Genomic DNA, 72089 nt, shown 5'->3' with positions numbered 1-72089 from the left:
GTGCCCTATTACTTAAGATATTGTGGTTTTGAAAATTTCTAATTTCACTGGTTAAAATTATGTCAACATGCCAAGTTTTATTTAGGTTTTCAGCATGAAAAAGTAATTATTATTCTCGTGATTTTAACACTTATTAGGAAATATCAGGCAGACTTACATTTTTGAAATAAACATTCTATTCCTAGAGAAATTGTAGATCTACATGCTCATGATATTTTCTATATATATTGCAAACGTATTTCTAAAAAGTGTATTGCAGTATTGCGTGTTATTTAATATTTATATTTTGTGTCGATAGACAACTTCTCGGCATAATCTTGACTTAAATGAATAAGCAAATGAAATCGAAAGGACCCTGACTGTCATCGGTTGTAGTAAAAAAAAAGGTCTTTAAATGACTAGATTAGACTTCATTCATTTGTTCCATTTCCGCTCAACAAAATACAATCAAAGTAATAATCGATAGGCCAAGTATCATAAACAGTTCAATTGTAGTACATGAAGAGTATGAGAAAAAGTTAAACAGGAACTCAGGTGAACTACAATGATTTTTTGCTATTATAATCATTGGTTCTAGTGTAAATAATTATGTTTTTTTTTTGGAAAATATAAAATGGATTATACCAAAATGAACGTACTTCCTTGTGCCTTGAAGGTTCATTTTTTCGGCCACCTTGGGTAGGGTGTCCACTCTGGTCATCATGAGATAGATTCATCTAAAGATATAAATAAATAAATAAATAAATATATATATATATTATATATATATATAAAAAGAGAGAGAGAGAGAGAGAGGGGGGGGGGGGAGAGAGTGAGATAGACATATGACATTGTCTTGAAACGACGACTTTTATGCAGGTGCATGGATATGGTAAATGTTTCGTCATCCTATAATATCGAGCATGTTACTGCTTTTTTTCTTTTTATTTAGACGACTTTCAACTTTTAATTCGATAATGTATACGCGAAAATTATAGTGCATGAACTAAGGTGACGCCGGTTTGGTGTTACGACATTTGCTTACCTTTACTTCGCTTCGTTGCCTTATGCCAATGTCGAATATTTTCGTAGAACCGCCTAACTGTTTGCTGCCGAATGTGACGTAAAATTGGCTTCTAGCCATGTTGATACGGGCACCAATTTTGTCAACCAACATGTCTTCACTCCAATTCAAGACTACATCCATTAGCATACTATTCCCATCAGTCTTTTTGATTATTATTTGAACCTGTGGAGAATCGAACACATAAAAAAATTAAATTTAAAAATATTATTCAAATCTTTGATATAAAGGGAAAACGTTTGTTTGCCCAGTGACGTAAGGCTCATTCCCCTACATATCAGCATAAACAACAATAATAAAAAAATCCTGATTCCATATATCACAAATCATTGTGAAAGTTGGTGCTTAACAGTATGAGAAATATCAATTATTTTCTACAAGAAATACATTTTGTTATGATACACAACCTTTTCCGGCCGACAAGATCTTGATCGTAATGAACATACAGATGAAAAAAAGACCACTAGTGTTAGTGCCTCTAAATGCCGGTTGACCTTAGTCAAAACAGTTCAAATATCATTTATTTTCATGTGATTATTCATTTTTTGCAAATTATGGAATGAATTATAGCAACATTTACGTACTTTATCATGCCTTGACGGCTCGTTTTGAATGACACCTGAGGGAGGGGGTCCACTCTGTTGGTAACGGGGTCGAGACATCTAAAGAGAGATAGAGAGAGAGGGGAGAGAAAAAGAAGGGAATATAATACATTATCCTAGAATTACGACTTTCTTGCAGTCACATGGATATGGTTTTCTTCATCCAATAATTCAAATCGACCATGTGACAGTTTGTACTTATGTAGACGATATTGCAACTTTTAATTCGATAACGTAAATACGGAAATTATAGTACATGAATTAAGGTGACGCTGGTTTGGTGATACGACATTTGCTCCGGTGACAATCACTTCGGGCTTTATTTCGTCTACGATAGAGAGTTAGGGTGGCAAAATAAAAAAAAGGGTTTATCATAGCTTTAGGGTTGGGTTTATGATAGGGTAAATCCAAGGTTGAAGTTGGTCATTCCATTAGTGTTTGGAAATTAAAGCGGAGCAATTGTCTCCAGAGCAAATGTCATGTAACCGGGTGGTTTACATTCATTTCAAATATGCCGAGTGCAGCCATAACCCCAGCCCCCATTTTTTTTTTTAATATCCCGATGGCAAAGATGGGTTTGATATCTAGTTACTCGATGTAAATTCATGCCCAGTATTTCCCATCAAATATGAAGTTATTATACGAAATTTCCACATAATCCACTTACTTTTACCGGGCTTGTATCTTGTATCTTGATATGATCTCAGCAACTCCAGTATCACTCCCTTTTACTCCGGTATCAACCTCACAATGACACCATGCTCATGCATTGAAGAAATGCTCGATGATCGTGTCAATAAAAAAATGCAACACAAATTCACTCGAACCCTTTTCGATTGTTCGACGTGCAATGAACCACGAAATATTTATGGTGTACACTTCCGATGAATAGTTTGAAAAGTTATGAAATGAATATTTGTGAAGATATACTTCAATGTAATCTAATAAAATGGAAGTCGACACCAATGATAATTTCATGCAATTTCATTTACTCAACGATGGTATTTGATCTGGACTTGATTAACATATCGTAGAACTGGAATAACAGTGGGGTATATCACTGCAGAATTGCTTTTAGAGAATCCTTGAATTATGTAATAGTTACGATGGTCACAAACATTATCATGAATTATTATTTATCATACCAACATTCTCGTCAACCTCGCCACCAGAAACATTCTACAAAAATCCACCAACACCTTCATCATCGTCAATATCGTCATCGTCACCATCGTCAACATCACCACCATCACTGCCACAAGCACCACGACCATCTTCATCATCATCATCATCATCATCATCATCATCATCACCACCACCACCACCATCATCATCATCATCATCATCATCATCACCACCACCACCACCACCACCATCATCATCATCATCATCATCATCATCACCACCACCACCACCATCATCATCATCATCATCATCATCATCATCATCAATAATTACAACAGCAACAACTTAATAATAACACCAGCAGCAGAAAATTCGCCATATTTCTTAAACGCCAGACATGATCATATCACGAATAACAACTCTAACATGCCAGAACGCCAATATTTACTTGTTCTCGATTTGGTTCGTATCATATCCTTTTACCTTAGCGCTTACTTGAACGGCATCATCCTCATCGATTAATCAGACTCGTCACCCACAACATTTGTACAAAACTTCGAATGGGAGCTCGAGATCATGATCGTTATATTAACGGTATACAACCATGCTGACATTGACCTGTTTTTGGTGGTGACGACTCCCATTCTTCTGCATTTACAACATTAACTGCATTATTATCTTTAAGAAAATGTTATTAATCAAGTGTCGTCTACATTGTTTTGAATTAACTCATTCCGAGGCGATTACTCGATAATCGGTTCACTTTGCTGCAACATATTCTTTTTACAAATGTCATAATGTCATAAATACTAACATCAACATAATTACTATGTCCATCTCGTCATCTCTGACTTTTTAAACCATTCAATTTGGTCTATGTTATATATAACAAGAAAAGTTTATCATACTTCACACGCCGGGTCAATAATAGTGAATTTAATTTATACTACACAATTAGTATTCAATAGCCACCGTTTGTAATGCATTTGAAAAAGTGATGTTTTTTAGCATCAATGGATTGTCATAGATGAGCTTTTAAAATATTTTTGAGGGGTAGAAATATTATCCGACAATTTATGTGAAATATTAATGAAGTAGTACTATGGGGTTCCAAGTTCTAAATATAACTCTTCCACGCAGACAATATCTAACATCAATTCCATTCTCAATGCTCTATGTTCAACACACCTACGCTTCAAATGTCATACGTTAAAAATATCTACAATGGCGGGAACCTGATGGTGATTGTAGAAATGCATAGGCAAGCTGTTGTGTGGGAATCATGAAATTGCTGTTGTATATGCAGTCGTGTTTCTACGCATAGACAATATCGTTTGTTCTAGATGTTTCGAGATGAAGTAGGTTTCCTAGGTGGAAACAAACATTGGTAGAATTGCTAATTTAGGCCTTATTGCTAAATAAATTAGTTTCCTTACTCATAGTACATTGTGACCTTCTTTTGGTTATCAATAATCCAGCTTTTGTTGTGATTATTCTTTTTTATATGTAACTTTCACCACGGTCATATTAATTTCGATAAACCTCTTTATTTTAAGGACTATGGCAAATAATAATGTTTATAAGGCATCTTATTGGCACATATTGCGTTCTCTTTCAAAAATAATTTTGAGCAGGTTTTTCAAAAGAATCGTCCAAACTTTTTCTTTTCAGAATAATATCAATATCTTTTCAATCAATCGTTCCTCTTAATTTTCGTAAGTGGTGACATATTGATAATCATTATAGTATTTTTTTTTATAAAGATTTAAAATATAAAAAAGCTTTGAAAAGGGATAGGCGTAGCACTGTTGAATATTCGTTGCGGACAAATTTTGAAGAATAAGATCTATATATATATATATATTCTCATTATATTATTTTCCGTTGACGGCAAAACGATTATTATTTTATCTTTGTTGTCGTCATAACAACTTTCAGTACAATGGTTTTTAGTTTCATTGTAAACGTAATATTTACTATAGTCATCATCATCCTTGGCACGGCACCCATCATCACTACTATTGCAAGCCCAAAAATGTCATCATCATCCTCATTATCACCATCATCATCACCATCATCATCAATATCATCATCATCATCATCATCATCATCATCATTATCGTCATCATCATATCATCAACGCCGTCATCATCAATATCATCATTACCATGATCATCATGATCATCATGATCATGATCATCATCATCATCATCATCATCATCATCATCACGATCATCATCACCATCATCGTCATCATCGTCATCATTATCATTATCAACATCATCATCATCATCATTTTCATCACCATCATCATCATCATCATCATCATCATCATCACCATCATCACCACCACCATCATCATCATCATCATCGGTATGTCCCTTGCGACTGTAACTTTCTCTTTACTGCTTGATTACGAAATATAAACAGATATAGAAAAGACACACACTATGTCCGGGGAACTAAACCATTTAATCTGAAAAATTCATTACAACACACATGGGAACAAATAGATAAACTTATTACAAAGATCGAAGAAATGGCGAACAGCAAGCCCTTTGGTATATAAATTTAAATGAGTGTATAAACATTAGAACATGCGTGCAATTCAATCAAAAGTAATGTATCATTTATATTCGAATGTTGGGGGCTGTGTATAAATGTTTATAAAAAGATAAATACTAATGGATAGTTATCTTTTAAAGTATTAATGATTTTAAGAATTCAAGCGACTCCAGGCAATCAAACTTATGAATACATTTCCATTTATTTTCACACATTAAACACCTTAAATACCACTTATATGTGTCATCATGTATATACATTTGCATGCAAATTAAATGGCATTTAATTGAAAAATATTTAATCTCTATCTGAATCATTTTCATTATATTGGGTTGTCACAGTAAGTTTGATTACTAGACATTCTATCAATTTATCACAGTAAAGCAATGCATTTGTACCAAACAATGGATTCATAACAAAACTCTAAAAATCAAATACTAGTTGAACATTATCACTAATGAACAATTTAATATTAACATATGGCTGAACTTTTGCAGTGAACTATACATGGGCGGAAATACCAGAGGGGACAAGGGACACAATATAAAATATCCCCACTATTTGTGCTCTTTTATGATGGAAAAAAATGCATCATTCAAAATCGTAATCAAACATGTATCCTTGAATTTCGAAATATATATCATATCGATATATTTTGGTTAAGAACTTGGGTAGGAAAAGGGGTATCGGTTCGACTAGTCTCTCGTGCATGTGTGTGTGTAAATATATATATATTTACAAATAAAAATGGTAAACTCAATTGTGTCCCCCACCTTTGAGAAGAGCTTTCCGCCCCTGAAACTATATAGCGCCATTATATAGAATGGTGAGATCCAGTATATGATGTAAAAATAAATCGTTCTATAAAATATACAGCAGTTTTTAGAGCTGGGTGTTTGAGCAATAGTGTGGAATGGGTGATGACAGAATTAAGAAGCTTTATTCATGTAATTAAATCATTTCCATTATAATCTTTCGATGACTAAAATTCGATTACTAAAATTTCAGTAAATTAGATGAAATTTCCTGTGTCTAATCACCTCATTACTTGGTATCAAACTTAATGTCACTCCTCTATCTGTTATACATTTTGTTTGTTCAATCTGTAATAAATGCAAATGAAATTGAATTCAATTGGAAAATATAACAATGACTAAGATATACATATTATACAAATACATAAGCAAAATACATCAAAGAACCGACAAGAACAATTATTAAAACGTGGGGAATCGTCTCAGTATGTTTACCTATGTACTTAGTAGTATGAATTTACAGAGCTAAACAAAATTATCTTGAATGAGTGAAGTAAACGCTAGAAAAAAATAATATCATCTGCAGCTATCGTTTTTCTGGAGTGGGGCAGTGTAAATCTTACTTGCGGAAATATGAGTGCGAATGATAGCATTGAGAAAATATGCACTCCCGACTCCCGAGTACATTATTATATCACTAAAATATAACTTTAAGCCCACCTCGCAGTCGCCCATTGACATATACTTTACTACCATTCCGTATTCCAACATAAAATATCATTTTGGCACCATGCAACTTCTTGCTCTGAAAAGTCACGTAAAATTGACTTTTAAGTAGACCGATAAGGGCTGCAATCTGCTCAATCAGGAAGTCTTGGGTCCAATTCAAGACTACACTTAAGGATAGTTTTTTCCCATTTAAGTCCACCGTTATGTTTACCTGTTAAGAATATTGAAAAAAAAAGAAAAAAAGATGCGTTTACTGGGCAGAGATGAAATACATGATCATAGTTTCTTCGTCTAAACACGTGGAAGAATTAACAAGAAACCTTTATTTTTTAATATGATTAGATACTGAAATGATCGATAAATATTGTAAATGTTGGAGTCATGTTGGACATTGCAAAATGTAAACATTTAAGGTTTTTTTTTTAAATAACTTGTTACTTGTATTCCATGTGATATTCGGTTGGTCTTAGCGAGTATACAACTGAGATAAATAGACGACTAGAGCTAATGTCTCTGACTGCCAATCGATTTCAGTGAACATTGTAAAAGTCATTAGTTTTCTTGTTAATGATCATGAGTTTGTGTTAAGTGTAGAATATGGAATGGATTGACGTACTTCATCGTGTTCTGAAGGTTCATTTTTTCTGCCACCTGGGGAATAGCTTCTTCTCTGGTTTTGATGATATTGACTCATCTAAAGAGAGATAGATAGATACATGTAGATAAATAGATAGATAGATAGATATATATATAGATAGATAGATAGATATATAGATAGATAGATAGATAGATAGATAGATAGATAGATAGATAGATAGATAGATAGATAGATAGATAGATAAATAGATAGATAGAGAGAGAGAGAGAGAGAGAGAGAGCGGGAGAGAGACAGTATGAAAGACATATAATAATAATGATAATAATAATAATAATAATAGCCAATTTTTATAAAGCGCTTTTCCCAGAATGGCCCAAAGCGCGTTACAGCATATAGGGTGGCAAAAAAGGGTTTTATCATAGGTTTAGGGTTAGGTTTAGGATAGGGTAAATCCAGGGTTGAAGTTGGTCATTCCATTCGTGTGTGAAAATTACAGCGGAGCAATTGTCTCCAGAGCAAATGTCATGGAACTGGATGGCTTACATACTTTTCAAATATGCCGCGTGCAGCCATAATCCCAGCCCCCATTTTTTTTAAATCTCCCGATGGCAAAGATGGGTGTGATATTTAGTCACTCGATGGAGATTCTCACCCAGTATTTCCCATCAAATATAAAGTTATTATACAAAATTAATCCACTTACCTTATATCTAGTTGTTGGTTGATGTAACGAGATATGTTCTCTCAGCGACTCCAATATCACTCCTTTTCACTCTGGTATCAACCTCAAAATGACATAATGCTCATGCATTGAATATATGCTCGATGATCGGGGAATACCAATATTGCTGTGCCAATCACATAATTGCAACAAAAACTCACACACCTCTTTTTCAAATGTTCGACGTTCAATGAATCACGAACTATTTATGATGTACACTCGCAATGTATAGTTTGAAAAATTATGAAATGAATATTTGTGAAGATATACCTCAATGTAATCTAATGAAATGGAGCTCGACGCCAATGATAATTTCATGGAAATAATCCATTTACTCAAATATGGTATTTGAACTGGACTTGATCAAATATCAAGGAGCTATAATAATAGTGGTGTCTATTACTGTAGAATTGCATTCAGAGCATCTTTGAATCATATAATAGTTGACATGGTCACAAACATTATCATGATTGGTAATTCGTCACCCTCGCCATCAGAAACATTCTAACAAACCGCCAACACCGTCATCATCGTCAATATCGTCATCATCACCATCGTCACCATCACCACCATCACTGCCACAAGCACCACGACCATCGTCTTCTTCTTCATCATCATCATCATCATCATCATCATCATCATCATCATCATCAATAATTACAACAACAGCAACAACAAAATAACACCAGCAGACATGATCATATCACGAATAACAACTCTAACATGCCGGAACGTCAATATTTACACGTTATAAATTTGGTTCGCATCATATCCTTTTACCTTGGTGTTTACTTGAACGGCGTCCTCCTCATCGTTCAATTAGACTCGTCACCCACAACATTTGTACAAAACTTCGAATGGGAGCTCGAGATCATGATCGTTATATTAACGGTATACAACCATGCTGACGATGACATTTTCTCGGTGGCGACGACGGTTTTTTCGTCTGCATTTACAACGTTAACTATTATGATGTTTAGAAAAATTATTATCAAGTTTCACCTACATTGTTTCTAATTAATTCATTCCGAGGCTCTCAAAACAAATCAGTTGCAGACTACTTGATAATCGGCTCACTTAGCTGCAACATATTTTATTTTACAAATGTCATAATGTCATGAATGCTAGCATCAACATAATTACTATGTCCATCTTGCCATCTCTGACTTTGTAAACCATTCAATTTGGTCAATGTTATATATAACAGGGAAGGTTTGTAATACCTAGCCGGTGCAATAATAGTGAATTTAATTTATACTACGCAATAAGTATTTAATAGCCACCGTTTGTAATGCATTTGAAAAAGTGATATTTTTTTAGCATTAATGGATTGTCATAGATGAGCTTTTAAAATATTTTTGAGGGGTGGAAATATTATCCGACATTTTGTGTAAAATGTTAATGAAGTAGTACTATGGGGTTCCAAGTTCTAAATATAACTTTCCATGCAGACAATATCTAACATCAATTCAATTCTAAATGCTTTAGGAACGGATTCGTTCAACGCACCTACGCTTCAAAGGTCATGTGTTAAAGATATTTGCAATGGCGGGAACTTTGTGATTGTACGTAAAAATAGGCAAGCCGTGGCGCGGGAATCATGAGATTTCAGTTGTATACACAATAGTATTTATACGCCATATGATTATTATCTTTATCATTGTTTTCGTCATAACAAGTGTTGGAGCATTTGTAACTGGTTTCGTGTTAAACACAATATTTACTTTAGTCAACACCATCATCGGCACAGCACCCATCATCACCACTTCCGAAAGCCCAAAACTGTCATCATCATTTTGGTTGTAATCGTTATAATCTTTCTCGTAATCATCACGGCTTCATCAACACCATTTTCATCGCCGTCATCATCAATTCCTTTATCATCATCATCATCATCATCATCATCATCATCCTCATCGTCGTCGTCGTCGTGGTCATCATTATTATCATCATCACCGTCGTCATCATCATCAGTCTTCATCATCACATTTTTTTACCATCGTCATCATCACTATCATCATGTTTTTTTAACCATCGTCATCATCATCATCATCATCATCATCATCATCATCAAAGTTATGATGATGGTGACGATGGGATTTTCCTTTTTACCTCTATCACCCCCCCCTCTCCGACTCGTCTTTCTTCATCATTTGAAGAGAATGAAACAGCAAACACACTACCAACCCTCACACATATACATACGCACACCCGCAGATATCCAAACACACACACACACACACACACACCCTCACACACATAATAACCCCTTAACACACACATTGAAATGGAAGCCTAAATAGATTTACGAAAAGTCGTGCACATTGGCACCCTGGCACACACACACGCTCATCCCCCCCCCCCGCCCACACATACACACACAGTGTTTTTCACAAACTTTCAGTGTCTTCCTTTTTCAAAGTTGTTCTTCTTTCATCATAATACGTCCCTCTCCCCATCACCTAAAGCTTCCTCCCCTGGTCTTCCGTATGCCACTTGCCTCAGCCACATCCAATAACTAAATCGCTCATATATATATATATATATATATATATATATATATATGAAAAAAATATAAAGAAGACAAACACTTTCTTGCGGGGAACTAAACCGTTTAATTTGAATATTTCATTTCAATATTTATGGAAACAATATGGATTAACATCTTAGAAAGATGGACAAAATGACAAACATCAAGTTTGTTTTTGCATAAAATTAAAAAATGTAAGAGATGCAAGATAATAAATCTGAAAGCATTACTTATGGTCGTTTAAGATGTATTCGGAAAAGAATAACAACAGCTATTCTACATATTACACTTTAAAACAGAGCTAGAATCCTTCGGTATATAAAGTAAAATGAGTATATAATAAATAGAGCATAATTATGTGCAATTTAGTCAAAAGCAATTCATTATTCATATTTGAATGTTGGGGGTTGTAAATAAATATTTATAATTTACACACTTTTATCTTTCAAGGTATTAATAAATTTAAACTTTTAAGCATCCTCAGCAATTCAAACTTACTTTCTTATAGTTACACAATTTAACACTATAAATAGCACTTCTATGTATCATCATAAGTATACAGTTGTGATACATATACATAAAATGACATTCAATTGGCAAATATTACATTCGTCTCCTATTGCTTTTCATTACAATTTGATTGTCGCAATAATCTCGACCACTATACTATATCACAGCAAAGCTTAACCAATGCATTTGCAGCAAACAATTGATTCCTAACAAAGTCCTGCAAATCAAGGTTAGTTGTCAACCATATTATCTCGATCATGTTTAATTTACTTACATCATGAAATCAAAGGGGCCAAATTATCTATCTGAAAAACACGAATACAAGCATATTTGGACTGTATATCAACTGAGACAAAGACCAACCTTGCACAAACACCGCTATTATTCTTCGGTAATTAAAAAATTTTTTAAAACCAAAAATGGTACATATTTCTTATTTGTATACATACACGCATGAGTAATAATTTTATCGGTATCTGGATTTTATTCTTTTTCTTCTTTTTGAGCTAATTCTCATATCGTCACCACAACTTACATTTATGAAAACAAACTGAAATGAAAATATAACTATTATTGAATCAAAATGTTGGGAATGCACTAGAGGCTGTTTATGAATAACCTTGAATATGATACGGATTGGAATGGAAATGTCATAATTACTGCATTTGTTTTACGACGAAGGGATATATGCAAAGATACAAGCTTCAAGAACCACGCAACATATTTACGCCTTTGCCACAGAATGGCATAGTTCCTCGGAATAAGCTTGTAATCAAAGGATGTACTGAAAATGTAGTTGACAGATGGAATGGTACATAACTTAAAAAAAAACTGAGTAGATTATTTTCTATTATTTACATCATTCGCTTACAAAGCTTCTATAATATACAGATTGGTGACGATATTCTATACTCAGCGTCCACTAAACGCTTCTAACATATTTTCAGCCTAAAGCTTCAGCCTCATTGATTATAGGTGATGCAATAATTGATATCATATTGTTAATCAAATGAATCCTGATCATCATCCACGCTCTTTATTTCGTGTTTATATGTCTTGCATTTGTATTAGAATGTGAGTAAATGCTTTACATTCATAGAGCAAATTACATTCGAACGGTTAATTTTATGTTAAAATCTGATACGATTCTCAAATTTTGTTACCCTTTGCGTATAAGACGCCATCGGTGTAGAGTTCTTTACCCTGAATTTAGGAGCAGGCGAACAGGCCGCCCGTCTAGTTTTCCCCCTTTCTTTTACTGTCTTGTTGAAATGTCACGTGTATGTCCCAGTTACACAAAATTAATCTTTCCCAGATTGATCAAGCAGTACTATGGTATTTTCAATGATATACCATCCATTGGATTTGTTGGTGTGACTTGACATTTATGGGCGTGACGGTCTTTCCTTCGTTGAGTTGGGGTCTGGTTTGAGTGATACATTATACATGAATCCGGGACAGTTTGAAGTACTTGGATACCCAGCTTTTCAAGATCCTGTCCATATTGATTACTGGTTTTAATCAAAGTTTTCCCGAAAAATGCAAGGCCACAGGAACACTGATCAATATCAGTACTATCACTATCACGGCGAGGGCCACGATTATCTCACGTTTTTGACTGGAACACTATATACATACGAAATAAAACAAAAAAGGATACCAATAAACATTACATAGGTTATGAGATTCGAATCAGTGATAGGTCAATACGCCATCACGTGATCATAGCTTCAAGGATCGCATTTATATATTCTAGGTTTATACGTCAGTTCAGTGAATAAATCTGCGTTGTATTGTCAATTTCTGCGTTATATACCGTGTTTACATGTGATCGGCTTTTGCATCGGCTCGCGGTTCTGAACCAAAAGCCGATCACATGTAAACACGGTAATATTCACTGAGATGACGTCACTCGCTGCTTGCAAGTTGCGTAATCAGGTAGTTTATTTGATGCGCGCGCTAGAGTTAACGCTTCGACTGCATGAAAGTGGCTCAAATACCCTAATATGGGTGACATTCTAATGAATTCATTGTCATTGTCATTGCATGAAGAACGCGCTTGCGGTATTTTTGAGGAAAAAAATAATCAGTATGACGGAGATGGATCAGAGCTGCAGCAAAAAATTTGGGTGAATCATAAAGCCAGATGATGGATGCAATCTCTGATGGCGAATTCACATAGACTATATAATATAACATATATTGCCTGGTCTATCTTTTTAATAAATAACATTTCAACTCCTCTCCGAAACTATATTTTCCCCTTTGCGCTGCGCGCTTAGGGAAATATATAATCCCTTGGGGATTCAAACTCTTGCTAGGCGATATCTGTAAAATAGCCCACACAAATCAATACTCCCTTAAACCATACTAAAGCAGAGCTGGTAGGATTTCTTAAACCTTATTATGAGTACAACAAACTCGTTCCTCGAAACTATTTAGCTTTTGTAAAAATATAAAATTAAAGAATGAAATAAAAAAAAAAGTTCAAGAAACATTGAGCATACAATAAAAGAAATGCTATGGAAAACATCTATTATTTCAGGCAAATTAGATGTGCGATCCTTTCATGGTCAAAATGAGTCTAAAATATATTCTTCTGCACAAACTAACACAAGTAAACATGATCGTCAATGGCATATTTTATGAAACCGTTATTTTGTGGCCTCCAATAAGAATACCCCCCCCCCAAAAAAAAAAAAAAAAAAAAGTAGTGGGAAAGTTGTTCATTTGTGGCCATGCCATCTATACCAATATGACGAAAAGTTGACATAAGATAATTTCAGTTAAAGATGCTTAAAATTTTTATTTTTAGGCACGTATGACAGAAATTTAGGCACATAGCTTGTTCCAAGTTCTTTATTCCGTGTGACTATTTGACTATTTGACACAAAACCTCATTATTTATATGATAATGAGACCCTCCCTCAAAAAGGAAAAGAAATAGGAATATTTATGTAGACTTATGTGAAGTATCTCAGACAAGAACCGGTATGTTTTACTCACGCAGTCCTTGTGGCGAGATGTCTCGTTGTATCTTCCACCAGGGGTCATCATGATTAAGACTTTGTTTTAAATATCTTTGACTAAAACAGTTCCACAGTTCACAATGTTTTCTTGGATACGATGGACGCTTCGAGTAATTCTCGATACTGTGCACTTGGAGGTAGAATAGTTTCGTGATCCGTGGAGTTGTATGATTGGTGAATAGAGAATGGGTACTCACGTCACTATATTGGAGTTCCCCGCCAACAATGGACGGGTGGCGAAATCGGAAAATGGTATCGGGTTAGCGCTGTTGTTTTGTATTGATCAACTTTTAATGTGTCTCAAGTTCTCAGGAAATAAATCTGTCGTCTTCGCTATCCTCAAGTTTGGCAAAAGAAAAAAAATATAGTACCCTTAACCACTAGAGCCTGCTTAACTCTATGTTTGTAATCAATTAATTTTTATACAGTATTCTGACGTAGTTGCTCTCATACTCTTCTTTGTCTCAAAGTCGATTTTATTTTATTCATCATTATGTCAGTTATAGACATAGCCATCACTCTTTATCAGATTCACGGTTATCATCTCGTCCACACCACCACCACAAATACGACAGAAGTTTAATCATCATCCATGGCATGTATTCCTTGTCAATCAACACCCCATCTTAACTACTATCGTCACCATATCATGCTCTCATTGTTACCATCTTAATCAAACTCATCATAATCACTACCGTCATCGTCATCATATTTACTTTCATCACCTTCTTCCCTATATAGTCGTCACCAATTCTATGATGACCATTATCTTCACCACCGATTAACATGTTAGTCAAAATCGTCACCATCATCATCATCATCATTTTCATCATTATCATCATCATCATCATCATCATCATCATCATCATCATCATCATCATCATCACCACCACCATATTCGTCATCATAACAACAACATCATCATCATCATCATCACCAAAATGACCATCGTCAACATCATTGTCTTTATTCATTTTCAAAAGTGTCATTGGTGTATCGCCATTATTATCAATTCATCCCTATTAATAACATGGATTATTTATTTAAAGGCTTATTTACTTTAAAGTTTGTATTTCGAAACTTGAGGTTTTATCTCATCTCTCATTTATCCTCTTATTCCAACCATAGAGCTAATGTAATGTTCCAACCTTCAAAGAAATCATGAACACAGTCGTCTTTATAACCAAATTCGTAGACAAGCTCATGCCGATTGTCCTAGAATAATTATGCAATCAATTAAGGTTCGAATCAGTTTGGATATGTACACAATCAAGTCAAATTACTTGCATTATTACTTTTTTTTCTTTTCTTCAATGAATCAATTGAAATGATGATTACTGATGGATCCATGTTACATTTGTTACGCCAAATTAACTATTGCCAGTTACAGCTGTTTACTTTTGATTCATATGTTTATCTTTATGTTCTTATGCTAACCTGGATGGAGGTAATAGGGTGTTGGAAGGAAGACATGTGGGTCATGGTAATTTAGTTAACCTTTTCTAAACTCAGGCAGCCCCTTCATCTCTATTCTAGGTCCTTTGTATTATGTCACGTATATCCAATTGTTTATGCAATTTGTATTGTACTGTAATTATGAAATGCCGAATAAATAATAATAAAAACAATAGCGATAATAAATAAATTCCTCACACTTTTTTAATTCATAAATCTTTCTGAGATTATTCTTTTAAATAACCCCTCTTCTTATTGTGTTCTTTCCATTCTAATCGATATAATGAAATAACATTCATGTAACCCTTTCGTCCAACACAGAGACAAGTACACCCTAACGTACACACATAGACACCCACACATACCCATGCACACAGGCTTGAACCCATGCCACATACACGTACATCATGGTTGCAAAGGCTACGGACTCAATATCATTTTTAATGGCTTTGCACTCGGTTCAGTTTTTCTTCGCATTTATATAGGTTATGGAAAAAGCGAAACATTATATTCATTAAAAGAAACAAATCTACAAGGGGACTGTAATAATTTAATTCAACCTCCTGGTCTGATATTCACGGAACAAACACATCAAACGGAATCTTACAAAAACATACATTAATAATACTATTATGCTTCACAGCTTACAGGTATATAAACTGTTCATGGGTATGAAATATGAGGGGTGAAATATGTTGGGGGTAGGGGAGGGCATTCATTTTGGCTATTGTACATAATTTAAAATTATAAGGCGGAAAATTCAATAAATACCAACTACTAAATGCTGGACTGTATGTAATTAAGAATGTTAGTTTGAAATAGAAACGATCAATTTCACTACTTTAAATACAGTGTTCACATTTAAAAAGATATCTTTACTTTTTGGCATTGAGATGTTTGCTCTTCATAAATAAATGTATATCAAATTCGTCAGGGTTTACACTATTTACTACCACTTTCCTTTACAAGCAATGTCCTATAACATTAGCAGTTTAGTTCATAGCTGATATTCAAAGGGATATTTATCGAATTTCACTGATAACTGATGATTTTTTGGAGGAAAGTCAGCATTGATTTAATTCTTCACTTTCAAAGATTAAATGATCATTTACAAGTTATTATAGAGTCGTTCCGGTAGTCAACGTCAAAGAGATTTTAAAACATTTATTTCAGCCATGGATTTCAGCCATCTGATATGCAGGTTCAATCTGATACATAATATTTTACCAGAAAAAAAATATTACAAGAACAATACACTTATTGTATTAGAAAAATTGATCGATATACCATAATTGCAATTGCATGCTACTTGAACGGCAAATATGAGTTGTGGGGACCTCAACATCCTTAGTCTTCCAAGTTTTCTTAACCGTTCTCCTAGCCAGAATAAGACTTGTATCCTAAGCCCTTGATTTGTCTTTCGCAACTCTAATCTAAATTTAAAAACAGTCATATCGAAAAAAGTGATCTTAGTTTGTTGTTTCGAGTAGTAGATTATTTCTTAATGGTTTTGGAAGTCGTCGCTGACATGGATGTAGCTGTTCTGATATAGTGCTGGATTTACCTTATAACATAAATAGATGTCTATATAACGTATTTGGGTAAGTGTTTTTGGTCACATGTTCATCATTTCTTTGGCTAGTGACGCTGTAATGATGGAGATCTGATATTCCAATTATTCCCAATATATTAGATGCTGCCAGTTGAATACAAGATGAGCAGAATGATTCCGACTACGAAACCCCCCGCTATGAAGACGCAGCAACATGTCCCCAGTAGCTGGAAAATAGGGTAGAATTGTGATACAAAGAAATCATGACATGATATTGTTTATTAAGATATGATAAATATTTGATATAAAAAAATGTTTATTCGCGCTTAACAAAGTACAAGACATTTTTTCGTCAACCGTTTGCTCCGTCCTCCGTATGCGACGTTATAACCCTTATTTATATATATGAATACTTATAAATATTTATTAATGCTTACCTTCTTGAGAGAACGGTATTTGTGTTGTATAGTCCTACAAAGCAGTTTATTTCAGTGATTAACAACTGAGGTCAGATAGTATGATGTAAAATATCTTCTAAAAACAGATGTGAGATTGAAAACAGCCACTTTTTCTAACGGCAGGAATAATGAACAGCTAATAACATAAATTGATATATAAAATAATGCTATACGTTTCGTTATTGTAGGCAGTGTTCTTAAAGAGAAAATAAACTTACGCCGTCTTTATGGCGACGAGGTTCGTTGCATCGGCCACCAGGAGCCATGTTGAATATTCTTTGACAAAAAACCTCACATACACAGAAAAAAAAACTTTCAATGCCGCCTTTCGGTTTGCAGTCTGCCAGTTGACACAGAATATCGTAAAAAATGTCAACTCGATAGATAAAATATTCCAACGTCGCATCGTGGGGTTCAGTGATTGGTGCGTCAAATATGGGTAATCACGTCACAATATCGGACTTCCCTCGCATAGACAGGACGGAGCAGACGGGTGAAGAAATATAATAAAACCTGTTTTGCACTTGGTTAAGAGCGAATAAAAAATTTAAATTCAAATACGCCTACTTCCACTTCCAATGGCTGGTATTTCTTAAATAAAATATTCACTTGGCAGCCCAAACGGTGGAAAATTATAGAAAGGTATATGACTGCGATTCAAGACAATTTTGTGTGAATGATAGATGTTATGATCCAAAGTTATACATTTGGCAATGATATTTTAAATCGACCCCAAAATACATTACAGATTAGTCGACAATTCCAAGCATGAAACTAGTATGCATTCATATCATATTCCTATGAGAAGTAAGTAAAGTTTGCATTCTAATAAGCATAAGGTATTCTTCTCTAGTGCGTATTTGGTGTTGATCATCTTAAAATGACAATGAAGATGAGACACCATATGAAATAAAAGACAGACACTAAGTTTGATTGATGAGAAAAGGGTACGGGCTGTATTAACTATTATGATGTTGACGAAAAACATATCTTATGATTTCGTAGAACAAAAGAAAATTCCCACCTTTAGCTACATGTCGAAATGTCCTCAACATAAATGACCCAAAAAGTGAAAGCAAATCACTTCTGCAATTCTTAAAAAAATACAATTGTCCTTAGACTTAAGGCATTCTAAAAGTGGTTTCATTATTATAATTTTTTACGGTGGGGTAAAGGCCTGCAATTCGTACACTAGATATACTAATGAGCCTACATATGCTTACTTTTATTTCAATCGGTATGTCAGGTGGTTTCAGAAACGGTGCCATCGTCTTTTTCCCTGAAATATTTTCCGTAAAAATCTGGAACATGAATCTAGTATCATCACCAAAATGATTGTCAGCTGAGGCATAATACCTAGGGAAACACACGAAAGAAGATGGAACTTTATTGCGTTTTGGTACAACCTTCCTACACAATAATGATTTGTTAAAAAACACCATCTTTCCTATCAAAACCTGCACACACATACGCACCCTCACACACAAAACTCTCTAGCTGATACACACCCACGCGTCCTCGCAACACACACAAACACACACCCGCACACACCCACAGACACATGCATAATATAAGGTAAAAATGCAAATGATAAAATTCTCTGCAATCAGACAGGCTATACTTGACAGGCTAGGCTAGAGGCTAGCAGTTAGTTACTTCGCCAATATTCATCCTTGCATAAGCAGACGACGCCTATATTTACGTTTTCTATTGTATCTTACCGCATCCGAGAAACCTTTGCTCTTTATTTATCAATTGAAATACTAAAGTAATCAAAACAGTCAAAAATCAAAAGTAAAATACCTCGATTTATTCGATGACGATGTCGCCTCATCTCGTTTGCCTTAGCTCCTGATACAGGCCTCCGCATTTCGAAGAAAAGATGGCGGTCTAGACGTCTTTATAAAATGAAGATCTTTTATCTTTATGAAAACCAATTTTTTTTTTCTGTTCAGCTTTTCAAATTATAGGCTGCGAAAAAGAAACACAGTCCAAACAGTTGGTCGTTGGTATTTACGTAAATTTGATGATCACTCCTCCGAGTTTCTATAAAGTTTGTTGGGTTTCTAAAGTTGCCTATGTATTTTATAAATGTTTCATATTTATGAAAATTCGAAGTGTTGCTTTGTCTAGGATTGATTGGAGATCTTCATGAACGTGTCGTGTGAGGATTGGATGAATACTTTCAGAGTTACATCACCCAGAGAGCTTAAAAAAAACCCACTCTCCTTGCTGTTGTGAAAGACCATACATATTGCGCATTTCCCACAGACATCGACGAATTTCAGTTTATTGAGTTTGTGAAAGTCCCATCTGGTTTTTTACTTAGCAGCTACGATGAATTACCCTCTAATGACTACTTAAAGTTAACCAGATAACGATGAAAAACTCTTTTTCATCTCGCACTGTTTGATTGTTTATATAAAAAAATATTTCAATTTAGAATTCCTTGTCAGTAGAGAGTGAAGAGAATATTGTTAGACCTTAGTATATTACTAAGCTCCTTTTTTAACTTACATACAGATATATGTACTCACCTATTTAATTTCTTTTTCTAAATTGAAAATTCTGTTTCTAAACAATCTTTTGCTCTTTTTTCGAAACTCAGCCTTTAAAACATTTATTGTATGCCATGATTTGTTTGAGATCACTATCCTGCGACATTTTGAGAAAAAACTATTTCATTATAAGGAACTACTTTTACATTTTTATGGCAAGGCCATTTTGTTTTATTGCAGGATGGGAAAGATCTTATTGCCGCCACAAAGATTTTAAAAATGCGATGATATTGACCTTATCTAGCAGAAATGCAACTTACTCTTCTTCTTGTTCGTTGGTTTGAAAGACAGATTCAAACATAAATCGATATCATATTCGTCAACATTCAAGTCAACGACAACTTTAAATGCCAACCCCTCCCCAATACTCATGTTCTAAAGCAGGGTGACGAGCCCCCCCCCCCCATGTTAATGTTGTTTTGTAGGTAATCATTCAGTCACTGCTAAATATTGGTCTACGAGTTAACATTTTTGACGGCACCTGCTCATTTTTCTCTCGCGGATTTGATTACCTCGTCAGGCAATTGTCCGGACAGATACTGTATTTCTAAAACGATTTGAAAAAGACCATCGGCAGAAAATCTCATTCTCATTTACCACAAAGTCTGCCCGGTCACATACAGGACCATAGTCACAGCTCACTGTCTAGACAGACAGATTTGCAATTTGAACTTACGAACCAACAGGAATATTTTTAGAAGTACAGTATGTCTGAATGGTTGTTGCGATGATTGCGCAATGACATTGTAATTTCCTGTCAAACACCGACCGATTTTAGGTCAAAACCTCTTGACTTTGGCGTTTTAGCGGCGTTTGGCATTTGGCAATCGTGCAATCGCCACCGTGACCAATTGATTTTCAAACAATATTCTTTTTTTTAAGAAAGGTCTGATGGATACTTCACGAATTAGGCCATTGTCTGCTTAAGATCTGCGATTTCGGTAAAGTGTTGAGTTTAAACAATGGCCAACATGCAGGATGCATTTTAATCGTTAAAAAGACAAAATGTGAAGTAAGCTCGATGACCTTTAAGCTCAAGCTTCTCCCCCATCTTTCTTCCATCAAACTTCCGAACAATATGGAGAAGCACATATTCACTCGGCTCCAAAACAAACTCTTCCAATGCAGGCTCACTCCTCATGCATATAAATCTACACCCACACAGACCCTGTAAATCCCAACACCCTTGAACACAAACACCCACCCACACCTAACTCGACAGCCAACCCCACACAGACCCATTCTTCCCTTTTGAGTCTCCTGTGAGTCTCTATTGCACTGCAAACTTTTCATATGAACACGCTCGCACCCACATACGCACACATATCACGCTCATACACACCCACACCCTCACGCACATCTCCACACCCACACATGCACACAATTACGCATACTCACAAAACATTTTCACATACATTGATCGTCACCTCTTGCACATACATGCACACAAAGACACGCACTCCAGATGAGCGCATGTCTTTCATGCTTTCGTCTAATAAGAACGATGGAAACCCTCACCCACACGCTCATTACCACCCTCTCCCACCATCTCTAACCCTCTCACTCCTCGACAATGGACCCCACTTCAGGCCGCACATATCCAAACCCAAATAATACCACCACCAGCACACACTCACACACGCTCTCTCTTTCTCTTATGCACACACACACCCTCTCTTCTCACACTCGCAGCAACCTCGCAAACTCACATATCATTTAAACTTGCACATCACTAAAGCACATGTCAAATTGTTGGTGAAAATTTAACCTTAAAATAATGTACAGGTCTTTTTTATTTCTATGCAGAAATTAATATAATTCTTTAATTCTGTAATCAATGGATATAATTCTGATTTAATAGAATGATAATTTGTTTTACATTAAGCTTATATTAAGCTTTGAGAATGCATCCAGCGTCCAATTGTTATTTTAAACTGTATTAATGATATTAAAAATTTATTTTTTATCTTCATTTTTTTTTTTTTTTTTTTTGGGGGGGGGGTTGAATCTACACTCAATCTAGTACACGATACTACATTTCTTTTGTAATATTCAATGCAATAATAACCATAATAACTAAATCTATTTAAAAGTTGTTACTTATGTATTATACCACTCAAAATTATCATTTTACACTTAGGAGTTTTTTTTTTATATAAGCTCATCATGTCTTCAACAACAAAAGTTCACCCCTCTCATTTACATCATTAAAAGTGTCTATAAGACCAAATTCTTAAGTAAATACGGCATCAATAATTTGCAAACTGCAAGACCAGGATGTTAATTCAACATCAGTCCAGAATCTACATGGATAATTTATAATTATCAACGCAGATTGAATGTATTACTAGTTTACAATAAATCTGGCATTATTTCAGTTTCTATCTTGTATTTGCGTCAAACCAGAATGTGTTGTCTTAAAGCTTCTCGTGTTTACACTATATCAAAGACACCCGAAATATGTAGGGTTCACACATTTTTTCAGTGTACTTACAACACCTAAATCTACCATTCCTAAACAAAGCGAGTTAGTCATGAGAAAAACTCTTGAAAATAGCATTATAATTAGAGCTGTCTTATTATTATTTTTTTTTTACATACAACGATGGGTTGATAAAACGAGCATTATAGTACCTGTATTATTACATAATTATTACATAATTATTTATAATTATTACATAAATATTCACCAAAGGCAATGTTAAAAAATTACACGGACTGGGTACATTTGGAACAGTTCTCAAAAGCCCGCGGGATAACCGAAAAGATTGTGTAGTAATCCAAGCCACTAAAAGAGCATATTATTTTTCTCTAGCGTTATTAAATGACCGGTTGCGCAATAGATTTTACCAAGTCAATTTATTACAATATATATTTCTTTGTATAAATCCAACATTAGGGTTATCATTTATTTATTATTTATTTCACATATTAAAAAAAAAGCCCAATCAGCACAAACTCTAGTTTTCGTTGGGGCCCTTAAAAATACAAAATAGATTTACATATATATACAAAGAGAGCAAACGTAAAATTACAAATGTATGTATACAATAAAGTATGATTCTAAATGTTACAGAATGAAATACAAGGTTTGGCAGATTCGTTAACTTTAAACAAATGTGAAACATACGTTTGAAATAAGATAAGTGATATTAAACAAAATGGATACCAAAGCAGCTACCGATTACAATACTTATCTATAAAATAGCGTCTACGTGACGATTATACATTCCTGCATTGAAGATGGGTCATTTAACGTCGTCCAAGTTTTCCTAAGAATGGAATGAATAGAAAACCAAAAGAAAGATATTTACATAGCTTGTAATTAAACTATTCAGCGACACCAACTCTAATACAAGCGATGGAATGGTACAGATTGGTCGGTCGGGATTCTGTTCTGGGTTTCACCGATGTGACTTTGGCGAAAGGACAGTAAACCGAATAGGTAAGCTATGGCGTCATACAAACCTTGATTTATATAGTTTACTTTTATAACTGACTAATGTAATTTATAACTGATTATTTTAATAGATTGCTTTGATATTCATTTAACATCGGGTAAATTGGACCCGACCGTTCAGGAATTTAGGGGGTCATTATCCCAAATGGTCGAGTAAACCTGACCCTACGTTTCGACGTTTCAGGAAGCTCTTTTCTCGAAGATTGCCCGACCGTACGCGATGTGATGGAACAGGCCTATGTAAATTTGAAATAATTGGTTCTTGGGAGGAGGAGGAGGTGGGGGGGGGGGTGCGCCGTGATGTCATTTTCTGAATGTCATGTCGAATCTTTCATAAATTATTTTTATTATTTTTATAAAATCACACTTTGGCTCCTTCGCTTCGTCCGCTTGGGAATAAAAAAAAAATTGCCAAGCGCGCAGGCATCGTTGCACCACATCATTTTATTATTATCATTATTTTTGTTTGGGGTTGGGGAGGGGGGGGGGGGTGGGGAGCTCATTAAGCCATAGATACAACATGGGTCTAGTTCCATTCGTATTAGATTATCAAAGAAAAGACCAAAGTCCTTTAGACATACACGGAATATAAAACCTTTGAATTACTTTTTTTGTGGGTGATCCTATTTGCGCCAGAATGTCTCGTAGATGTAGAAAGAAACCATTCCAAAGAACCATGGGATTAAGACATGCATTACCATTCCTCTTGCGGGTATCAGAGTGAATCTGGATCCACCCTAAAAACATGATAGAATTATGAAAACAAAGGTGAAAATAATAATAATTACTAAAAATGTGCGTGTGTGAAAGATATGTAATTGGAGAGTACATGTGTTTGGTTGTGTGCTTGTGTGTTTGCGGGGTTGGCGCATGTGTAGATGTTGGAAATGTGTGTGTGGGTGTTGTGTGTGTGTGTTGTGTGAGGATGTGTCTCAGGGTGTGGGTAAGTTGTGTGTGTGTTGTGTGAGGATGTGTTTTAGGGTGTGGGTTAGTTGTGTGTGGTTGTGTGAGGATGTGTCTCAGGGTGTGGGTAAGTTGTGTGTGTGTTGTGTGAGGATGTGTTTCAGGGTGTGGGTAAGTTGTGTGGGTGTTGTGTGAGGATGTGTTTTAGGGTGTGGGTTAGTTGTGTGTGGTTGTTGTGTGAGGATGTGTTTCAGGGTGTGGGTAAGTTGTGTGTGTGTTGTGTGAGGATGTGTTTTAGGGTGTGGGTTAGTTGTGTGTGTGTGTTGGGTGAGGATGTATTTCAGGGTGTGGGTAAGTTGTGTGGGTGTTGTGTGAGGATGTGTTTTAGGGTGTGGGTAAGTTGTGTGGGTGTGTTGTGTGAGGATGTGTTTTAGGGTGTGGGTAAGTTGTGTGGGTGTTGTGTGAGGATGTGTTTCAGGGTGTGGGTAAGTTGTGTGGGTGTTGTGTGAGGATGTGTTTTAGGGTGTGGGTAAGTTGTGTGGGTGTGTTGTGTGAGGATGTGTTTTAGGGTGTGGGTAAGTTGTGTGGGTGTTGTGTGAGGATGTGTTTTAGGGTGTGGGTTAGTTGTGTGTGGTTGTTGTGTGAGGATGTGTTTCAGGGTGTGGGTAAGTTGTGTGTGTGTTGTGTGAGGATGTGTTTTAGGGTGTGGGTTAGTTGTGTGTGTGTGTTGGGTGAGGATGTATTTCAGGGTGTGGGTAAGTTGTGTGGGTGTTGTGTGAGGATGTGTTTTAGGGTGTGGGTAAGTTGTGTGGGTGTGTTGTGTGAGGATGTGTTTCAGGGTGTGGGTAAGTTGTGTGGGTGTGTTGTGTGAGGATGTGTTTTAGGGTGTGGGTAAGTTGTGTGAGGATGTGTCTCAGGGTGTGGGTAAGTTGTGTGTGTGTTGTGTGAGGATGTGTTTTAGGGTGTGGGTAAGTTGTGTGGGTGTTGTGTGAGGATGTGTTTTAGGGTGTGGGTTAGTTGTGTGTGGTTGTTGTGTGAGGATGTGTTTCAGGGTGTGGGTAAGTTGTGTGTGTGTTGTGTGAGGATGTGTTTTAGGGTGTGGGTTAGTTGTGTGTGTGTGTTGGGTGAGGATGTATTTCAGGGTGTGGGTAAGTTGTGTGGGTGTTGTGTGAGGATGTGTTTAAGGGTGTGGGTAAGTTGTGTGGGTGTGTTGTGTGAGGATGTGTTTCAGGGTGTGGGTAAGTTGTGTGGGTGTGTTGTGTGAGGATGTGTTTTAGGGTGTGGGTAAGTTGTGTGGGTGTTGTGTGAGGATGTGTTTCAGGGTGTGGGTTAGTTGTGTGTGGTTGTTGTGTGAGGATGTGTTTCAGGGTGTGGGTAAGTTGTGTGTGTGTTGTGTGAGGATGTGTTTTAGGGTGTGGGTAAGTTGTGTGAGGATGTGTCTCAGGGTGTGGGTAAGTTGTGTGTGTGTTGTGTGAGGATGTGTTTTAGGGTGTGGGTAAGTTGTGTGGGTGTTGTGTGAGGATGTGTTTTAGGGTGTGGGTTAGTTGTGTGTGGTTGTTGTGTGAGGATGTGTTTCAGGGTGTGGGTAAGTTGTGTGTGTGTTGTGTGAGGATGTGTTTTAGGGTGTGGGTTAGTTGTGTGTGTGTGTTGGGTGAGGATGTATTTCAGGGTGTGGGTAAGTTGTGTGGGTGTTGTGTGAGGATGTGTTTAAGGGTGTGGGTAAGTTGTGTGGGTGTGTTGTGTGAGGATGTGTTTCAGGGTGTGGGTAAGTTGTGTGGGTGTGTTGTGTGAGGATGTGTTTTAGGGTGTGGGTAAGTTGTGTGGGTGTTGTGTGAGGATGTGTTTCAGGGTGTGGGTTAGTTGTGTGTGGTTGTTGTGTGAGGATGTGTTTCAGGGTGTGGGTAAGTTGTGTGTGTGTTGTGTGAGGATGTGTTTTAGGGTGTGGGTAAGTTGTGTGAGGATGTGTCTCAGGGTGTGGGTAAGTTGTGTGTGTGTTGTGTGAGGATGTGTTTCAGGGTGTGGGTAAGTTGTGTGGGTGTTGTGTGAGGATGTGTTTTAGGGTGTGGGTTAGTTGTGTGTGGTTGTTGTGTGAGGATGTGTTTCAGGGTGTGGGTAAGTTGTGTGTGTGTTGTGTGAGGATGTGTTTTAGGGTGTGGGTTAGTTGTGTGTGTGTGTTGGATGAGGATGTATTTCAGGGTGTGGGTAAGTTGTGTGGGTGTTGTGTGAGGATGTGTTTTAGGGTGTGGGTAAGTTGTGTGGGTGTGTTGTGTGAGGATGTGTTTTAGGGTGTGGGTAAGTTGTGTGGGTGTTGTGTGAGGATGTGTTTCAGGGTGTGGGTAAGTTGTGTGTATGTTGTGTGAGGATGTGTTTCAGGGTGTGGGTAAGTTGTGTGTGTGTTGTGTGAGGATGTGTTTTAGGGTGTCGGTAAGTTGGGTGGGTGTTGTGTTAGGATGTGTCTCAGGGTGTGGGTAAGTGTAAAACGATGGATTGTATTTATGTATCTTAATTTACCTATGAACCGGTAGCAATTCCTGCAATTTTTTTCATAATAATACGATTGAAGCCATTAATATCTGGATTAGGAAAGGAAGTACATCATGTAGTTTTTTTTTCATTTATTGATGCAAGCTTATTTTTTGAGCTCTTAATAATCGTATCATTCTTCTGTGTATTTTGATTAAAAAAAGTGTTGCATTCGTGTATATAATTTACACCTTTCAATGATTACATGAATATATACGATTTATCTCATTAATTCTCTTCCACAAATAGTTATGTTGAGCAGTAATAATCTTTATTTATTTAATTTTAATTAGGAAAATGGCCATTTATTATTAAAATATATATTTTTTGTTGTAGTATAGAAATACTGTGTAGTCTATTTGGATTTGTACACCATTAACCATGACCAGTTACAAACATACGAAGAAATCGTGATTAATTAAACAAAAATCAATTACAAAAATCAATCCAAAAAAAATTTAAGCACACGGAAAGAGTATGATTATCCACACAATATTTACATGCCGTGGTGGCTCGTTGGTCGTAGGACCAGGCGGTGGTTTGTCCCCCATAGCGCCAATGTTCCAAGTAATCCAAACAATCTAATTCCGATCAATGCAATGTATCCCTTGGCTTCGAAGTGAAACCATCTACACATATGTGTCTTTATAAGTACCAGGTATCAGCTAATAAATGGATTAGGACGATTCTATTACTCTCGGGGTGTGTTGGGAAAAATCAGGAGGAAATAATTGTTGAAGTTTTTACAGAGAAAGAAAAATTTCATTCATTTAAACAGATTCCTAATTACCCTAAAGCGTCTAATAAATTGAAGAATGAAAGCAATTATTACGATTCTGATTGATCTATTGTATATATTTTCAAACATACTTCTCATTACCTATTCCCAACTTGTGATGTACTGGTCACGTGACTTCAATCAAAATGCATCCTAAATGTAACTGGTATCCTGGATAACACACAGATGCTTAAGTGTCGAGTGCTGTTCTCAAGAATGGGAATGAGCCATTAAATGGAGATAATATTTGTTTTAAACGCCCAAAAGATTCATCCAAGAGTTTACCATTACCTGAATTGAACTCTAAGAATACTGAGTAAAATTTTACCCAATATCGGGTAGCAAGGGAACATGCATGTTTGGTGGGCATTTTTTATTACCCCATATTGCGCAAAATGCATGTCTAAAGGGTAAATTTCAACGGAACATTGAGTAAAATTTCCAAATTATTTCTTTTTACCCAACCAACATGCATGCTCCGATTTTTACCAATATAGGGTCAACCTTTTTTTAGAGTTTGCACTGAACTAATTAGCTATTTGTGCAATATCTGTGTCGTAGCCAAATCCTTGTCTATCTTTCAATTTTTCTTCGAAGTTTTAGCCAGCCATTTCGATTTGTTTTATTTTGTAGTTGTCATTTTTTCAATCGTCAATGTGTATATATATATATATATATATATATATATATATATATATATATATATATATATATATATTTATATATATATTTTTATATATATATTTATATATATATATATATATATGTATTTATATAAACACCCAGTCTATGTTTCATTGCATCTTTATCTATAATATTGCAAGTTTTTTAACATTCATTTTGGGTTCTTTACAGCCAATGAACATTTTTATCTTTATATTCAATAAAAGCATATACTGATAATCAGCTCTCGTCGTTTCCATAGTAAATTGTAATACCATCTCACATTTAAACACATAGATAATTCGTGTAGTTACAGCTGCAGCTCAATAGTTGTCAGATATGTGTGTCCCATTCCGAGGACTAAATATGTCTCAGTCAAATTTCCAAACATTATTATATGTGGGTGTTATATGCAATCTTTACCGAGAGTTCGTTGATCCGGCAATCTTGTCTACCGCGTTAGCGGGACAGTGTCTAAGTCTTCGGGCCGCTAGTGCAGGCGGAGACGTAAGTTAGCTGAAGCCTAATCAATGCATGTCATATGTTTGCAATGCGAGCGGGAATTGGTAAATATTCGCGCCGAAACTTCGGCGTAGTGAAGTCGAATACGTTATGTGGTTGTGGTCCCTTACTTCCGAATCGGCGTGTGCCAGCAGCTAATGATTGTGATTTATAATGCGACATGATGTAGAATTAGTTGGCAAGCAGTATTCTTTAGTGATCAAACACAGATTTCACTTATTTGAGTGTATTTTAATAACATAATTAGAATTAGGAAGTATACAGGCATATGATTATTTGTCAAATATCTTGATTTAACTTTCCATCACCTCTCCTTATTCGCGGCATTCCTTCATTATATCTTGAAGCCCAATTACTACATTATACAATACCAATATTGAGCCCTTGAATATCGTAAGTTGTAAACCTTTCACTTTTAACAAGATCGGGCTGTAAATGGATGAATTTTTGTTTTGCTCAAAGAACAGAGTTTATGGGTTTCAAAGGTGAAAAAAAAATCTTTTTTTAAACAAATCAACGTGGCATGTTAAGAGTTAAAAAAAAATGTTTTTTTTTAATTAAACAGCAGTATTTCACACTTTGACACATTAAATACAACAAATATCAGAATGAGATTATTATGGATCAGCTTTTATAGTAAACCGGATTATATTTTTTGATGTTGATATTCCCTTCCATTCCTTTTTGCTCTCTCCAATTTGTAAATTCAGCATTTTTCTCGACACTGCTAAATTAATCCGACATCTATCTCTTTCAATCCATTTCCTTCTCTGCTATTTTTATTTCCTTTTTGTATGCCTGTTTTTCTTTTATTTTCTCTCTCTCTCTTAGTGTCTCTCTGCCTATCTCTCACTCCTCTCCTATTTATCATCCCTTGTCTGCTTTTCACGCAATGTCCTCATCTTCTGGCTTTCTCTAGTACTTGTTTTTGTTATTCTTTCTTTCTCTCTCTCCCTCTTTCATTCGTCTTCTATCTACCTTTCTCATTCTCTTCTACTTACCTCACACCCCATGAGAAATATCTCTATATTCTCTATATCTACATTGCAAACACAAATACTCCAATTTCTCTTCTCTTTGCCACCTTTTTCTCATGCACGAACCTCCTCCTTCTGCAATCTCGTTTTATTTGTCTTTACTCTCCTAAATTTTCACCCCCTAGTCTCTGCATCTTACACATATAATTCACTTTCTATGAGGAAAAAAATATTTTACTTCTTATTAAATGAACATCACAATTCAATTTGGAATTTGTTTGCTAGCTTCACCGATTGTTTGTCTTACGATTAACAACTGAACAAAATTGATTTCTGTACTCTGTTTGGTATAACAAGCCAGGCTTTCCATAATGTCCTCATTTCATTTCATATTATATTTCGCATTATATTATAATTATTTTTAGATGAAGAAGAAATAATACAAATTCAATCAGTCAATCAATCAATCAATCAATCAATCAATCAATCAATCAATCAATCAATCAATCAATCAATCAATCAATCAATCAATATCAATCAATAAATCAATCAAACAACCAACCAACCAACCAACCAACTAATCAACCAATCAATCAATCAATCAATCAATCAATCAACCAACTAATCAATCAATCAAAAAATAAATCAATCAATCAATCAATATCAATCAATCAATCAATCAATCAACCAACTAATCAATCAATCAACAAATCAATCAATCAATCAATCAATCAATCAACCAACCAATCAATCAATCAATCAAACAATCAATATCAATCAATCAATCAATCAACAAAGCATGGTGCTCTCAATAATCTATTGCTTATGGTGTGTAAGGTGTAGAGTTTAAGCAAAAATTTATTGTGTGAGGCAAATTGCCAACAAAATAACCTGCCTCCTGTAATATGTCCGATTTACTTTACAACCTGCTCAAGCCATGATGATATGATACCATTACATTTTTTCATGTATGGTAGATTTTTTTTTTCAGAAAGGTCCTACATATACGAGGTCGAATGTACATATCTTAAGGAATTGCCGATTTACATTGCCAGCATGGTTTATGATGAGAGTAAATGCTGGAAAATTCCATATTCATTGGTATTATGCATAAACGCTATAATAACTTGGTAATGATTTTCTTTTACCAGACTACTAAGAAAGCATGAATGCTTGTAAGCAAGCAAATATTTTCATTTGCCATCTTAAAAGTTATCAACTTTGAAATCAAAGTAATGATGCTATGATACAAATGAGAATTATCCGCTTCTGGTGGAATCCTGGAAGATGCCTTTTAACAGCAACGATTTGTTTTTTTGTTGAGGAAGAGTGTTTCGTGGAGGTCGAGAGTTGTCTGTATGCTACAAGCTGTGACAGATCCGCCCTTGAAATTGTTCATCATTGAGTTCATGTACATATACTGATGTTCTTCCACACATCTGTCTACATGATCTACTGCTGCATGCCTGCATCAGATTGGATGAAAGTAAGTTTATTGTCCCCAATGGCAGTTTGGATTCGGACAATACCAGTAAAATGCAGGAAGAAATTGCCCACACTTAGGACATCTTTTTCTGGATGAAAGAAATAAAAAATAGTTCTCTTGAAAGTAATTATTTCAAACGTCAAACTGGAAACTCTGTATATGCAATGATAAACAATTTCAAGTGTGTAGTATAAGCAATGGGAGCACCAAAGCACAGTAGAGTATATGTATATAGTGGCTTCGCTATACAAAATTAATCATATCATCATCATGTTTGTTATTATCATTATCATAATTATTAATACTTTATTGTTATCAAATTTGCTACTATTATTATCATCATAATTATTATTATTATCATTATCATTATTGTTTTTATGCTTATTGTTGTTATTATTATTAGAAGTATTATAGAAATGTCATAAGTTGTTTAAAATGTGATAAATGCGACATATTTGAATATGCAAATCTACTTTGTAAAGTAGTTTACAAAAATAATTGACAAAACTGCCAGAACTGCTGTAGGGAATGCTATACTTTATTATCATCAGTGTTCGCAATAGAAAGCATGTGATATTTAGTACGATTTATAAAACCACTTAAAGCTTTATCAATACTGAAAAAAAAAATAATCTGGAATAAAAAAATATTAATATGATTAAAAAGGAGAGCAAAGTTGAGTAATACACATAGGATATACCGATTCCCAATTGTTCATTATGACACATTGCAGCATATTAAACCCCAAAAATCATCAACATATAAAGACTTCAAATTAATTTCAAATTAATTGAGACTATTGTTACTCAACTAAGTTTTTAACTGGTAAGTTTCCCAATATTGTGGTCAGAGTGTCGAGAGAGATTTTCTATTGCCGTACCACTCCCACCCTCCCTGTGGCTAAATCACAATTCATTCGCACCAATCACCAGTTGAATGAACTTTTTAAAAGGGGAGCCAAACATTATGCAAACATAATTTTGGAAAGGTTGCTACCAAATATTCATGAAATTTTATTTTATGTCACCCCTTTTCTTTCCTTTTCTCCTATACTCTTTTTTTCATAGTCTTAAAAAAATTGGGGTCCATACCCCCGCCTCCTCCCCTATCTACATGGCAGTGGCGCCAACCAAACCGACGTCAAACGGTCCGATGTTATGAGAATGAAAATAAGACCTAAATGCCTAATATCTATTGTCGATCAGGCGTTAGTTTCGTCATAATCACTGGGTTACGGATGGGGTGGCCCCCTTTCTCATATTTCCATGACCAATAAAATAAAGGAGAAATTTATAGGAATGCGAAGATAAAGATATAAACATTACATCATTTTATGATAACGTAAATATTACTAAGAAAATATATTGTCGTATAAAAAATGTCAAAATATTTGATCGCTCGCTTCACTCCTTTTAAAAATGTTGCTCCATCCGCCATATCTGACCCTTCATTTTTGTTTACGAAATTAATTCGGCGATTGATCGCGCCACTGGTCAAAAATCCCAGGTTGATTGCAAGAACTTCATTTTCCAGAAACCATTATGTACTGACTACGACCAAAACATTCAGAGACACACGAAACTTTTTAAAGATAAGACGAAGAAAATGAAGGAAATAGATTAATTTTATTTTTGTACCTGACAACAACATTTCCTCTAGTACCAGGAGTTGGTTTTCCTCTTCCAGACATTGTTGGATGTTATTATATAAATCCCTTGCTTTGTTCTTCTCTGCTACCAAGACGATCACACCTAACTCCTTCTCTCCGAACGTTTTGAATCATACCGCCAAATGTCACCAAATATTAAGTAAAACTACGATCAGGCGATCCGATTCTCTGCAGGCAATTCGTTCGAATAGGGGCGAACCGAGCAAAAGAGGGTGACAAATTCATCACTTTGTAATAGTGGTGAAATATTTTACTAATCAAGATAATAACAGTGACAATAAAGATATCAAATATGTGTCATAGAAAATCATTCGAAACATATAATTCTGATAACAGTGATATTTATTTTTTTCAAAGAAATCACCCACTATGACCGATATGATATCTTACCTATTTGTGAAATGGAATCGACCTTGTATTTTCTTGCTTGATGTTGGGAGGGTAGATTTGATGACACTAATCGTAACTCCCCCAAAAAAATCATGCGTAAATTAATTCTCAACCAATCAACAGCGTGCATTTGGGACTTACGATTGATTTTTGACTTGCGTTTAAACACAACTCTTTCTGCAACGGACCCCTTGGTTGATAGACGCCTGTAAACACGAACTTACACACAAGTTTCCACACGGACGGCATTATTATATTGTTATTCACACCAATGCACATTGAAGATTCTGACAGATATCTAAATAGTGATAATGTTATTGGAAGACAACAAAATGCTAAGTGTAGATTTTTGTGGGGGGGGGGGGGGCAAGAGTATGATTTACCCCCCCTCCCTCAAATATAATTATATTCGTATAGTACAACCATCTCTCTCCCATTTTTTCCTTTTATCAACATTGTCCACGAGCATTAATGTTCTGTAATTAATGACAGAAACAAATTTCGCAAATTATTCGTGTCTTAACAAGAAAATGATAAATAGGTCTATATCAATGATACTTTGGAAACGACCATTTCAATGTACGGTTTCTTGCTAAAGAGTGTCGGCCAGGGAATCTTGCATGTATCTAGAGCCCGTTGAACAGAAAGTTCTACGAAGAATGAGAGTATAAAATCACAATCGCGCATTAAACGACTTGAGTCATCGTGTTATTATAATTATTATAAACAGTTGTGTTTAAACCAAACTCTTTCCGCAACGGATCAATCTCTCAAGGAAACTACAATACACACCTAGTTTACTTTAATTAAATCAAACAGTTTATTATTGATGTGATTCAAAATAGTTTTATCTTTCTAAGATGGAATTAAAACAATATTCCATGCACATATAATATGTCTAAAATCGTTTACAAGAATCATGTAAGTAGTGATAGTAATGACATGAAATCCTCAATCATCAAGAGGTGTAGATGCCACACGTCACGTTGTTACGCAAACACCCACAAATACCAATACCAACTTACACAATCAAATCATATCAATCATATAAACTTGGAATAAGTAAATTTGGGATAATAGGAAAGTAAAAGATAATTCATGTCTAACAATGTCTGAATAAAACTGAAATACACACATAGTATATTTGCACTGAGTCATATCATTCATTATTCGATAAAAACATGGTTTATATTCTTAGGATGGAAGATAATCAATTTTCCATTCACAGATTATATGTCTTAAATCGTTTACAAAAAACAAAGAAGTAGTGATTGTCATTATATGAAATCCTCAATCATATCAAACGTGAGCCTATCCTAGTCTTCCGAGTATATAATTATAATGAGCAAATAAAGTTATGCCTTACATTATTCCTTATTCCCATTATATATATATATATATATATATATACAGTATATATATATATACAGATGCACGACGTCACCCATTTTGTACACACCCACTAATAACAACACCAAATTCAAATTTCAAAATAAAAATCATATCAGTCATAACAATCGAAAATAAGAAATATGACCAGTTATATGCAACGCATTTAGGGTAACAATTTTCAAGTTTCAAAATTTTATTGATATGGATCATTCTCAATTTTACAAATACTTATATGGAGAATTGCAGTAAGACACATAGTTACATGAAAGTAACATGAAAGTAAAGATTGATTCAGCTCTAACGACACAATAACCATACCTCACACCAAATCTGTTTGGAGGCGTTGACGTTTGCGTGGGCTATCATTATATCTGAGGGGCGGCAGAACCGGGGGGGGGGGAAGTGCCCTCCAAAAAATCACCGTAGGAAAAAAAACCTTTTTCAAAATGGAAATTGCCCATTTTTCAAAATGAAATGAGCCCTTTTTCAGAATGAAATACCCTTTTTGAAGTAAAACATAATACATTTTAGGTTTGAAAATCACAAGATTTGGGCTCGCGCTTCGCGCTTGCATCAATTATTGTTTATTTAGGTAGTCATTATGTTTCTGGTTAAATAAATGCCTAGAATGTCCAGTTTTCTGGTTAGAATATCATAAATTTTTAGCTCGCTCTCGCATTATTAGATTGGTGAGATATTTAGCCCGTATTCTATTCATGAGTCACAAAATGCAGTCTTTAGAAGGTTTCTTTTCTGGTCAGTATAATAAAAATTTCAGCTCGCGTTTCGCGCTCGAGTTAATTCTTTAGTTAGATTCAAATCCTTTTTTCATGAATACCAAAACTGCTCGGAATGTTTACTTTTCATGTCTTATTACATGAAATTTCCAGAATATATCTTATCAATAAGAAATCACTTTTAAAAAAATTTGCTCAATTTAAGTATTAAAAACAACACAACTTCTTTACACAGATGATAATCTTTGGGTGAAAATGTCCGTTTGCACCAAAATATATTTTTTGGCTTTGCCCCCGCCCCTGTTATATTTACAGTATTCAATACGTGTTTTGCTTTGAATGTTGGATTATGTTAAATTCTTCAATTCTATTCAACGCAAATAAATATACAGATGAGTGTATGAACTTTAAATCAACCCAAGTCCACCTTTCTTTTTAGTCAAATGAATTAAACATCCGACATTCTTGCTCATACTAAGTTTATTATGAAAATATCATAAACAATTGTATTCGACACATTTCCAAAGAACATAATGAAGGATGCATTATTGATATTCCATGAGCTTTTCATATTTTGCCTTTTGCGTAATTAAATTAGGTCCTTCTGGTCCCAATAAGAAAGAAAACATACGGGTTCGTAGTTCGTGTGGCACTTATATAAACAAAATGATACCCATTTTTTTGCTGATATGTAAGACTTGATTGAAGAAGTATGTAAATTCTCCGTAATTCATTGAGTAAAGCTTTGCAAATGAAGTAAAAAAAAATTAGAGGTTTTCTGGGGATAGGTGCAGCTATGACAGTTCTTTTCCCCCTTATGATATGTCAGATTACAGCGCTTGATCACATGATGGACGAAGGAAAGAAACATTCAGATTGGATTTTTACATTATCATTTCGCGGGTGTAGGTTGCCATTGCTGTCGATCATTCTGACCATCCACTACCTATCGCTTGATGATCCTCAGTCAGCTACTGTGTTGGGATTGGTAGTAGACTTTAATTAGTTATGCCTACTTCTATTCTCACAGGCATGACATCTTTTTGCATTATCAGAAATACTTTTCCTGCACTTGATGCATTTGTTCGTGATCCTCCTTTCACTTGCACAAGGAATGCACCTTGTAGCTTGAGGGGTAATCGTTGTCTTACAGTCCCGACATTTCTGTAATAAAAGTATGAGAAGATAAAATAATATGTTTTTATGCGTCTTTTTTTTTGGTTTAGTAACAGGCTGCTCCTCATAAAGATCTCAAAGTTAGAAAATTACAACAGTTGTTTTTATATAGATAAATATCATTTTTATCATTATATATATATATATATATATATATATATATATATATATATATATAATTTTGATTTATTGTAATAGTATTCGTGAGCCCAGATGTTTCGCGAACGGGAATCTTATATGCATTTCCGTCTCTCCGTACGGAAAATTCTAGTAAGATTGTAGATGCTAAAACTACTGAGCACATTGGCAAGTCCAGATTTTCACGTAAGGGGGGGGGGGGCGCTAATTGGTTATTTATTGATAAATCTTTTTTTATATAATACCCTATAACAATGGGCAACAAGCTACACAATTTGCTCCCCGAAAAATTACGAGCAAAATAAAAAGCAATTAATGTATGTTTGTTACTTAAGTAACGATGACATATAATTTATAATTTTATCCAATCTTCTAAAATGATACAAATGTTTATCACCTCCTATTATGAATATATTATCTTGATATATACAGCAATAGAGGGCTGGCGAACATAAAATCAATGTAAGATTAACTGGAAAATATAAATCTATATTTTTATTTATATAATTTCCGCACGTTTCACAGAACTGAACATGCCTTAAAAATAATAATAAAAAAAGACAACGTAAGTAAATATCTTGCATTGCTTACCCGGTCCCGGGGTTTCCGTTTCACCTGGTTGCTCGTTGTTGACGAAGTATCTACCGAAGATTTACCAGAACCCTTTTTTGTTTTTACTCTATTGCCAGTTGCCGGCATGACAAGAGTTGTTATTTCACTACTACGTTCCCAAACCTATTCGATTATGACTCGATATCATAAAGGTATTCTTTATGGTTTGAAAATAAATTCTGTCAGGTCGTGTGGCGTGTGATACGGCGGACTTGAAAGATAACCCTATCAGAATCAGACCAGGGCTCCATAACACGAAGGTGTGCGATGGATTGCAAATATGAAAGAACCGCACTGATTGGTCCCTGGTAAGTATTCCAAACCAAATGCGCATGTATCATTGATATTGATTGGTCAGTTTATTTAGCGATTGATCGCTATTCTTTGTGTTACGGAGCCCAGGAGTCCGTGTGCACAACTAATGCGGTACAATGACGTTGGGCTCCATCAGCTGCGACTATGGGAAAATATCACTTTCTCCCATGACGAAACAAAATAGGAATACGCCCTATAAATGAAATTCGCATCTATTATTTGGATAGATTTTCAGGCACGGATCTAGACTAAAAACTGAGGGGGATTGAAATAAAACCAGTAGATTCGATTAAGCCTGGAAAAGCTTTCACATCTGGAAATTAAGAAATGAAATAGAGAATTCAACTTTGGAAGAATTTTTAAACCTACATGATGCCAATCTAGCTATGACAAAATTGTAGAAAATTTCTTTGAAGTATATGATAATAATTTTTCATTGAAAATACAATCCAAAAAGAAAATAAAACTTAAATCATGGATGACTGATGAAGTACTACAAACTAGCGATAAAACGGTCTTTACAAAAAGCTTATCCACAAACCAACCACTAGAAATGAAACAAGATATAAAAATTCTCTTAAACAAGTAGACGCCAGACTAAAAAAATTACTATAAATCCAAATTTAACGAGTTTAAAAACAATTTCAATCGTACATGGCAAGTAATCAAATCAATAATTAATAAAACTAGAAAATCTACTACCAGTTCTTAAATCTGTGATGGTGAAGTCTCCACAAACTGCCTCCAAATTGCAAATACGTTCAACAATTTCTTTGTTGAAATAAGTCAACCTTTTTGCCCAATGTAATGTAGATTTTAGAACACACCTAACTGAATCTCAATTTAAATCGTTGTTGTTGTCTCATGTAAGTCAACGGGAAATAACAAGGTCCCTGGTGTGGATGAATGTTCTCATAAAATTGTTGAATTAATCATCAAATCAATTAGTGAACCATTAGTTCGTGTATGCAACCTATCACTTAATACAGGAGTATTTCCAGAACAACTTGAAATAGCCATATTTGCACCCGTGTTTTTAAAATGGGGACAAAAAAGGAGGTAAGTAATTATAGACCCATCTCAATTATACTAGTTTTTTCAAAAATATTAGGAAGAGTGATTTATAAACGAACATATAATTTTCTTAAAATAGTATTTTTTTTAAAATCACAATATGGTCTCCGCAGCAAACATTCAACTCAAATGGCTCTCCTTTAATTAACAAATAAAATAGTTGAATCTTTTGAACATGACTCCTTTGCATTTGGAATATTTATAGATTTGTCTAAAGCTGTGGACACCATTGATCATATTCCATATTGTTATCTAAATTAACTAATTATGGTATACTCGTGAAATTGCACATGACCTTTTTTGTAGTTACCTTTCGTTAACAATGCACATAATATAATAATAATCAGTCGGAATATAAGACAATTAGATGAAATCTGAAAACTTGATATTTTAAGCAGGTTCTTAGATACCTGTGTCTAACAGGTTTTAGCCGAGCAGATGATAAAATGATTAATGCAAACCCAAATCGCAAGCTGATTTTTTTTTCATACTGGCCAGATGTAGGAACCATTTGCGCACTTTTTAACATGGAGGAAAAATGTTAAGAGGATATTTATCTCACTAAATGAATGATGAGAATTGAAAGCCAAAGCTAAATACTTTTTGTTACCCTCAACAAAAAAACATATCTAACAATAAAATACAAATTAAATGCATATGTGTAGTATACAAAATTCAGGGGCAGGAAAAGATTTTAATTCACATTTTTAATCGATTGGCCGCTCAAACCTTTCAGCAATATTTCTAATCATAAACAGAATAGATACCTAAGCAAACAATGTTGATGCGAGCAAAAAGCGCGAGCTTAGAATTTTTATTTCCCGACTAAAAAACTGAAAATTTACTTTTCGTAGTGAATAGAAGGATAAACAATTTATGCAAGCGCGAGCTGAAAATGATTAATTTTCGACTTTTAAACTGTAAATATTTAACACTTTTTGTAATCATTAACAGATAGATATCTAACTCCGTCGGTCATTTCTTCGAGGGGTAGTTAGTTGACTTACCGACGTCGATTTGCACAACTACGACATCTATGGCATCTTACAGCATTTGTAGATATCTCTATTTTGACATTGCTTCAGTAATATAAAGATGAAAAGATTGAAAATGGTCACGTATTATATTTTGTTTTCTTTAATTTGGTAACATGCTTTTTCACATAATGATGTCAATCAAAATTAGAGGATTCCTACAATTTTTTTTATATATAAATATAGTAACCTTTTCATATTATTTTTAAAATATTGATGAAGTATTCGTTAGCCACAAGATACGCGATTCTGCATTTTTCAGTAAGGAATTTAGGGGACATTCTTGCAAGATTGTCGATGCTGCTCAAACTGCTGAGCACATTGGCAAATCCAGGTTTCTACGAGGGGGGGGGGGGCAATCGATTAATTATTGTCTGATAATTTGTTTTGCACATACAAAACCCTAAAGGGATGGGCAACAAGCTACACATTTTTCGAAGGAAAATTTGACAAGCAAAAAAAAAGCTTCTAAACCAAGAATTAATTATATTTCGTCCTCGATAAAATATGACATGCAAAAAAAGTCTTCACTTTAAAAGGAAGCATCTGTTTTATCGGCATTTTTACATTACAAATTGTAATTATGGTTCTCAAAAAGGGGGCACGGGTCGGCTGTGCCCATCCCCCTGGATCTGCCAGTGGCATGACAAAAGTCGTTATTTCACTTCTACTCTCCGATCCTTCTTCGATAATGGCTTGATCTCTTAAAATCATTAAATGTCTTCCTTATGGTTTCAATATTATTTCTGATATCACGTGATTTTTTTTCGGTGTGTATTTTCAAAATCCTCTTAAATTGCTATAGCCCTCATCTCGACGATTCAGTAAAAAAAACCCCTAAAACTTAGAGATTAGGGATTGGTGCTCGCGTCCCCGCTCTTATAGATCATCATGCATGTAGATTGTCTGTGCTCGTTTCTCCGGAATCGGGTCAATTACCTTTTTTGAAATACATACTCGCTTATGTTTTTACGCTGAAAACTGGATCTTTCATATTTTGTTATTAATGTTTTTGCAAATGCTTTTTATACTGCGTCTTCTTTTTTTCTGGTAATTTTCCGTTGCTACTCGACATGTACTTTATTATTTCATGACCTGGGATTATTACCTATTTATTATGCTTATACCCAAGTTCCCTTTGTTTGATCTTGAATATTGAATAACGTGATGATTAAAAAAAAATTGTTAAACAGAGCTATTTCCTCGTCATCGGTATAATAATTGATTTTAGTGAGACAAAGATCTAATTCTAACTGATTCACAAATATAATTACTAGAAATAAAGTTAGGTTTACAGACATGGGCTTTCGTAGCATAATACAGTTGTAAAATGTTTGTGCAATTGATCGTTTTTAAACTTTAAAAAAATATTTAACAAAGCAATTAATTTACGAAAGGAAATGCATAATAATAATGTCAGGAAATCACCAAACGATGTTTTGCTTATTGTTGATTTTTAGGTTTAAGCTTTTACCGAAAACCAATTACGTAACATTGCTATGTTGGGTGTGTGAAAAAATGCATTCACTTCTCCCTCCCAAAGGTTTTGAAATAATGAAATAATAAAAAAACAACCTTCGCTTTAATAACCAATTAAAGAAAAGGGTGCTCTTTTATTGAAGTGTAAAATATATTGCTTGCATTTGAATTCATTGTGGCTCTTATCTCAGGTAGTGCATTTTGACAGGTTGGAGGTGGGGATGACGTGATTAGCTTAGTTTTGCTACCCAGCCCTCTCTTCAATACTCTTATTGTTGAACCTCCCTCTAATCTCCCTCTACCCCTTTTCTGCTCTGTTTGCTAACTTCTAATGAATTTACAAGAATAATTGTGATTTTGTGAAGTCACGAGAAATTAAAGATACCAGGTCTTCCCAGCATTCAGCACTCGCATCTATCACTAACACACGCCCACAATCACCATACACACATATTTATCCCAACTCCATTATTACATACTTGCGCATCACGTATATGCATATACCCTTTCTTGCACACCCTCATTGCCATACACACTTGTCCATCACACACACACACACTCACATTCCAACACAGGCTTGCCCTTCTCACACACACCCTCTTACGCACACTCACAATCCTATACACGCTTGCACATCAAATACACCCTCTTACGCACACTCTCATTCCCACACACTCATTTGCATCACACACACTCACACATAATCACATTCTCATACACACTTGCTCATCACGCACATACTTTCACCCTTACTCACATTCCCATACACGCTTGGCATCTTACACACACCCTTTTACGCACACTCAATATTAATGTATTTTTTAAAAATCGTTTAATGAGCATATTCCTAAGATCGCTGAAGATTTTGAATTACCAAATGGAAAATTCTACATCAATTGATATACAATCATTTTTTTTCTTTTTAACGTAATGATAATTTTGTATTTGTATTTATTTAGAAACGATTTAGAAATGATACGATTAATCAGCCTCCAATCGCTTTTCATAGTCCACTATATTACAGCGTTTATAATTACATGATTATGCAATTATTTATTAAAGAAGTGTCATTTTTTTGTTCAAATACTTTAATATAACAATGCCTTGACTGAATATATAAATTCCACAAAACCATGGAGGTAACACACCTGGCATTGTAAAGTTCATTTGATCAAGGAAAGTGGCGTCGTTCCATACTTTGGCAGGAGGGGGGGGGGCAAAAGTGATTAAAATGTGGTTTGCAATCAAAACCTGCCTAAAAAATTGACAGCAATTTGTTTAATACTATTTAATAATAAAATGTTATTACGTAAATACGCATGTCCTATTCTCAAGTTTGAGTACTTTAGAAACCTCAACTAGAATCGATTTTTAGTATTTATTTTTTATCACTGTTGAAAATAAATGGAAATCCAGTTCCCCTATTCTGTGCGCTTACATAAATGAGATTTTGAAATCTTATCTATCAATTTAATGTCAATCGTTGAAGGACAAGTTAACTCCAACTAAGAGTTGATTTAAATAAAAAGAGAAAAATCCAATGAGCATTACAAAGTTCACTTAATTTCACAAAACAGTAAAGGCACATCCTGGGCGGTATGCAAATAGGGAGATTGATGACGTCATCCATTCACTATTTATTTTTTATTGTATTATATGAAATGTGAAAAATTCTTCTCTTTGTCAAGTAAAACAAAGATTAATTCCTCCCTGAACACCTGGAATCGGCATTATTATAAAATTGTATGGTTCAGTAAAGTTGGAACTCATTGTCAAATCTGTAAAAAAATGAAATATTGTATAATTCAAACAATAAAAATCAAAGAACTAGTGAGTGAGGCACATCATCGACTGTCTCATTTGCATGTCACCGATTTGTGCATATAACTGTTTTATGGAGAATAAGCGAAACTTTAAAATGTCATAACTATCTTATTTTACATCCGATGTTGGTGAAATTTTCAGCATTATGCTCGTTTCTTTTTTTCTATTTATTCAAATCAACATTTTCTGAGGTGGACTTAACTTTGAACTCTTTTTTCGTCCACTGGCTAAAACTTGTGGGTTTTTTAATCCGCTCATTAAAAGGAGAAGGCCACCTCTGTCACTCAAATCGTTTGATAATTTACGAGAAAAAAAATGTGAAAAAGGGAAAGCCTATGAAATTCAGATCAATTACGTGTCGAGTGGGGAGCAATTTATCAATATTTGTCTTATGACTAGTTAATGTGATTGGGTTAGACTAAGAAGATTGTTGATGACTGTTGTGACGATAACATTCGGCTAATAATAACTTTTCAATTCTTACACATTTCATAACACGCTTCCTAATATCCAAAGTCTTTTTTTTTTTCTGAGAGGGAAGGGGTTGTATTAAAAGAACAGAGAAGCTGTTTCTAAAAACCATTCAATCAGGTTTATGAATGTAATTTCCCACTGGTTTTGATTTGGGCCATTTTGATCCAGTCGGCAACAGATTGCATGTAGGCCTATTGTAATTTCAATGAATTAACAAAAGGGGCATGAAGATTTGTTATTTGTACCGTAATATTTTCGCTATATTGTCTTCTAACACTGATTAATAAGAAGTTAGATTAAAGTATCACACTGTATTTGTTCCAACAAGTATTAAGACAGACTCTCACTGAAAATTTCATTGCAATGTAACATTCTCCTTCTCTTAATCACTTATATTGAGCTGTGGTATAAACGTTCTCGACAGCCTGATTATATTACTTCTGAGATCCGTCTTACAAAGAGTTGCAATTGATTAAAACAATCAATCTCAACTATGGAAAACCAGTAAAGGCAACATCTAAAATGTACACATCTGTTCCCAGTATTTCTGAATATAATGTTTACTCTTGCATGCATTGTTAGTGTGATGTGCCCCCCTATGTTGACGAGGGGACATTGCCTACACTTTCTGTATAGATTATATTAATAGATTTATATGGTTCGAATTGATTGGATCAGTCATAACTATTTATCATACGAGGCCCTGGAAATCACTGGTTGATAGAAAAGTGGTTTGAAGTAGACTTATGCAACTCCTCGCATTGTTGACGTTGACAGCATGTCTGGCCGGTTTTAACGAATCTTGGGCAGTGTTGGCATCTATTCAAGACAAAATAAAGAATATGTTTTGCAAACAAGCATTGTAACAAAATCAAGTGACTGACAATTTAAAGTTAAAGATATCTTTGGATATTTATTTATTATATTATTTGCCTCATTGACATATCTATCAAAGGGAAGTAGCTATACCTACTACTTCTTTAAATTCTTACTTGATTTTGTTTTTCCGATGGGTTTGTAGTCATATATATATATATTTATATATATATATATATATATATATATATATATATATATATATATATATATATATATGTATATAGTATCTAGATCGCTTTTTTCTCTTTAGTAATACTACGTAATAATTGCTTTATTATTGTCAACAAAATAATAGAAGTAGTAATCTGAGTATCCCGATCTCATTATAGATCTTTCTGTATTGTCCCTCCCTGACTTTTGTTTAAAAAAAGAAAAAATAGAAACTTATTGTCTTTTTGTCACCTACACCCGAGATCTAACCATACTAAGCTCAGTACACTTGTCCCCTTAATAGCTTACCTACAGTAACTCCTCCTTTTACTTGCACAAGAGCTCTTTGGGCTCTTTGAGAAATGCTCCACTCACAATCCAAACATTTCTGGAATTGAATAATTATCCACAAGAAATATGGTTAGGCTTATTGCTATTTTGGCACAGACTTAAAATCAAATTCATAATCAAAATAATATGGGAGAAAGTACACACATTTGTATACTTTCTCCCATACGTGTACTGTATCAAAGCAATAGCTTTGATCCAGCTGAGACATGGCGGCTTGTCATTGTTCAAAACCCACCAACACCCGACAATTATAATTGGTACAATGTCGAAAATCTGACGGTCAATCAGATCAGGGTCGCCCTAGCCACTAACCCGTCTCTGCGGTCTATTGGTTAAGGCACCGGCGTTCAAAGCCGGGGGCTCGGGTTCGATTCCCGGCAGAGACATTTTTCGGCATCGCCAATTTTTCCAAAGGGCAGATAGCTCTGGGGAACCTTGATTTATTTAAGCTACGCCTACCATTGTTCTCTTCTTCCATTTCTTTAACAATATACATACATACAAAAATATGTATGTATGTTTGTATATATATACATGAAAACAATCCATAATTTATTGTTCGAAATAGACATGAAATTAAATACTCCGAAAATATGCTTTGCCCAATTGATCATGGGCCCGGCAGATCGACGAGGCTCTATCCTTTTAATCGTTGAACGCCAAACAGGGTAGCAGCAACTCCCATCTTTTAACGTCTTTTGGTCTGACGCGACCGGGGTTTGAACCCCCGACCTCCCGGTTGTGAGACGGACGCTCTACCAACTGAGCCAACACACCAGTATATATATACACAGTGCGTATCAAAAAAAGTTTACACTTAGAACAAATCGTGTAAAATCATACATTTGTCATATCCCGCAGATTTTTCAAAATTTTAACATTGGTACAGATCCATTTAAGCAAATGACGATATAACTGTCGAAAAAATATTTCCGCTTGAGTGAGCAACACTTACTTTTGAAAAGTTAGTGAAAAATGATTTGCGCAGAACTTTGAAATAGTTATGCGAATAAAAGTAGACCATAATCATGAAGAACACATGGAATTTAGCTAGTAAAATGGATTTGAAGTTATCTTTTACCTTTTTTTAACTTGTTTCCTTGCCCCAAACTCTTTGAAGAGTGTATTGCGCCCCATCCCACTCCCCAACTCATCGAGGCCATCGTGACCATATTTGCTTTACACTGAGCTGTGAATTACAGTAAATGGCTTATGCTTGATTTTCATTTTGTTAATCATTGTCAAGCATGGAAGAGGTGTGGAGAACAAATATTAAATGAAAAATGAATTGTAAACCCACTTTAAATGATAAAATCATAGTGAAAAATGCTGGAGATGTCTGATATAAACTTTTGTTCAGATTCAGTTATGCCTCAGATCCAGCTGGCACAAAAAGGGTGAAGGTTGTTCTTACTAAGTGCTGAAATTTCAATTTGGGTGGCAAAATAGCTACAAAATGCTTGAATTTATCCGTTTTATTTCTGTTGACTAAAAGTGCAAGGGAAATGTATGAGAAATGTTGTGCAGGGTAAGTTTGATTTCGCCCTTTCCCCTTGACACAGCGTGAAAACGAGCATTTCTGCGCAAACAGATTTCTGCGTGCTTTACAAAAACGGACAGTTCTCACTCAAATGTAACATTCTGTCAATTTGTTTATTTTCATTGGATAGATGAGACCCAAACCCAAGAATTTATGTGAACGAATTACCCACATGTTATATATTTTTTAATTCCCATGGATTTTTCAAGGTGTAAACTTTTTTTGATACGCACTGTATATTACCAATTACAAATTACCGATTACCAATATTCACAACTTAAAAAAATCATAACTTTCTTATTGTTTGTCCGATATTGTTCAAACTTTCACCTATCAACCTGTCTGATTTGTCTTATTCCCCGAAAAACAAGTTTTTATTTGGCTTGGATTCTCTTTAAGGAATAGATGCCTGGTTGAATATATATATATATATATATATATATATATATATATATTATATCAAATGGCTGTATTTATAACCACATGTACAAATAAAACTTGATTTTACCGAGCTTAAAAAGTGCAAGAATAAATGTTTGTTATCGTTTCTTTTTGTTCTCTCTCTCTCAACAAACACAATATGCCTCGGCCTACAGTGACGATAATGTTTTAATGTATCCGTTTTACCGGTATCTGCTTCCCAGTACCTCTCTGTTTCAGCTTCCTTTTGCGCATAGGCTCATTGTCCGTTGTTGAAGAAGTATCTTCCTGTCCTACACTAACACCATCTTTATGTTCTTTCGGTTCAGTTGCAGTTGGCGACATGACGAAAATCGTCACTTCGCCCGTAGGTTCCGACCCTTATTTCATTATGAATTTATTCTTTGGTGGATTGATGTTTACTCTATGGTCTGGATGGAAACTATGTTTGGTCCAATATCACGTGACACCCGGTTCGGTAAACAGATCGAGTTCCACTTTATTAAGATAATGATTAAGTTCAGGAAGAAAAGGATAACTGATTCACAGATAGAACAACCAGATATACACTCATGCTCACAGACATGGACTATGATCATAAATCAACGCCCTAAGATATTTGTGCAATTGATCAGTTTGAAAGTTTTAACATAATTTTTACAAAGCATTCATTTAAGAGAGCAAATGCATATTATTAAATTGACTTCATACTTAGAAATTCACTTAACGTCGTCAGCCTCACAACTTTTGGATTTATATCATATTTATATTATGATTAGACGAAACGACACCAAAAAATAACGAAATTACTTTAATTATACAAGGTATTTTTGTAAAATGTGTCCAATTCTTTATTGATATACAATTGGTCCTAATCGACTAAATTTAGCAACAAACAAATTTAATTTCTAAAGAATCATTTTCAGATCTCAAAGAATTCAAATGAGATTTCTTTGGATTTATGAATACATATATTTGTTTCAAATTAAATCCAGAATTGTATTGATTCCTAACTACAATCTATCTGGATTTATTTTAAATCCACGGATCGCCATTCTTGACTACGATACTAGCTTAGTAAGCTAACTGAATTTGTAACGCTTAGCGAATACCAGCCATGAATTCTTTGATGTACATACTTTAAGTCTAGTTGTACCACTGGTCAAAATTAAACCAGAAGAGCATTATACAGAAGTTCAACTAATCAATCAACGATTTTTTTTTTTGCTGCCGGAGGCCGTACCGTCCGGACTAGACAGCTTACATACGTCAAAGACAGTTCTGATCAGCTCTTCCTCAGCTGGGAAGGCTGTGTTGGCCTTGGAATCATCTCGGACAGTTTCCACAACTGGGTGCAACATGAGGCCCGCCCTTTCCAGTCGCGGCTGCAGTCCTGAGGGGCCTCATACAAGACTTGTCTGCCACTGCCCTCAGCACCAATGTCTCCCACCGCCTCCCACCTCACTACCTTTCCCGGCAACTGAGGACAACCGTGACACGCTCCAGCAATACCTCCTTGATTATTACAAGAGCAGTACGTTGAACACTTGCGAACACTAACTCATGCCCATGATTGATGGCCCTCCCCTTAAGTTGGTGGTGAACCCTGCAGCAGAGCCTATCGCACATCACACCCCCGTTCATGTACCACTCCACTGGCGGGATGCAGTCAAGACTGGGTTGGATCACGATGTTCAGCTGGGCGTCCCTGTCGATGAGCCTGTCACTTGGTGACATAGGATGGTGGTGTGTGCCAGGAAGAATGGCAAACCGAGAAGGACTGTCGACTTTCAGGCCCTCAGTGCTCATGGTACCCGTGAGACACACCACACCCAATCACCCAACCACCTGCTAGGAAGATCGCCATCTCACAGCATTCATCAGACCATGGGGTAGATACTGCTACAAATCCGGGCCTCAAAGATACACCACTTCCGGTGACGGCTACACCAGGCGATACAGCGAGATTGTATCAGCCATCCCATGCAATACAAAGTGTGTTGATGACGTCTTACTCTTGGCTGACACATTAGCAGACAGCTTCTTCCAAGCAGTCGAGTGGATGGATATCTGTGGTGGGAAAAGGATCATCCTCAACCCTTCTAAATTCACCCTCGGCGCAGAGGTTGTCGAATTCGCAGGCTTTAATATCACTACTGACAGTGTCCGGCCATTCCAGAAATACCAAAAGGCGATCCTTGATTTCCATGCACCGTCTAATATCACCGATTTGCGGTCATGGTTCGGACTTGTCAACCAAGTATCGTATACCTTCAACATGACAGATAGGATGTTAACATTTCGTCAGCTCCTGAAGCCCAGTACGCCATTCGTCAGGACTACTGCCCTCCAGTGTACCTTTGGAGAGCCCAAGGCCGTCATTACCCGCGAGATTGAAGATGGCGTGAGGATATTTGACCCAAGAAAGCCTACTTGTCGGGCAACGGACTGGTCTACGGATGACATTGGCTTTTGGCTTCTGCACCTGCGATTGCACTATCCTCTTATGCCATGTCACGGGTTGGAATGTAACATTTGCAGGGAGTCGATTTACTCATGCTGCTGAATCCCGATACGCCCCACTGGAAGGTGAGGCACAAGCAGTAGCAGACGCCCTTGACAAGGCACTTCGTCTTGGGATGTGAGGATCTCATCATTGCCGTCGACCACAAGCCACTACTCAAGATTTTCGGCAATTGGGCCTTGGAGGAGATCTCTAATTCCTGATTGCGGAATCTTAAAGAGAAGACACTGCGATGCAGGTTCAGAATATTCCATGTCCCCGGCGTCCGTCACCGAGCTACCGATTGCCTCTCTTGCCACCCAACAGGCAAGCCAGAGAAATTGCACCTGTCCAAATGACGTAGCCGTGGTTGGTGTCATGCCGCTGTCGTTCCTGCACTCATCGACGCTAATGGTGGGGGGGGGGGGCTTCAGACCGTGGTCCCTTACACTGATTTTGTGAAAGTCTTCACACTATCCTCTGCCATGACTTGTGTGCACTTGACTCTATTCACCTCAAATCAGTTACATGGGATAAAGTACGTTCTGCGACAGCGGGTGATGCCAACATGCAGACCCTCCTCGTACTCATCGAGTGTGGCTTGACTGTACATTTGCCATGCATTTCCTCAACCACTGCGTAAATATTTCAAGTTTCGCAATGGACTTATTTCAGTTTGTCCTTTACAGTGATCGTGTACTCATTCATCCTTCCTTCCGGGATGGAGTCTTGGCCAACCTGCATAGTGCTTATCAAGGGTTTACATCGATGACTGCTCGTGCTGAAGCATCTGTCTTTTGGCCTGGCATCATCCCGGTGATCAGTGCCTTACCTGCAGGATGCACTCGGTGTAAACGGATAGCCCAATCCAATCCCATTGCACCACCAGCCCCCTCACTTGATGTCGCCAGCCTTCATCTTCCAGTCTTTGGTCACACTAGCGTACCTACGGGGGGGGGGGGGGGCAACAACCCGGACAGGAGACACGAAGCTCTCCCCAGCCATGTGTGTCTTTGGCCATCCGGTTCAGGACTTTATCCCTCTCGTCCCTGGCAAATACAAGCCTCACAACACCTGGTGCAAGACCCTACAGGCAAGGGAAGGAGCACACAGAACGGCTTGTTGGCAACCATGCCCAGAATCAAACAGGACCACGTCCTCTGAAAGGGCACAAGACCGGCGTCGTGATTGAATTACGGGAGCATGACAAATACCTAGTCCGTGTTGATGGATCCGGCCGGTCACACTACAGAATCGCAAGTTTCTACGACTTTACACTCCAGTACATAGGCTCTTGCCACCAAGGAAGGTGGAGGATGACCTTCGTGCCCGGAATTGCCTGAACCCCCATCCGTCCCATCTGTTCTGAAACCTGCTGCAGTGCATGGTGGACTGCCATCACCCTCTCCTTGTCCTGTTGCGTCCACTCAGGCTTCTCGGCAGCGGCCTGGCCCATTGCCGACGTCTGTCAACCTCCTGTGATGGATAACCCAGATGGCTCCCTCCAACCACACCTTGTTGATCTCATGTCATCCCCGGCCGGTCGTGCTGTCCCATGTATCATCAATATTACGCAGGTCATCAGAGAACTCGTCGTTCATTTCTTTAATTTCTGGTTTGCAGCAGCGTTTGGTATTGCTTGTCAGTTTGATCAAAAGATTAGTGCATCTAGTGATGCGAGCTGTGTTCAGTGACTGATTTATTGGCTCTAGGATACCTGGTTTAAGGCTTGATTCCTAAAAAGGATGAAGAGCAGCAGCAGCAGCATTATGCCATATGCAAACCTAGGGTCATACCACTCCATGGGCCCAGTGCAATAATAGTTGCGACCAAACACAACGCCAAAGAACAAACGTACCTTGACTTCCAACCAATACAAAATACAATGCGTGTATTAGGGGCTTGAGTTTGATTTCGTTAGCTACATTTAAACGCCGGGGCCCAGGGCAGATGTCGGTTTTTCATGAGTCTATTTCAATGTACCCCATGCAAATAGAGTTGTACAGTCTGACACTTCATGCACATGGTCATTCTCTCGACCATTAAAGCACAATGTACAACACCAACGAAAATTCCAATCCTTAAACTATGCTTTAACATAGACCATGCAACATCAGAAAGAAACCAAATGTCTTAATAAGCGAATGAATATAGTACAGTACAGAGGTGGATCGACGAGGGGGGGGGGGGAGGGGTTCACACCCCTTTGGGCTGCCAAGTAAAAGAAGATTAATTACCTAGATTTTAGCATTTCCTAATTTATTTTTGGTGCACCCCCTTTCTTTTTTTCCCTTCCCCCTTTTTTCCCCCTTTTTTTTTCTTGTAAAAGAATATAATACTGATAATAATAATAACGGCATATTTAACAAGGGTAGCCATTTCACTTCCGAAAACTGTTCCCCCAGCGGGCCCTGCTATTATTATTACCCGGCTAAGCTAGGCTACCGATTCAGGTGCACACAGCTTTTTAGGGAATTATTTCCTGCCGGTACCCATTTACCTCGCTTAGGTTGAGTGCAGCACTGTGTGGATAAATCTCTTGCTGAAGGAAAACACGTCACGGCTAGGATTCGAACCCACGACTCTCTATTTGAAAGACGAGAGTCAGAATATATTGGTACCAAAATGCCTCTTTGAAACCACTTGTGTCTTTTTCTTTTTTTGCTTGATAAATTTCTTGGTCAAATCCCCTCCTTGGAAAAAAAGCTAGATCCGTCCCTGCAGTATTCAGTCCAGGTATGATTAGGAATATCAACTGTCTTGTATTAAATTTCCACACTGAATAAGTCAAGCACAGACTAAGCATTTCTCCAGAAATAAGCAAAATTACTTTCCATCCAGATAAGATTCTATGTTTCCTTTAATGTTTTGACGTTAATATATTTCGTATAAAGAAAAAAAAAGGGGGGGTTGCACTCATCACTTATTCAATAAAAACATGCCAAAGCTGGATAAATAGATCCTGTCGATAGTCAATCTAATTTCTAAATCTGCACATTTTTAATATGTACGATTTTAGTGTATTATTTTCAACTCTTCAGATTCTTATTCTAGATAAAGATTCTGCTATAACCTCTATAGCTTTAAAAACTAAAAAATGCAGAGGACGGGTTGATCCTATTTTTTTTGTAATAAATCCATTATTGTAAGATTGATCGACACTAAATTTGTTATGTTAAGCTAGTCCATAAAAAAATCTTGCCATGTGACTTTTAATATCATTTGAATTTTCATTGCCCCCATATACAGTAACTCTGTAAAGGTAATAATGAAAATAATGGTGGCAATTATTGCAATTAACATAAAGTCTTCAATACATCACTGAGTTCATTTTTCTGTAATCATTATTAAGAGTGTATGTATTCACATACATTGGTCATAGGACGACTAGTATGGGACACTACACTTACTTGTAGGCGAAACGCAATTTACGTGTACGAATACATAAAGGACGACAGACGAGCCGGCGAACAATGGGGATATGCAAACTCATATACAGTAGTCATATACAGTAACACTTGTATTCTAACAAAATTTTAGATTGGAAGAGTTGTCTTTATCTTATTCAGATGAAAAGAGTTGCATACAAATCAGACTGTCGTTTTCTTTTCTGGATTGTTTATAATGTTTTATTTCACGAAAGTAAATTTTTAAAGTTTGGAAGATTTAATTGTACCACGTACAAACCTATAGGATAAGAATTCATGATGATATGTCTTTTTTATCAATTATTTTAGAGACAAAGTTCAGAATTACTTATTCACAAAGTGTCACACCTAAAAAGCATGCTACTTACATTAATTCATGATATGTTTTATTTGGGTTGTAATGTGATTATATTATGTAGGCCAATCTTGCATTTTCCACGTGCTGTAGTAGTGAATAGCAATACGTGATATAGGCCTATGCCTCTATATTTTGTACATTGTTATTTTGATGTCAGATAAAAAAAAAGTAAAGAAGGCCTATAATAAATCATGAATGATAATCCATTTTTTCGATTGTAGTAAAAAAATAAACCATCAATTGCAGTTTTAAATTGTTCTTTGTTATTAACCTTATTTCTTTCACTAGACTCTGTGAAGTTCTTCCTTTCTCTTACCCCCCCCCCCCTTCTCCTTCTTCTCTTTCTTCTCTTTCTTCCTTTTCTGGATCAGTACGAAGAATTAAATTCAAAGTTTAGAATATTGTGGAATATCTAGAATTAAATAATGACCCCATTACAAGCGCATAATCATTAATGATATGGTATGGACCAAATGTACCGTTTCTGTTAATTGCTTTCGTACCCGTTAATATACTTTTTGTCAATAAATGCATTTCAAATGTCGTGTTTATAAAAAAAAAACAGACCCCATTTTATGAAACTGGGATTTTAAATGGAGTAAGGTTATTTATTTATTTATTTATTCATTTATTTATTTATTGATATATTCATATTCCACAATCATCAAAGTACATTTCGTAATCAATCATTTTTACAATGAAAAAAAAAGCATAACACATGCAGGATTGAAACATAGCAATGAAATGAAAAAAAGTGGAGGGGCCTACTAAAAAGCAAAGCTTGTAAGAGGTAGACCCCCTATCAAAATTTTATACAAGGGTAATATGATATAAGAAGAGTAAAATAATCAGCAAAATTATATAAAATTATATAGATATAAACACTGTAACACAAATGTATATACACTATATACAAAATTAAATATTGACTTTAGAATAATCAATACAACCGTGGATAAGTATGAAGTTCACAAAATGTTTGATTGAATCAATAAGAATTCAGAAGAAATTTTTTGATGAGTAATTTAAATCGGTTCAGATTAGCTGCCTCTTTTATTACTCTGTCCAGAGAATTCCAGAGTTTTGGTCCTGTGAAAAATACAGTTTTGCTAGAAAATATTGTTCTACTTTTAAGTAAGTGATAGTCATTTAATTGCCTCGTATTACATGAATGTAAAGTATTGTTTCTCAAAAATTTCTTTTGTAGGACATTAGGTACACTATTTCTATCTAACTGATACATGAATTGGAATAGTTGCAAGCGGTACAGGTCATTGATTCTAAGGATACGTTTCTGACGAAACAATTCATCCGTATGAGCTCTAAAGGACATATTGCATATTATTCTCAGTACTTTTTTCTGAATTAGCAAGACTTTATTGAGTCTCGTTTGAGAGGCATTACTACAACAAGGTTGTTATTTATCGTTAAAAAGGGTCCGATACAATCAAAGTTAGAAAATATGATATAATAATTATCGCCAGGTCAAAATACATCCCCAAAATTTTATCTAAACCATTTATGCTTGATGAACAATCCAAATAATCGGAAAATATCAATTTTAATTAACTTTATCTCTACGAAGGCATTCGATTTCTGAAAAACTAACATAATTATGTTTATACAACAGCTTTCAGAAAAGTACACACTTGGTCATTTAAAAGGTATTTCGATTATAATTTTCTTTTACAATCATAAACAATAAATTTTCAATACATGTTTGAACAAATAATCTCAGACAAGACTTTATTGCGACATGGCTTACAAAGACCCAGAAACAATTTTCGTTCCTTTGGTTTTCCCCATGAATTGTTAGTTGGGATTTGTCTTTTTTTTAAGAACCAGACGATAGCAAGAACTTTTTTTTCTAATTGTAACTTACAATCCAATGAGTAGTGATATATGGGTGTAAAATAGAATAAACAAGGTTGATAGGTTAATCATATGTGAACCAGAAAGATATATAAAGAACGTTGTCATGACCACCAGATGGAGGGATCACCTTAAAAAAAGTGTATATCAGTGGTATTCACTGCTTGCCATTCATACAACACAGGGTTGTGTGTTTTCGTTAAGCGATTTTTTAGAAATTAGCCACTTTACGGCTAAAATTGGTATTCTAGGTTGGAAAATGGGCTCATGGTGTAGAACAATAAGAAAACAGTGTAAATTGTTTATTCGATTTGCTATTATACAAAATTTTGATAAAATTGAGTACTGCTGACAAGAGAGATTGAACGCACTGCGTCCTCTCTGTACGATCCCGGACAACCCGAAGCGCCAAATTCAGGGATCGTCTCAACAAAGCGGTGGTTCCCTTCGTTTTGCATGAAGTCGACATATAACATTTCTAATGCTATTTAGTAGTGTAATGATTTGTAAATAACTAATAATATGCTTTTTTAAGATTAAGTCCTTGATTAATAAACAAACTTGACATTGTTTATTTAATTATTTAATGATTTAGTAACTAATTAGTTGAATAAGTTATTATCCAGAAATTTGAACGATAAAATGTCACGATCGTAGTAACTCCTTTTTACACTTATCAAAGTTTGTGAATGAAAATTCTTAATATCTTTACAGTTTCTTTTCATGTCACTAAAAGGGTGTAATGTTTAATTGCAAAATTGTTCATATCTAGAGTGTTTTATTGTGTTTATTCTAGCAACACATAAGCCCTGTAATAAAATGCATTATGATTTCCAATGGAGCTGCTTGTCTTGTCTCATTTTCTTTCATTATTTATAAGTAGAAAAGCGTTCGCAATATTGATAATGTTGTACATTTATTATATTTTTTCTTATTTTGATAGGGACTAAGATAAATTACCTTTTATTTTGACACAATAGACATGACTGTGCAAGGCATTATCGAGCTTAGAGTATCTCATTTGCACGTCAAATAGGGGGATTTATTTATGAATCATCAAGTATACAAGATTATAGCCCTACACGCCATATTACAAGAAATCAGATGCATGTGATGCAATAGCAGTTTTAAAGGGAATTTAATTTTGCTTGTCTAAATTCATCAGGTAGTAGATATCACGATCTCGACGCATGCTAAACAACAATAAATATTGGATTTCACCTAAACAAAAAAATATAACAATGAACTAGGAAAATTACTGGTGGTGATGACGATATGTTTTCGCGCCTTTGAATACTGGGGAATTTTCACCTCTAAATCAGCTTTGAGACAAATAAGTATTTCGTAATTCTGGATATTGTTTGCTCGTGTTTGCTTTGCGGGTGTGTACATGGACTTTTATTTTTTTTATTGTTTCACCAATGTGTTCTTATACCAAAGATGTTGCAAAACAAGAATTTGGTTTTCCCCACCAAGATTATATACCCTCGATATAAGCATGATATATTCTTAAAACGTCTCATTTCTGAGCTACCCTTCTAACAAGGTGAATAGCCTACAACAAGGTTCTTCACATTTTTAATTTTTACGCATACCGTGTAAGTCGGCTATCTATAGTAGACAGTCTTTCGGACTCGTTTCTGACATATTCACGAGACGGCTGGAATAAATCTACGAAAAACACGGTTCTGGGGTTACCTTCTGTCAATGCTTGCCTTATTTGGTCATGGAATTTATGCTGATTTTACAATAGTTTGATACCATGCATATTCAATATTTAATTTCATGTTTTAATCAATTCATGCACCCTTTGTTTGACCTCAAAGAAAACACGCCCCTCGCTTGACAGCTTGTGTTCTACGTGAAAAGATACGACGGCCTAGCCTGCCGCGGAAATACCCCGCGATAGTCGAGTACAAGCTGATGGTTTGGGTGGTTTTATTCACATTTTGGAGCCCGTTGAAAACGCCTGAGCAGAAGAAACAACATATCACCATTAATGCAGATATACTAATCGAGACTACAGATAAAGTGTGATTGTGAAACAAAAATAAACTTTATCTTATTGTATTGTATCATCCATGAAGGATTGACTTGGACAGCGCGACGTGTCATTCAGTCAGTGCGATAACACCACCACCACTACAACGCACATTGATGCGGATGATCAAGGCATCCATTCCGTTGACGATTCGCTACCCTCGCACGGCTCACAAAAAGAGTGTTCCAAACTGAACAATCTGATACACCCATCGTCTGTTTCAAGGTAAGAAATTACAATTTTTGTATCATTGACAATTTTAATATTGTATAAAAGATTGCATTCTGTTACCCACGTTAAATAGTAAGTATTCTCATCGGCTAACTCTGAGTCATGAATGCTGAACATAGTGATATTGATATAATATTCTAGGTATATTTATTCAAATATGAGGAGGAAAGTCTGGGGCCATTTCACAATGCTGTCCGTGAGTTAAGAGGGACTTTAAGAACGACTGATGATATTTTATTGTGGTAAATGATATTCACCATTAAATGTACATTGGCGATTATTTAGCGCAAAAGATAGATTCACCAGTCGTTCTTAAAGTCGTTCTTAAAGTCGCTCTTAACTTACGAAAAGCTTTATCAAACGGCCCCCTGCTGTATTTAGAAGATATTATGTTGTAGAGCCTGGCTTTGTTATTACTAATAATAACAGGGCAGATATGACAATTGCCAAGATAAACATGAGCCTAATCATGATATCGGAAATCCGTATAATGACAAAATTCATTTTCGATGAAAGATATATATTCTACATTGTGTATATGCAAAGAGGTAGCTAGCCACGACCATAATATTTAAGACTCTTCAACATTTATAATTTTATGATAATTAATGGAGTCTCAGTCATCAGATTATGTCTTATTATAAAGCCTTTGGAATTCATTGTAAAAAAAGATGTCATATCATATGCTTGTTCGTGACTCTTATCTGTGTAGTGTTTAGATTATACTATAGAGTATGTCGAACCGGTTATGAGTACCCGGCCTAACATTTGTTGACTTGTTGGTAATACCAAATTTATAACTTGATTTGAGCCTCGAATGTCGATTTTGTAAAATAGTCATCATTTACTCTTCTGCAGGCTATATCTCCCTGTTTAAAAATCTTACAAATACTGCATTCCCGATGTGTATCCAACAAGCAATGTGTTTGACAATCATTTCTGTTTCCTTCAGCAAATATTGTTGACGTGATGTGTTGGAGTCCATAATTCTGTTATTATTTATATTTCGTAAAAATCAACCGTATGACAGACTGGTCTATTTGAAACGAGTTAAATTGTTTGAATATGATCATTTTGAAAATGATTATTCAAGCTTATTACATGGTTGATTTCGTAAAAATCAACCGTATGACAGACTGCAGGGGCGGATCCAGCTTTCGCCAATAGGGGGGGGGGCGAAAAATATTTTCATCAACATTTTTCTCGACTAGCCGCTATAATCTGATTTTTGTTGGTTTTCGGGGGGTAGTCCTAACTAAATACTGAAGTTTTTAGGAATATTAGTTTTCATTGTTATAAACAAGATAAGGTATCTCATGTCCTTAGACCTGAAGATTCTTAGGAGTTTCTATTATATAGTAACGTGAGAAGTGACTCAATTAGGACTGTTTTTTAGTGATTAATAAAGAGGATACAAGTATTACCAATTAAATAATGAGAGTGCGAAGCGCGAGATCAATATTATGACCTGTAAACTGGACAGTCTAAGCGCGTTTTTATGCGAGCGCGAAGCACGAGCTTAATTTTATGATATACTGACATGATAAAGGAGCATTTTGACAAATTTTGGTAAAAATTTCCAAAGAGGATAGGTAACTCACAAATCAAACAATGCGAGCGCGCAGCGCGAACTAAACATTTTGATATAGAAACAATTTGTGTAAATCAAACAAAATAATGAAAGCCGTTAATGTGCGAGCTAAAATATTGTGTGCAAATTGATTTCAGAACTGGATATATAAGTGCCATTTAATCCTCTTGAATGGGATTCATTACACAGGCAATGCGAGCGTGAAGCGCGAGCGAAAATTTGTATATAAAGTCTATTTTCCAATTCTTCCCCTCACCTTTTTTTTGGTTTCCTTTCGGGTTCGGGCCGGCCGTTACGAGGCTGTAAATTACACATCATGGGTATGATACCTCTTTCTTACTTTTCTTTCTGTTTTTTCATAGTTTCTATCAAGTTAAAGAGTAAATAGATAATATATTTATACACGTGTGCGATTTATGTGCACATAGATCAAGTTTGAAATGTAAGTTTAAAATTTATAGAAAATAGAAAATGTCTGTAATTTATGGAAGTAGGATCAATTTAGAACGAAGAAAGAGAAGATTTTAACTTTGAATTTAAATTATGCACTTTCGTAATATATCTGAAATCCTGCGTTAAGATGATATTATGTTTTGAAAAGTTTCATTGATAAGCTACCATTCAGACTAAATCGAATCCATTTGGAAACTTGGGATGCTTGGCTTGCTTAAGCTGCCGATCAATAGAAACCGTTGATGAACTTTTCACCCTGTATTACCCCACTGGGAGGGTTGCTTAGTTACCTCCTATTATGGATTTTTCGCTCCCACGAGGCAAGACGGATTCAAGACCATGAAAAATGTCATGTCATAATTCCCTCAATGAACAACCAAGAAGTCATTGTCGAACATTATTGAATCAAAATGGCAGTTTCGTCCTAGACTCTGGAAAAATGACATATTTGCAATATTTCGTCAGCTCCGAATCTTAGGACGAAAATGCTCTATCAAGTAGCCATTTTTCAGCAAGGACCTTCCAGCTGCTCATTGTCTGTTGACGGGCAACTTGGTACATTTACTGTGCTCTTGAATACGTCGTGCGATGAGGAACGAAAACTCACTATTGATGCCTTTAAAAAACGATAGTGATTCGTACAGGGACACCCCAACACAATTTAATCTTTGCATGCCTATGCAACTTATTCACATTTCTTACCATCAACTCTTAACCAATCATTCTACTCTTAATGAGCTATATAACAAATATCCATTGCAGATAAATAAAGCGGGATAACAACATTCGTTAACATGGCAACGGAAACTGATGACAGATCGACACCCCAACAGCAGCAGGCCAGCTCGACACCCACGCCAGGGCCATCGCCAGGGAACGACCCGGAACTTTGGGCAGCTCAGACGATGACATTTCCTACGGCCAACGAAGTCAAAAGAAAGAGACCTAAGAAAGGTACACTTCTAAATAGAAAAAAATAATAATTTCGTAATGTACGTTTCTGGGGGAAGGAGTGGTAAAGGGGGGGGGGTGCCATAGCTGTTGAAAACGATGGGAGCTTTAGGTCCTGTGAGTCATTTTAAAAGGAAAAATTCAGATTAATATGTAAAAATGGAAAATAAGGAGAAGAACTGACATGTTTGACAAAAATGTGAACATTTTTACAGGGTCCCAACAAGTTAAAGGCAAGGCATTATGACTAGACACCTTGGCTCAATTCTTTAATTGTACAACCTGCCTTGGATTCTTTTAACCCCATTCCCCAAAGAGATAGACTGCTGGAAGACCACTAAAAGATGGAACTTGTTTGATTTTTCAATTGTTTCAAGCCTTCCAGGTCTATCTCGACTTTAACTGATCTTCCAGATGTTTTAGTGCCTTCCAAAACCTTTTAAAGGTTCAAAACCGTCTTTCGGTGGTCTGTCAGGAAAACTGTCTTTAAGTGGTCTTTCAGCAATCTCTCAGTGAAGTTTCAAAGGTCTTAGTCTCGACACGACAGTCTCTCGTATATTTCTGTTCTGGACATAGTGAAAGAATGCTGAGAGATCGTTGAAAGACCTGTGAAAAAACATGATTGGAGATCACCAGGTGTTGATAAAAGATCTCTGAAATATTGTCGAAAGACATGTGAAATGTTGCTTGAAGGACTTCTGTAAGTTCAGGAAGATAACTAATATCGGTCATTCTTTCAGAGAGGAAAATTGGTCATGCACTGAGTATTCTTTCAGCTGTTTTTGGAAGTCTTTCAGAGAAATTGATTGATCTTTCGAAGATGTTTGGTAGTATGTCAGATGATCTTTCATTGATCTCTCGATTGTCCAATTATGTTCTCAGTAAACTTTGAAGTGGCCCTAATGTACGAGATGGATCTTGCTGCTTTAGTTGTTTTGGGCTTTTCAGTGGTCTGTGGAAGGTTTAGCAAGCCATTTCACAGCGACAGAATATTTCACTAGTCTGTGAAACTACTGAAAGACATTGCCACTATTCAGTCTGAAAGTGTACTTTAAAGAGTTTTCTAATCATGGTGGTAGAAAAATAATCTCATGTTCGAAGATTACATTTACAACCCTCACAACACTGATCAATATATTACCCGTTAGTGTCACGGTATTATGGTCCTTTAAAGGTAAGATGAAGGGTACCAAGAAAAACTCAACGATAGAATTTGTAGGTTTCATCAGGGTTTTTTCACACCCAGTTTCAGTCACATATAACCCCCTCTGCTAACCTTTTTTTCGAGTGGATGTTATGTTACATAATAGGTGTCTAGCTGCAATCTTTGCTGTGAGCACATCCATAATGACTTAAAGGCACAATGTTTGGCATGAGATCGATGTTCTTCGTCTTGATACCGCAATCGTCAGAAGAGCAGTGCAAGACCGCTCGTCTTGCGCAGCGTCGACATGGAGGTGGATACGTCGAAGATGTTGGTGCGAAAGGTAGGGACGAATGGTGTGCTCACTACAGAATGCAGCTAGACATGCAAATGACCTCTTAATAACAGTAAACTCAGAAAAAGCTACCAAGGGGGTATAATTTATTTAAACTTAGCGTTCAGGAAAAGCCTGATAAAACCCCAAAACTTACAGAAAAGACAATGATGCTGCTACATGGCACTGGTAAGCGGGGGTGCTGGAGTGTTGCATGTGTTATTCTCCTTAGGCAGCTCCCACTGGAATTCTGATAAAAAAATGTAACCAAGGGCGTAAATCCAAGCGGTGAACCTATTGTTGAGGGGATGATATACTGTTTCATCCACCCCTTCCTCTTGAATAGCATGGCGTCACGGATTTACGCCTATAAATGTAACCAAAATGACGTACACTTTTTTGGTGAAAGTCCTCCCCCCCCCCTTTTTTTTTTGCTTGTCAAATTTCTCATGACCAAAATGACCTTTATTTTGTAGTAAAAACCATTTGTTTTTCTTCAAATTTTAAGCAGCACCTCCAGCAATCAAAGTGCCAAGTCAAATCTGATGAGTTAGTTCGTATCATAGCATAAAAATCGCAAGAAAAAAAATACTCTCTAAACTTTTACTCCCTTGTAGAATCCTCACACTCGGATTGATGGAGACTGCTTTCTCTTGAAGTTCACCTTTACTCTTGAAGGAACGAGTCATCGATGAGCGTTACTATGGTTACAACAGACTAAAAGTAGCATTCTTCAGAAACAACTCTTTTCGCAGCTGATCTTTTTCGATGTCCCGTGCGTATATATATATATTCCATGTTCGTCTCGGTCTAAAAAACTTCTAAACTATTGTGAAATATGCGTTTTCCTTTTCATTGTACAATGATTGAGCTGCTTTGAGCAGTCTTCTGTATGTCATGAAGCTTTGTTGAAAACATCGCCGAAGTTGTATATTTTTCGTTATCAAAGTAATCTGAAATAGATTTTAAATAAATCTTGTGGGTTTGGCGGGGCATTCACTTTGTTAATAATGTTGCAGATTAGTGAGTTGCAATTCAATTTGCTCTCAGCGTATCAAAACATATAATCAAAAGCTTCATAGGAAAGCTAATTTTTCGATCAAATTGAGTAAGCTATACATTCCACGGAAGATGCTATTCAAATTAAGTGGCTAAAGTAGGCACAGTTTTACTATTGAATGGAACGTGTTCTGGGTTGCTTAAGTAAGACCCTCAATCACTTTATTTTCCGTCAGCGTAGTTGAAGTGTGATCTTGAATTTTTGAACTTTTGTTAAGAACTAAATTTTCAATATTCTCTTTGTATGTTACAATTATTAAAGGAATTCAAATGAAAGAAAATGTATTGATTTTGTATGCAATATAACGAAATTAGATTTGGGGAGGCAAAAAATCAAATAATAATGCCACTTTCTTGAAACAGTAAGGAAATTTCGGGAGTAATTTCTTTAGCTCGGGAACGGGTTCCAATAGTTCTTAAAAGTCATACGTTACCTTACAAACACCTGTACTAAACAGGTCCCGAGGCAACACTCAATCCTCTAACCGTACTAGCCACTAGGCACAGGCGTACGCGAATATATACAGAACGATTAGAGAAGAAAAATATTCCGTGATGGAAAGCTTGACAGAGTGTCGGCCTATCGCCAATATTGTTTCGAATAAGCAGAATGTTGATTTACGGATAAAAGTCATCTGAAAATAGTGAGAGGCAACGATGTTTTAAATATAGCTGCATACCTGATCAGGTCTGATAGTAATCGAAAGTAGTCGAAAAACTTTTACAAAGTTTGGGAAGACCGAATATGCAAGAGGGTCAGATATCAACACCATTGATAGGATGTAGATTCACTCAAATTGGAGTGATCCGATGAACTCGCTCCCATATTAATGCTTTCTGAAAATAATTAAAAAAAAACCTCTAGATTCATTCTTTAACATAATCACACTTGAAAAAAGATGTTATAATTTTTCCTACAGTGAAGAATTCGATAGATATAAATAAATGAAGTACAAATCAAATTTTAGGTCCCCTCTTTTTACAATTCATTCTCAAGTAATGTTTTATCTATGACATTTATTTTTGTAAATCTATTTGTGCAATTGTATATTCCTGCACAAGAGCTATTGTAAAAATGTGAAAAATAAATATTTCGATCTATGAATTCAGACTTAAATTCTTTTTAATTATTTTGATGTCGTCTGCCATCACCTATCATCAGGAGTTAACAATTTTCAGATATTTTCCAGTTCTCGCTAAACACTTGCTGGCAAGAGAAGATATTCTTATGAACCGCCGTGTATGAGTTTCAATCATATTCATTCAGTTGACCAAAGAGAACCCCCACCTTTGGTCAGCTTTCGACGGAACGCTGAAATTTTGACAAAGTTCGGTTTTCTTTGGCTTCGGATGAGGCTATACATGGGCAACTCACTAAACGGGTGCACTTAATTGGTTGGATGTAACAGATAAGAATATATTCTTTGTGAATCAAGAATATTGGGTAAATTGAGACTCTTAAATTGTAGGACTTCCGCTTTATTTTATTTTCGCTTACCCCGTTGCGGTACGCTTCGTCAGACGGCAGCGGCAAATGCTGTTCGGCTGAGATGAGATTATGGCACTTGCAGAACTACTCTAGCGGCTGTAACACCCGACTCTTTAACACAAAGGTTTTTAATCAATCGCTAAATGGTAATGACCAATCAAGATCATCGTTTCATCCGCAAATTGTTCAAAATGTCGATCAGAGATGTTCTTTCATGTTTGCAATTCATCGCAAACCTTATACATTATGGAACCCTGAACGTTCTAGGCAGCGTTTGCCGATCCACTTTGTGACGCACATGTCACCAGCATTTTTCTCCTTTAATCCTAGTTCTTCATGGCAGGAGTGTAGTTAGAGTCGGCCTCGAGGCCATATCTTGCCGTCCTTGGTCTTGGCCTCTGGCCGAGTCACGTGTAGAGATTCTATTGGAGAAGGTTTTTTTTCCAGTGACCTCGTGTCCCGGAAGAATATCAGAGTCAAGTTCAATTTTAGGTGCGCAGACATGGAACCCCTTCATACGCTGCTGATAAGTTCAGGAGCGTATATTAGGGTTCGGGCAGACACCTTTGAAACCACTGTTGGTGATCCACTCCTTCAACGATTGAATATTAGACTTTCTATCTGCTAGTGCCAAAACTCATCACGGGCCATTCAGTAGGGACCTGGGAACGAATTGGTCTGAAAAACTGACGAGCTTTGGCTCACAAGTGAAGGATATTTGAGTAAAATCTAGGGTGCTACGTGTGTAGTATAACTCCATACACAGACAAATCTTCTGGCACCTCCGCTTCCCGAAGCCACGTCTTTCAGAGCAATCTGAAGCATACCTACCAGGCAAAGGTATCCAGAGGTCATTCAACTTTTATGTATTGTGTAACGAAGAATAGATATCTCTTAAATAATTATCATAATATTATTAGGGTAACTGAACCACAGCTAGGCCTATCTTGTTCTGATGTACGTGGAAGTGACAACTTGGTTCGAGCGGCGCCCTTGGTCGAGTCTTACAGAATGCTATTGATGATACTGGTCGGTCATAAGAAGAAAAAAGAAAATCCCGTCGTAAAAACAGTTGTTCGGTCAGTTTTCACCTATTCATAAATCCATCATTTTTTCTACAGGAATTATAAACAATATCTTTTGATTTGCAAAACAAAGAGGAGCACGGTGAATTGTCAAGACAACGATTATGAATAGATCTTGTATACTTCATGCATAAGAGATGTTGGCGATGCTGGCTTTCCATAGTTGTGGTTGATCGGATCAATCACAGCTGTTTGTGGGCCTGCACCCACGTCTATATCAGTTTACAAGTCTGCAAAAACCAAAACATATAAAACTTAAAGTCAGTTTAGATCTGTGATGCTCGGCAAAAGGAAATGTCAGACACTAAGGATCTATTGTTTCGTATCACATTCATAGTTTGATAATTTAAACGCACCCACACACAAGCTTTCACAGATTCGAGATAGATTACGATCATTTTTAAGTACAGACCACATGATGGTTTTTGGTCTACCGGCAGATGGTCTCGTTCTCAGTTCGTCTAACACCATTATGGTCTACTATCAATTTGGTCCAATTGCCATTCGATCCTCTCGAACCAACTACCATTTAGTCTAATGCCCGGATGACGTCATTTCCACTTCGTTTGCCTATATTTAGCACTTTGTCAAACTAACCAGCTCCTCTAATTATATACACAAAATTGTATTGAAGTGAATTTCATGCCAACTGGTAAAACAGAAAATCGGAATAAATGGGGTAAATGGCAAAAGCAGATCATATGGATAGTAAACGAAGAGATTGTAGACGACCTGGGATCAGATCACGTGGGAGGATACCAAATGGACAGTATAAAGAGTGGCAATTTACCTCTAAGACACCACGTTATAATTAGGATTATCATTAGAGTATGTTAAACGAGACCAAATTATGGTAATTCCGTGTAGACTGATCCCCCTTCTCTCTCCATGAGTCTCTCCCCTGTCTAAAATTACATCTATCTGTCTGTCTATATATCTATCCATCCATCTATCTGTCTATCTGTCTGTATATCCTTCCATCTAACTATCTACACGTCTATCTATATATCTGCCTAACTATCCATTTATCTGTCTATCTTCCTGTTTATCCATATATCTGTCTATCCATCAATCTATCTATCCACCCATCTATCTATCTGTTTATCTAATCTGTCTGTCTATCTATGTATCTGTCTATCTATCTGTCTATGTGTCTGTCCGTCTATCAATATATTGATATGTCTTTTTCTTCCCCTTCCCCTTCTCATTCTCAGTCATTCACGTTTTCCCCCTCTCTCTAATATCTCAGTGTCTACGTTTCCCCATTCTTCTCTTCCTCTCTCAGCGCCTTACCCATCTCTATCTTACATCGTCATTTCCCTTTCTAACTTTCAATTTTACGGAATAAAAAAAAATCTCTCTCACCCCCCCCCCCCCCTTCATTCTCTCTCTCTCTTCACATACTTGCTCTCCCCGCATACATTCGTAATTCCGAAGCTTCGTTATTCTGAAGGTTCGGATATTCCGAAGGTTCGTTATTCCGAAGGTTCGTAATTCCGAGGGTTCGTTAGTCCGAAAACAAAGTGAGGTTCGTAATTCCGAAGGTTCGTTAATCCGAAAACGAAATGAGGTTCGTAATTCCGAAGGTTCGTCAGTCCGAAAACGTAATGATTAACGAACCTTATTTCGTTTTCGGACTAACGAACCTTCAGAACAACGAACCCTATTTCGTTTTCGGATTAACGAACCTTCGGAACAACGAACCTTATTTTGTTTTCGGACTAACAAACCTTCGGAACATCGAACCTTATTTCGTTTTCGGATTATCGAACCTTCGGAATAACGAACCTTCGGAATGACGCTACAAATGTTCGGATTAACGAACATCGGGGTACAGGCAATTTACGTGTTTCGGAATTACGAACCTTCGGAATTACGAAGTGTAACCGCTCTCCCTCCCCATTCTCTCCCTCTCTTCATATACAAACACACTTCATCTCCCAAGAGTAAAAACTTAGAGGCCAAGTCCACTCAAGAAATTTTTTTGATTTGTTTAATAGAGACAAATTAAACTTGCATAATGCTGAAAATATCATCAAAATCGGATGTAAAATTAGAAAGTTAATAAGTTATGACATTTTAAAGTTCCGCTTATTTTCCACAAAACATTTATATGCACAACTCAGTGACATGCAAATGAGACAGTCGATGATGTCCCTCACTATTTCTTCTGTATGTTATTGTTTGAATTATACAATATTTCATTTTTTAAAGATTTCACAATGAGGGCCAACATGACTGAACATATTAGAATAATGCTAATTCCAGGTGTTCAGGAAGGCATTAATCTTTGTTTCACTTGACAATGAGGAGAAAATTAGAATGATTCACATTTCATATAATTCAATTAATTAAAAAAAATAGTGAGTTGATGACGTCATCAGTCTCCTCATTTGCATACCGACCAGGATATGCATACAACAGTTTTGTGACATTACGAAAAACTTTAAAATGTCGTAACTTTCTTATTTTAAATGTGATTTTGATGAAATTTTCTGAGTGTTTTATCTTTTTATTCAAATCAACTTTTTTTGTTGGGGTGGACTTGTCCTTTAAGTGAACATGAAGAGTTTCTCTCACACCCTTCCCTTCCCCTACCCCCCCCCTCTTTATCTCTTTTTCTCACACACACACACACACACCCTCTTCCTCCCCCCCCCCCCCCCCTCACACCTCGTCTTCTGACTTTCCAAATTTGGGCGAATTAGACTGCGCTGTAATTCATTCTCTTTTCTCTCATAAGTGGATTAACTAGCGTAGGCTCGGGTTACTCGGGTATGATTTTGAATGCTTTTGCACATTTGGGGGGCATTTTGCATAGCTAATAGCTATCTAAATAAAGATGCTCGTAAGTAAATCATAATTTGGTAGGAAACCCAACCCTCACACTAAAGTATAGTGGAACATCAGATGCCATGCATTCTTGATGACACATTAAAACTCCATTCGGGGTCTCCGTGCGTCAATACATGTAATGTGGCAGTCGTCATCCCTGGGGGTGAATGGAAATCCCTTCATATTAACTCTCAAATATGCTACAGTTACACCGATGAAACTGACTCCAGTCCGCCTGAGGATTGTTTTATTTTTTTTAATCATGATTTATTTCTTTTTCATCATAATACAATGTATAACAATGTATGAAATCAATAACATACTCGATTCACGGTTCATACATAATCATTTGACTTGGCTATTCCATAATGAAGTAAACATAGAGTCAATTAATCAATTCACATTTCTTTTGTTATTCATATTCACAAAATGAAAGTAATAGAGAACAGAATCTTCTAGAAATAATCTGTGAATAGAATTACTTTTAAAAACACACGCAAATCCACTTATAATATAGCTATGTCTCAAGTTTAATATGATTTTTTTTTCTCATTCACTGCAATATCATTAAATAAAAGCTATTTGAGAAAGTTATATTTAAAAAAAGGAAGAATCACAACCGACCCATAAACGATGGATAAGAAGAAGAGACAAGGAGATAAAGGATAGAAAATAAAAAAAGCAAAAAAACAAAACAGAAACCCCCAAAATAATTTTTCATTTTCAATTATTGTTTCTGCAACTTTTTCAAATACAAAATACGAAAAAAAAATACATAGTACATATTTAACAACCAATATAAACATGAATGTGTTTACTACGACAAAAATAATTCTAGAAGATTGTAGGGGTGGCACTATAAGCATAGCTTGACTGTGTTGCTATACCCCGGCGTAATAACGTAATAGCTTTGATAGGTCTGGAGCCGGTTCCGTTGGTGTAACATGACCCAGCCATCTGGTTCTGTGACAATGATTGACCCTGACGTCATTTCCCCCAAAGACTTGAAAGACAAAGGGTTAAGGCTACTGCTGCAGTATAGGTCCATGGGTATATAGAGAATTACACTGCAAATACATATGTGTTATACCGAGCGAGAAAAAGAACCTTTACATGAAATTACCATTGGTAATATCATAAATACAAAACATAATCCTAAAATGATCCTAAAAGGGCATTTTCTCCCAAATAATTTGAATTTGATACCACATTTTCGCGGCATATATTTACGCTTTGGTAAATCAAGAGGAATGCAATTGATGCGATGTAAAACTTGATGTGTGCCAATTGAAAGAAAGGCATACAGTATTAAACTGCATTGAATGTATACAGATGTCCATGCCATCAACCTACAAGTTAGAGTCGCAGTAAAAACATCTTACTGCAAAATACGCTATTAATGATATTGGCATGAAATACTATGCTAAAAAAGTATTCAGTATATAAATCATATCATTTTAAAAAGTGTATTTCGTAATACTCTTTACTGCAACTATGATTATTATGACTTGATGAGCATCTGGATTCTTTCATTCCAGTAGATTCCAGGAGAAAGATGTAGTTTAAAAGTATTATTAAACAAGGCGCGTTCAAAATATCAAACAACCAAGTTTAATTGTTAACATTTAATCTTCAATTGAAAAAAAAATAAACATGGTTGGTTAAGACTAAAAAAATTAATCTGTTAAAGAACTACAGTTAAGTTGATATAGTAAACAGCAATGTATATACATAAATTCTAACAACATTTTTGCTGTGCAGGGAAGAATATACATTTAACAAAATTAGTTTATTAGCATTATAATAGATAATGAAATCACTGAAGAAAATTCCACAGTAAATCTTAATTGGAATTAGTTATACAGATGCATAAAATATAAATAACATAAATTCAAAGCCTACAACAAAAAGTTCGGCCTATCTCAACTTAGCAATCAAGATCACACCGAAGAGTTTGGTTGCAAAAGGGGTTAGATCCACTTTAAACCATTCCGAGAAAAATCTTTTTTTTTTATTCTCCCATATTGCAATATTCTTATGAGAAACTTAACTACCCTATCATGTGATGATGAAGTTAGGTATTAACAAAAATTAACTGTCCTCAATTTGTTTATATATACATATATTTCAAATCATCATTGTGGATCTGACCCCCTTTTGCAAGCAATCTGAAATTAATCCAATCCCTATTGATTAAAAGAGTGATTATTCTTTGCCACTTTTATTCACGTTTGAATGTGAATTCAACATTTTCTTTGGAATCATCAGAGCGACTAAAAATCTATAGGTTTTGAGACAAAAACAAAATTTATGAAAAAAATGGATCTAACCCCTTTTGACAAATGAGCTTTTCAGACGAGTTGGTTGCAAAAGGGTTTAGATCCACTCCGAGAAAATCATTTATTTTTTATTCTCCCATAATGCAATATTCTATACGAAACTAAATTTTCATGATACCCTGCCATGTGAACATAAAATTGGATATAAAAGAAATTTACCTGTCTTCATATTTTGGAAATATTCTTTTCCAAAAAAATCTTTGAGGATCCAGCCCCTTTTGCAACCAAACTGAAATAGATCTAACGTACCCCTTTTGAAGAAAAAAACCCAGTGATTTTTTGCCATTTTTGTTCACTCTTTAATGGGAAATTCAAATTGTCTTTGGTGTCATCTTATAAAGCTACTAAAAGTCTACATTGACACACACACACAAAAAAAAATCAAATTTGATGAAAAATGGATCTAACCCCTTTTGCAACTGAGATCTTCATAGCGACTCATAGGCAGTGATATGCACTGTACAGTACAAAGCATCGTTGTATTATTATTATTTACAAAATCCAAGCAACAATGAGGAAATTATTATTTCACATGAGACATAATTAATAAATTTATTTTGAGGTTCCTTATATTTTAAGATTGCAAGCATGACTTTTGAGTATCTTTATATGGATAATTAATAATTAAACGGAGATAAGAATAACACAGTTATCCGAAGACTGAAATGAAAAGTGAAACATTTATCTGGAAAACATGAAAGGGTTGGTGATCAACTAAATACTGCTAAATAAAATAGATTGATATATTTTCGGAAATAGATTGAAATTCAGATTTCTCTATAATATATACATTTATATTTCACTTTGATAAGGTTTATTTCATTAGTGGAAATAGGCCGTATATGTTTGCATTACAAATAAATCGTTGGTTGTACTTTTCATTTTCATTATTCCGATTATTAATATCATTTCGATTATTATTATTAGCATTTTATATTATTATTATCAATTAATATAGACTATAAAAACGCTGTAAAAATAGCGCATTGTGTAAACCTGTCACCAGGTGTGTAGTTAAGCAATACCAATTAATGATAAACCATTCTGTTTGATTCTACACTGGTGTTGTTTCAACACTTCTCTGCATGTTTTCCGATATAGATATACCAGACTGGTGTTAAATTAACACCGGCGTTTTTGCAGTGTAAACATTTGTTTAA

The 72089-nt window shown here is 35.7% G+C and overlaps 2 protein-coding genes and 6 long non-coding RNA genes across 8 annotated transcripts in view; 2 read left to right on the top strand and 6 right to left on the bottom strand.

Moving 5' to 3' along the window:
• The window catches only part of LOC129279018 (polyubiquitin-like), a 4283-nt gene extending 1863 nt beyond the window's left edge, over positions 1 to 2420 (bottom strand). Inside the window, exons 1-4 of the mRNA XM_064111271.1 lie at positions 2333 to 2420; positions 1648 to 1725; positions 1025 to 1228; positions 639 to 716 (exon numbers count right to left, since the gene is read on the bottom strand). Coding sequence (XP_063967341.1) covers positions 639 to 716; positions 1025 to 1228; positions 1648 to 1725 — 360 coding nt within the window. The 5' untranslated portion in view covers positions 2333 to 2420. The remainder of the gene's footprint in view (positions 1 to 638; positions 717 to 1024; positions 1229 to 1647; positions 1726 to 2332) is intronic.
• A 2823-nt stretch (positions 2421 to 5243) lies between these two features.
• Positions 5244 to 8309, bottom strand: LOC135157010 (uncharacterized). Its single transcript, XR_010296088.1, has 3 exons — positions 8141 to 8309; positions 7456 to 7533; positions 5244 to 7050 (listed from the first exon to the last, which is right to left on the bottom strand). It is a non-coding gene; the product is annotated as an uncharacterized LOC135157010 (long non-coding RNA).
• An 8062-nt stretch (positions 8310 to 16371) lies between these two features.
• Positions 16372 to 18038, bottom strand: LOC135157053 (uncharacterized). The gene is made up of 3 exons (XR_010296133.1): positions 17911 to 18038; positions 16992 to 17461; positions 16372 to 16872 (listed from the first exon to the last, which is right to left on the bottom strand). It is a non-coding gene; the product is annotated as an uncharacterized LOC135157053 (long non-coding RNA).
• A 4014-nt stretch (positions 18039 to 22052) lies between these two features.
• On the bottom strand, positions 22053 to 27757 carry LOC135157049 (uncharacterized). The gene is made up of 3 exons (XR_010296131.1): positions 27637 to 27757; positions 24317 to 24447; positions 22053 to 23522 (listed from the first exon to the last, which is right to left on the bottom strand). It is a non-coding gene; the product is annotated as an uncharacterized LOC135157049 (long non-coding RNA).
• A 3159-nt stretch (positions 27758 to 30916) lies between these two features.
• LOC135156986 (uncharacterized) lies at positions 30917 to 33338 on the bottom strand. Its single transcript, XR_010296057.1, has 2 exons — positions 33200 to 33338; positions 30917 to 31650 (listed from the first exon to the last, which is right to left on the bottom strand). It is a non-coding gene; the product is annotated as an uncharacterized LOC135156986 (long non-coding RNA).
• Positions 33339 to 35175: 1837 nt separating this feature from the next.
• LOC135156987 (uncharacterized) lies at positions 35176 to 37925 on the bottom strand. Its single transcript, XR_010296058.1, has 2 exons — positions 37656 to 37925; positions 35176 to 36914 (listed from the first exon to the last, which is right to left on the bottom strand). It is a non-coding gene; the product is annotated as an uncharacterized LOC135156987 (long non-coding RNA).
• Positions 37926 to 49278: 11353 nt separating this feature from the next.
• Positions 49279 to 49782, top strand: LOC135157077 (uncharacterized). Its single transcript, XM_064111565.1, has one exon. It carries the CDS (start codon positions 49279 to 49281, stop codon positions 49780 to 49782), a length of 504 nt encoding a protein of 167 aa, XP_063967635.1.
• Positions 49783 to 56898: 7116 nt separating this feature from the next.
• On the top strand, positions 56899 to 64286 carry LOC129279197 (uncharacterized). The gene is made up of 3 exons (XR_010296086.1): positions 56899 to 57643; positions 60456 to 60647; positions 62740 to 64286. It is a non-coding gene; the product is annotated as an uncharacterized LOC129279197 (long non-coding RNA).
• The last annotated feature ends 7803 nt before the right edge of the window (positions 64287 to 72089 follow it).

Source organism: Lytechinus pictus, chromosome 16 (assembly GCF_037042905.1).
Source record: "Lytechinus pictus isolate F3 Inbred chromosome 16, Lp3.0, whole genome shotgun sequence".
Classification (NCBI taxonomy): Eukaryota; Metazoa; Echinodermata; class Echinoidea; order Temnopleuroida; family Toxopneustidae; genus Lytechinus; species Lytechinus pictus.
Note: the sequence above shows the minus strand (reverse complement) of the source record. Positions and strands in the feature narration are given on the sequence as shown.

What these genes read in the sequence shown, in the direction of transcription:
- LOC135157077 (XM_064111565.1), top strand. Translation starts at nt 49,279, where the DNA reads ATGGATATCTGTGGTGGGAAAAGGATCATCCTCAACCCTTCTAAATTC.